Source organism: Papaver somniferum, chromosome 9, assembly GCF_003573695.1.
Source record: "Papaver somniferum cultivar HN1 chromosome 9, ASM357369v1, whole genome shotgun sequence".
Classification (NCBI taxonomy): Eukaryota; Viridiplantae; Streptophyta; class Magnoliopsida; order Ranunculales; family Papaveraceae; genus Papaver; species Papaver somniferum.
Genome location: NC_039366.1, coordinates 6506226 through 6578314, shown reverse-complemented (window position 1 = coordinate 6578314; position 72089 = coordinate 6506226). Strand labels below are relative to the sequence as shown.

Below are 72089 nucleotides of genomic sequence, written 5' to 3'. Positions count from 1 at the left end.
CTGATCGCTCCAATAACACAAATGGGTAAAGTCATTTTTGAGGAAGGTAGTAGGATTCAAAGAAAAAAGTGGAAATAGTTTGTGAGAGGAGAAATCATTATGACGAAAGGATTCATCTGTGAAGTTGTGTGTATGGATTGAGGATTTGAATTATGATTTTGCAAAGAAAAAATGAGAATCCAAATTACAGAGTAGATCTACTATTCAGAAAAAGAGACGGCTGTGTTTTGTTTGATGAGATGGTAAAATGAGAGAGTTTCTAAAGTACTCTTTATTTATATAGTCGTCCCCCTAAACCCTAAAATACCTTACCTGATTAAGCCCATGAGTCGGGCCCAGGATTGGACCGAATACAAGTGGTAGCTAGTCCTGTAAGATGGCCAAACGCACTTGAAATGCCGGAAACCTCAGGTCCTCGTAAGAATGATCACCACTAAGTGAACCGAGTCCATGGCATTTTTGTGGACCGTTGGCTACTGAGAACGGGTTGGGTGCAAATTGGTACTAAAATTTTGAATTTATTTGTAAGCAGAATTGTCATTGTTGCTCTGTGCAAATGAACAAAATTTTGTCTTGCAACCTCAATTTATGGACTACCACAGGGATTCTTGCATTTGTCTCCAGCTGAACAAATGCTTATTAAGAGAAAAGTCGAATAGCAAATTAAATGAAGAAACGTTGGTCATCAGACAACTATTCTAGATGCAAACCAAAACTTCATGATTCTTATTGCGTAACACCGATTCCAAATAACACAACATCCAGGATTATGTATAACAAAATCAAAAAAATGACTACTTCAACAGCAAGGCAGTATATCAACAAGTTTATCAGATGAAGACATAAAGACCACATGATGAATCTAAGGATTATTGAGTAAAACTTTTACAAAACATAACACAACAATGAGAACAGAACAACAATACATTTCAATCGTTAAAAAAACAACAATACACAATATGATTAATGAAAAATTTAACTGCACCACGGCCGAGTTATACCACTACTTTAAGTTATGAAAGTTTTTTTTTTTTTTTAAAAAAAAAACAGCATAGAAGTCGTAGCCATAATTGGCCGGACCTAGGCCATGATTCTAAACTGACCAGAGAACAAGCAGTTAGTCATAGAAATTAAATCAATCCTCAATCCTTGTACTTGTAATTGTCTTTATGCAGCACAAAATAGGGTTTGAGATCTGCCGGTGTAAATTAGGGGTAAATGATGACCGTTGATTTCATTTCAGCTCTATGAATAACTCTCATTCTGTCTCTCATTCTTGCACTAGAATTTAACAACTTTAATAGATATGACTGGTCTTGGACCTCAAGGAATTCATCAGTTTAGGATCTATATAAGAATTCATTTCCTGTGTATGTGCATTGGCTCTAGCTAAAAATTGGAGTTCAGGTCATGTAAGAATTCCTGTATGCATGTTTCATTGGTAGAATTTTGATAATAATGTGATTTGAAAGATGTCTTGTGTGACAATTTTTAATTTAATTCTCTGGATATCCATTATCTTTCCTCTTGGTATGAAGTTGAATATGAGTCTAGTTGACTAAACAGTGTTGAGTGTTGTTGACCATGAATATGAGTCTAGTTGACTGGTCAATATTTCGAACGCAATATTAGTAGTGCACTCTAAAAAATGTTCCCATTATATCCATCTTGCAGTCATGTATAGGGACATGGGCGCCATTTTTTTGGGGTCATATTTTGCCTTTTTGGTCATGTATACTGTTTTTGGAATTCAGTAGTATGTTGACATGTACGCGGATTTGGGCAAGTTTTTTAGTCCATTTTCGGCAAAAAGCTCCAATATGGGATCTAGCAATTCTTGATGTCTTCGTTCATTCCAGACCTTCCATGCCCGAATTGGTTTTTATGAAGAATTTGGGTTCTGTTGTATTATGGCACAATGGGTTATTGAGTGATTATTGAGAATGTGAACCATCCTTGCCATTGTGCGTCTTCCAAATAAATCTTCTCCACCTCTCTCTCACTGTAGCTTTAGGCTGTACTTAAGATTTTGGCTCTGCAAAATGATAATGGAAATAAGGGTTGGGAATGAAACAGTGTTGGTCTTTTATGGGATTATTCATACACAACAACACAAATGAATAATTTTTGTCATAATGACGTATCCTCTAATAAGTATTTCCATTTGTCTTAAACCAAAAAATTCAGGTAGTTTTCTGTTGAGCAAGATAAAGAAAACCGGTGAGGCATAACAGTTGCAATTAAGGGCACACAGCGAACATGATTATAGGCTTATAGCTTTATAGGAGGTATTTCTAAAACTGCAAATCTTGTTAGAACTTGGATTTTCAATGGGAATCAAAATTGTATCAAACGAATTTGTGAAACTTTGTAGTCAGTCTTCTTGTACCAATTCAATCGACGCTTAAATACTATTCAAGAGACAGATCAGAGCCGACTCAATTAATGAAACTTGGTTTTCCTTTTGATGCATGTACAATGGAACTGTCAGGTTAGCTTCCCTACTCAAAGATTGAATTGGTAGATCTATATGTCTCGCTGTGTTTTTGTTTGAGCAGTAATATCTAGAACACATTTTTAAAAAGAACACATTATCTTTGGAAGTTAGTTAAACAGCAATACTAATTTTTCTACCAAATTTATCAAGTTTTAAGACAATACTACCAATTTTTATCAAATGAATGTTGATGGCAGAGTGAAATAAACCAAGATCTAACTTATCTTCATTATTATCATTTTTCATCAAAACAGCAGTACCACTTTCCATTATGGTAACGAAGTTACAATTGTTTGAGTATTAAAACTTCATAGAGTGTTTATACACCTAATTGATGAATCTAAAGCTTGATGGAGGGCACATACATTCTAGCCAATGAGAGGAGAAGTCATTATGACAATTACAAAGATGATTTTATTTTGTTGAGTTATTCTCATAATCAACTAACATCTCATTCATAAACTGTATTCCTATTATCCTTTGCCGAGAGAAAAATTTAGTTACAGAAAAATGAGTAGAGATCTACAGAGAGGGGTTGAGAAGGCGGCGAGCTTATTGTTTCATTGAGAGAAATCTTTATATAGTAGCAGTGGGTGGTCATCTTCCTAAACCCTAACTGATTAAGCCCATGAGGCGTGCCCAGGACCGGACCCAAGACAAGTGGCAGCTAGAACTAGGATGGCCAACGGCAATTGAAATGTAAGAAACTTTCGGTGTCAAGGTGCTGCAATAGTGACAGTGTAATTACTGAGAGGGTGAACGATCCATGACAATGTCGGTCTTTCAGCTATGGGTCTTTGAATACATAAATTGCAATTTTATTGAGTTCAAATTTTTTCCAAATGTTTAAAGGATAGATCGATCATCTACAGTGAAACGAATCCGTTTGCAAAAACAATATTCAGGCAAACCCAGAGTCAAAATCAAAATGAAACAAAGAAATTAGAGTGAGCACTTTTTAGTTCCCATTGACTCAATACAATGCAAGTCATCGTATATATTGGGATGTGATTGTGCATCCATCTTTTAAGACGCTAATAACGACAGACTTGTTAAGAATCCTAAACTGTGTTTGTGGACGGCTCTTCACATTTCAGTGAGAGTAGGTTGTTTGTTTAGCACTGGAATTTGGCATCACTTACACAAGAGTTTAACAAGACTTTGAGTAAGACTCACTCTAACAAGGTTTCCCGCAATGCAAGTGAGTTTACCTGGCCAACATATACTACTCCTACAGTCCTTCCTACTAGCTAATACTGGTTAGAGAGCAAGTGACATCTATTGCTGTTAAGTGCACCCAGGGTAAGCCAACACATGATTCTAAGCTCATATAGGGATGGCTATAGGATTTTCAAGGTGAATCAAAATCAATTAAAAACCGCATATGTGGAACTTCGTAAGTCTTGTTACCAGCTCAATCAGAGGGATTAAGAATATTGTGTCAATGTTACTAGACTTAATGATACACCATCAATTGTACTCGTGATTTTTCTTAAGTCTAGTAACGCTTCGAAGTTATGCACGAGATGTTATAGATCTCGGATGTATTATGAGCGAGTATGTTGGGTGTGATGGTGGTAAAACTATGTATGATTGGTGATGGCTTTGAGAATCGCTCAGGGGATTAAGCCTGTTAATCACAGTGGAGATGTCTGATGGTTTTTTCAGATAGATGATAATCATGACATGTGTTGGAGTATGATATTGAAGCTAATTCTTCCTTTATGGGTTAGAATTCAATATGTTGTTAGCTTACTGATTAGGTAGAGCTAATGGTGATTCTTCTGGATGGTTGTCTTGTTGATCAATGGTGGAGTCTGTGCAAATATTCGTTGATGTTAATAGAAGATTTTCATGGTGCTTGTGAGACGTGGCCAGTTTCATAAGTGTTCTTCGTGAAGAAGATGGTCTGAAGACTTTTATCAACGTCATGGTGTTTTGGTCGAAGAGATGGTTCTATGAAGATGGAAGTTCGGATTTGAGCTTCAAAAGTAATTCTACGGGTATATAGAGATGCTGAATAACTCTGGTGGAAGACGAAGGTTATTTCATGTGATCGTCTCATGCTTGAAAGTATGATCCGAGGTGGAGAATTGTGGGGCTTAGTCGGGGGTGTAAATTTTGACCAAAAGTCAAATTCTATCTTGCACAAAGCTTGTTCCTAAAGTTTAGGAACTTAAGAGCAAAGATAGGAAAACTTATTTCCAAAGTTAGGGCTTCTTAAGGGACAAGTTTGTGTTCTCTATATATATGACTAGAATTTCAGGTTTAGAGATATTCCAACCAAGAAGAGTGGTAAATCCTTGTACTTAGGATTTTGGTTTCTTTATTAGAGAGGGTCGTGTGCTACCGTGGAGGTCAATATCGGTGTGAGAGAAAAACTTGTAGAGAGAGGATTTTGGTGTTCTAGTGTTTAGGGTTTGGGGCTTTGCCCTAAACCAGGTTCCTAGACGGTTTCCATGTTTCACCTCTGTTACTAGAAACTATGAAGACGGTGTAGAAGAGAAGACATGAGGCTGGTTCGAGGAATGGTTAGAGAATTGATTTCTATGGTTTCTTCGATGGTGTTCTCGGGTATGTCTTGTTAACTCTTTGGGTCTTGTCTTAGGTTTCGGAAAGAGCATGTAAAGGTCTTTGATTAATGGAAGTTTTTCTGGTGGTGTTGGCCGTGGATGTAGTCTGTAAAGGTGAACCACGTATATCTTTTGTTGTGGTTGTGTTTGCTTGTTTATCTTCTGACTCTCTTCTTAATTCTCCGTGTTTGATTCAAATCACCAATTGCCCTATGTGATCCTGTGTTTCCGCTGCGGTCGGGGTGCCAATTTTCCCAACAATTGGTATCAGAGCCAAGGACGGGCTGGTGTGATTGAACTTGGAACTGAATGATGGTTTATTGTTCGGGTGGAGAAATATGTTTAGAAGGTAATGTTTCAACTGGTGTTTACACAAATATGGATTTGTGATGTGATTTACAAATCAAGAGGTTCAACTTGGTAGAGGTGTATCTTCTTCTTTTGGTTTTATTATGTAGTATGGGAGGCAGAATAAGGTTGAATGGGGTGGAATACATATTTACTTCTTGAAGAGTGTTAGTAATCAAACACTAAAAAGAATGGGTTACAAAGTTTGAAGAAAGAATGGGGTCATGAGATCTCATGTAGGAGCAAGTCCAGTAACGCTTCGAAGTTATGCACGAGATGTTATAGATTTATGTTCTTAAGTCAATGTTAAAGTATTCTCGGTGGCTTGAACGTAACATCAAGAATGTACCCGATCTTGGAAGCACGTACCACGGTAATATTTATGGGCATTCACACCGTATATATTATGAGTGAGTATGTTGGGTGTGATGGTGGTAAAACTATGTATGATTGGTGATGGCTTTGAGAATCGCTGAAAGGATTAAGCCTGTTAATCACAGTAGAGATGTCTGATGGTTTTTTTCAGATAGACGATAATCATGACATGTGTTGGAGTATGATATTGAAGCTAATTCTTCCTTTCTGGGTTAGAGTTCAATATGTTGTTAGCTTACTGGTTAGGTGGAACCAATGGTGATTCTTCTGGATGGTTCTCTTGATGATCAATGGTGGAGTATGTGCAAGGATTCGTTGATGATAATAGAGGATTTTCATGGTGTTTGTGAGACGTGGCCAGTTTCATAAGTGTTCTTCGTGAAGAAGATGGTTTGAAGGCTTTTATCAACGTCATGGTGTTTTGGTCGAAGTGATGGTTCTATGAAGATGGTAGTTCGGATTTGAGCTTCAAAAGTAATTCTACGGGTATATAGAGATGCTGAATAACTCTGGTGGAAGACGAAGGTGATTTCCTGTGATCATCTCATGCTTGAAAGTATGATCCGAGGTGGAGAATTGTGGGGCTAAGTCGGGGGTGTAAATTTTGACCAAAAGTGAAACTCTATCTTGCACAAAGCTTGTTCCTAAAGTTTAGGAACTTAAGAGAAAAGATAGAAAACTTATTCCCAAAGTTAGGGCTTCTTAAGGGAAAAGTTTGTGTTCTCTATATATATGACTAGAATTGTAGGTTTAGAGATAATCCAACCAAGAAGAGTGGTAAATTCTTGTACTTAGGATTTTGGCTTCTTTATTAGCGAGGGTCGTGTGCTACCGTGGAGGTCAATATTGGTGTGAGAGAAAAACTTGTAGAGAGAGGATTTTGGTGTTCTAGTGTTTAGGGTTTGGGTCTTTGGCCTAAACCAGGTTTATAGACGGTTTCCATGTTTCACCTCTGTTACTAGCAACTGTGAAACGGTTAGAAGAGAAGACATGAGGCTGGTTCGAGGAATGGTTAGAGAATTGATTTCTATGGTTTATTCGATGGTGTTCTCGGGTATGTCTTGTTAACTCTTTGGGTCTTGTCTTAGGTTGCGGAAATAGCATGTAATGGTCTTTGATTAATGGAAGTTTTTCTGGTGGTGTTGGCCGTGGATGTAGCCTGTAAAGGTGAACCACGTATATCTTGTGTTGTGGTTGTGTGTGCTTGTTTATCTTCTGTCTCTCTTCTTAATTCTCCATTTTTGGTTCAAATCACCAATTACTCTTTGTGATCATGTGATTCCGCTGCGTTCGGGGTGCCAATTTTCCCAACACTTATTTCTTTAAAAGATCTAGGAGTATGTTGTGGTAAAAATGTAAAAGATCTAGGAGTATGTTATTTCGAGAAGTACGATATCAATACAATGTAAAAGAAAAAATGCTAGTGTCTTGTTGGGTGAAACAACGATTGAGCACATTAGTTAACTAGTATCCTATGTGGGTTTTCCTTAACTTCAAATCTGCAAAGTTGTTGGTCCGAATCACAAAAAAATTTCCCTACTTTGTCTACTTGTTTGGTGTGTGATTTGAACTAATTAACAGATGATAACAATACAAAGAGTACACGGATTATTGTCTTCCTCCTGTTCTCCTATAAGGATACAATCCTACAACACATTCTAAATGTTATCATATGCAGTACTCACAGGACTTACTGTCTGCCATCCTGTTCTCCGGAATAGTCAATGAGTTGAAGCCCGGTTCCACTCTAATCTTTAACAACTAAAAATGCAAAAACAAGGAAAAATATGGATAGCAAAATTGCTTTACTAACACATAAGGTTGCAGCATACGCGCACCTGGTTATTAATGGCGATACTTTCCTCCTTAGTCGATCTACATGGACAGACAGTATATACCATCAACATTATTGGCTCCGGAAGAACCCTACATATATAGTATAGTATCAATAAAATCAAAACACAACAATCCGATTTAACACATATTACTAAATGAAATCAATCATAAAATGACTTTATTAATTATTACCATTATAAGGTGGATCGAGGGTTTTGGTCGATTGCTTATTCAAAGTATGATAGAAATAAAAATTACAAAACCCTAGAATGACCGAGAAAAATCTCAATGAACACTAGGGCCTGAAGAACCGGATATATACACTTTTCGCCGATGCTGTGTGTCGGTCTATCCTATATATCCAATCCAAAACAACGATTTTATAGCAGATCCAAATTGATCCTATGTAAATCGGTTATAGCCCATTCAATTTTATTGATTTTACCCTACCAAATTGAGAATCCAAATTGCTATATGAACAGCTGATTGACAGCTGAAAATAACAGCGATGCATATGTGGCACCTATGTGTAGGGCACAAAATAACAGCGATGCATATTTTTGTTTCTCTTCCCACGTCACATAAATCAATTGAGAAAATTACAGATTCTAATAAAATACGTGACGTTGGATCTATCAAACAGTTGAGAACAGATAAATCACCTAGTTTTCCTGATCGACATTACACCCATAAATCACCTATTTTGTGACGCCGAAACCTTGACCGAGATTTCTAATATTTTGACTGTTCGACTCGGGAACTAAAAAGATATACTTTGTAAAAAAATTCAATTTGATTTATGTGACGTGACGAAGATAGAAAATCACCTCTTTCCTACGGATAGACGTCATATCAGCAGCGCTGTTATTCAGCGGTTAATTAGATGTTCAAGTAGCAGCGTTGACTGAGAATTAGTCAACTTATAACCGGAAAATGGGTTATAAGTCCAAATATTTTTAAAACATGGTTCAAATGGACGAGTAAAAATTAGTATGAGTGAAATGGACATCATAAAAATAGCAAGGATGAAACTTGATTCATCCTGGCTTAAAACTTAAAATATAGCGAGGATGAAACTAGATGAATCCTGATGTAAATTAAAAATAAGAAAAAATATTTGAAAATGAGTAGGATGAAACTGTTTACATCCTCGCTATCTTTACATTTTTATCCATTTAAACAGTATCAAATCTAAATATCTTTTTCACCCAGAAATTATTGGTTTTGGTCTTTTTAACCAATTTTGTGATTTATAACAAAGAAATGCACTAAGTCACTCTGACTAATTAGAGGTTACCCTAGACTGGAATACGCCTCCCAAGTGTGCCAAAATCACCAGCTTTAAAAGAAACATATAAAGAGTGAACTTAAAGACTTGAAAAAGTTTGGACAAGCATATGTTGCCTTGTTAAAACCTTGCCAATGCAAACCCATAATGGTAAAGCCTTGGAAAATGAAAAGGAGTACCAAACTGGCTTGCACCGAAGAAAACTTTATTGGGAATGTAGACTGAAGAATGATCACCAAATCTTAGTTGAAATTTTATAAGCTTTGTACAAGTTATAGCGCGCAAAAACCACAGCACAAGAATTTAACAAGTCTCAGTACTGAAATGTCAAGAGACTATTACTTACCCACCGCAGTCTTCTGGCTCCTTACAGATAATAATCATTAGCTGAACTCTTAGTTCAGACAGACAAGGTTTTTTTATTTGATATTAGAATAGAGAGAGACTGCAAAGTAAGTCTATATAGCGGTCAACTGGTCATCTTAATAAAGCCCAAAAAAAACCCAACGGAATGGAGCACTTGAGGCCCAACAAGCCTAGTCTTATTGCACTTAGACCTAACCCTAGGAATCGATGTTAGATGAAGTTAGAATGCAGCATTCGTATCACCTACAAATCTACAATCTGTTTAGAACCAAAAAATTGGATTTCATATCACCCACAGACAAGCCAACAGACAGTCAGACATAAATCGATCAGCACACTATCAGAGTACTCTCATCGTATTTATCAAACTTTTTTTTAAGAGGTTCAACGTGTAATCTGCTTCTCTTGGAAATACGTGTGATTGGGAATCACACAATGGTGAGTCGTTCAAACTTTCGGTAGGTTCAGTAGTAACCCCAAGCATCCGACACGAATCCAAAGATTTTGGCGCGGAATATATAGAAAAAAAAATACTACACCCTCTCTTGTAGGTGATAAACTTAAAACCTTTTTGGATCCAGTGTTCCATGATTTCTCTAATTCGTTACTCATATCATCTGTGAGCAGCAACCGCCTTTTCAGTCTTCTCAACTTGTTGCTATATCTGATATCTTATTCTAATGGAAAGTGGTAATTTTTTTTATTCTTGAGATTTTGAAATTGAATTGCTTGTTTTAGTAAATGTACAATCATGTGTTTCTGCAGTAAAAAATCAAAATTCTTCGATTGTTTCATGGAATTCTTGCAGTACAAAATCAGCATTCAGTAAACAACAACGACACCGTCGCTTCGTCTTCCAGATTCAAATGGAGGATTGAAAGCGTTTCTAAATTGAGTGAAGAAAATCATTTCTCTCCAATTTTCGTTATAGGTCCTCATAAATGGTATATCAAACAACCCTAAATTATCTGTGCTTGTATTGTATCTCTTTCACAATTCCTTCTTCAAAATTTGCTGTAATTGGTGTCAGGCGATTAGTGGCTTTTCCTAGGGGATGCATTGTCAACGGTCACTTATCAGCCTATGTGGTTGCTGTTGAATGTAAGAATTCACGATATGCAAAATTTAGTTTGGCTGTTATAGATCAAACTAATATGGGGAACACATTGAGAAAAGGTACGAAGCATCTTATACACGCATACATACAAAAATGGATAATTTCGGTAGGATCTAAATTGTTGCTCTTGTGCATTTGTATGTATAGATACGGAAAACCAGATGTTCCAGTTCACCGATGATGAAAATGATTGGGGTTTTGATGACTTGATAGAGTTAAAAGAACTCAAGGATCCTAGCAATGGGTATATCGTGAACGATGTTTGTATTGTTGAAGTTGAATTATGTTTAAACTCAGCGGGTGAATCTAAAGAGGTCGGTAGAGATTGTGTTATCCCCTTAAACAATCAATTACTTATATCCAAATTAGCCTTGAATGATATACTATGTTGATTTTGTGATCCAGAAGTTGGTGACCATGGAATCCATTGAAGAGAGGGATCCAGTTACCAGTAGTACCTTACTGGCTAGTACTTCATGTCTGGATGAAAATTCAGGTTTTATCTGTGCATTTTGCCAAAGCTCTAAAGTATCGCAGGTACGTGGTTAGTCTCTTTTTACATTTCTTGAGTATATTGATTCATGGATAAAAAGTTTTGCTAATTGATTTTCCATGCTTCTGTATGAGTATGCACATTTAGGTTACTGGATCCATGTTGCGTTTTGCCAATGGAAAAGAAGTAGAAGAGGATGAGTTATCTGGACCAAATGTGATACATGTTCACCTAAAATGCTTAATGTGGTAAGTTTTTATCTTCTTGAATTTCATGTTATAACAATTCTAGTGGATTAATTATATAATCATATTTGGGGATCGATGTAGGGCACCTCGAGTTTATTATGCTGGTGAGACTGTTAAGAACTTGAAGCTGGAGTTGGTTAGGGGTTCTAAGCTCAAATGTAGGTGTTGTGGGTTAAAGGGTGCAGCTCTTGGATGTCTTGAACGCTCCTGCAAGAATACATATCATGTTCCTTGTGCATTAGGGACTTCAAAATGCCGGTGGTATGATGTAAGTTACATCTTTTATATTGATTTGTGCGCCAAATTTTTCCTCTCCTTGACTGTTCCTTTCCTAGGGGCAAAGCTAACTCATCATTGCCTGGTAACAGGAAGGTTATCTAATGTTATGTCCCAGCCATTTTGGTCTGAAGTTTCCTCATGAGAAAACAAAAAAGGGGGAAAAGCTAGCAAAGGACAATTCTTCAGTTGTTTAACATCAAATTGAATTTTGTGTCATTATTTGATATTAAGCATATGGGTTGATTTTATTCGAATGGGGGAGATTCGTTGTAACCAAGTACATCAAGTCTTGTCCTTAGATACTCTCTGTGATGGAAAGATATAAAGTGCAGTAGGTAACATCATATCATAACAAACCATTTTTTTTTTATTTTTTTTTTGAAATTTGATTTTACGATTACAATGAGCTAGTTTTTCTGATTTATTATTGAAGGGTATGTTTATTTCTCTGTCCCATCCACCAAAGACTTGTTTTTCTCTGTCCAACCCATCAAAGACTTGTTTTGCTTACTCTACTTTCTATCATTCTGATTATTCTTCGTTTGTTTGTGTAAAGGTGGATACAATAAGAAACGGTTCATGTATACCAAACCACCTGTTCCTGCAGGATCTTTAGTTTTGGATTGCTGATATTGTTTACCACGTTAACTCGACTCCTAAATATAGTCTTGGTTTATTATTTCCAACAGAGTCCAATTCCTATTGCGAAGTTGTTTCCAGAAGTTACTTTATTACATGAAATCATATTGAGATATTTCCCCCAACCTCTTTTTGATTTAATTAAGTCGAAAAGTTACTTAGGAGAATGGCTTGTGTACGTGCCAGTCCATTATTTTCAGTTTGTTTGTATGCGGAGTCCTCATTGTTGTTAAGATCAAACAATCCAAGTAAACAAGAATCCAAAAGAAAAGGGAGGAATGTGTTAAATGAAGCCAACTGCACTAGTAGTCGATGACAATTTCTTTGCTCCACCAAAGTTCGTTGGATCATCATCAATGCACAACTACAATTCTACAAACGATCAATGACTTACATTCCTAGTCAATATGGAGACAAAGAAACGCTTATTCTAATTGATTTTTTTTTCATTATTCTCAGTTTGCTTGATTATTTTTTTGTATAACTACATTTGGACCTCGATAAACGAATGTTCGATAAATGAATCACCTCGCCAAATGAATAATTTTCTCATGTCCCGACATGGGCAAGGTGATAAGTGAATAACCTCGCTTAATGTATTAATGAATAAAAAATTTGGATCTTTCAAGGCCCTATAGAAATATAAACGAATAATCACTGAACTATATATATATATATATATATAAGCGAAAATATATAATCAGATAATTTTGCATAAAAATATATGTAAGAATGAACTCAAAAAAGATAAAGTAGTATGTATTGCTTAATTGAACTATGAGTAGTATGTATATATAGTTTGCAAATAAGATTACCTTTATGATGTTTGTTGGTTCATGCAAAGAGATATGTTTGCAAAGAGGGATCTGTTTTTATATTTGGGATCGTCATGAAGAAAGGCGCATCCTGCAAACAGTTTTCAAATCAATGAATTCTTTAATTCGTTCTTTGAAGCGCCTTAAATTCCTCACAACCCTATAAGTTGCAACCTTTCCAAAAAGAAACTCTTTAGAATAAAGAGAAATAAAGGGTTTTTAGGATGCGTTTTATTCCTGAAACGACTCCAAGGGTGGTTCCCTTTCAATTTTGTCCGCCTATTCTGGAATCTAACATCGTGACGACACGTCAGACTAAAGGCACCCAAAAATCAGGTAATGAGGACATATCAGCAAACGTATTGAATACGTTTAGCTATAGATGACCACTGACCACTACTATATAAACGTAGAGATCTCTCAATCGCCTCTCATTCTCAATAACCAACATTGCCGTCTTCTCTATATCTCTCTCTTTTCCCTGTAGATCTACAACTACTCTGTAATTGAACTTGAAATTCTCCATCGCGAAATGATATTAACGGAGATATTTGCCTACTCACAATTAAACCATTTCGGCACAATGATTTTTCCTCTGAAAACTATTTCCTCAACTTTTACTTCTTTTGGAGGAGCTCCAAGATTTTGTTATATATCATCCGCAGTTTCATCACCTTGATATTGCAAACAGATATCTTTCAAGGTCGGTGGTAAAACGGAATGGAACTACATTTTATCCTTGAAGGCTGTATTAGGAATCAGTTTATGTATTTAGGGATCAATTAAGTTGAATGGGTTGTTAGCATCTGGAATTTGAATGATTGTCGTATTGATTATATGTAATTATGACTGAAAATAATAAAAAGTTGAATAATTAATTAGCATCTTGAGTTTAATTTATTGTCTAACTTGTTGTAAACAAGTCAACATTCAATCTGCTTGCAATTCATCTTTCCTCTGATTAAATTGGTAGAAAGACTTGCAAAGCTGTTCCACAATTGCGATTTGTACTTCTTTATTTTGATTCACCTAGAAAACCCAAAATCTGCAATTTTAGCAATACCTCCTTATAAGGCAATTGTTCTCCTTCCCCTATATGCGCTTAATTACTGAAGATGGCACTTGCACTCTAACCAGTATTTCCCTACTTTAAATTGCACTTTCACTGGAAGAAACCTTGCTAGAATGATCACTAAGTCTTATCAAAGTTTTGCCAAACTCTAGAAATCTAGTGTAAATAATGCCAAATACCAGCACAAAACAAATATCTACTCTCGCTGAAATGTGAAGTTCCTGTCACTAAACAGAAGTCCAGTGGTGCCGTGTAATGGACGCTGTCGGCAATCTAACCTAGTTCATTTGTCACTAAAAGAAAAGAAAAAAAGCCTGCTAGGAATCGTACATGCATCCCTATGATTTTGACACCCAACCAGACTTGTTATTAACGTAATAAAAGATCAAATGAACAACCACAAAAAACTAGTAAAGGATCAATGCACAACCACAAAAAAATGATTGATGAGTGATGACTTACATTTTATTGAGTCAATGAAAAAAAAAGCAAGAAATTAAATGCTTTGCTGCAAATACAATGTCTTTGGGTGAATCTCTTACTGGTGATCAAACTATTATATCGAAGGATGGAAATTTTGAACTTGGTTTCTTCAAACCAGGTAAGTCTCAGAATCACTACATAGGCATTTGGTACAAAAAAGTGTCACTTCAAACTGTTGTTTGGGTTGCTAACAGAGACACACCTATTCTTGATCCATTTTCTTCGAAGTTCACATTTTTAGATGGGAACTTAGTGTTGCTTAATAATTTAAGTCGAGTACCAATTTGGTCTACTCATTTAGATTCAAATACTGCAAATATACCTGCAGTCGTTCTTGGCGATGATGGAAATTTTGTTTTAAGAGATGGGTCTAATCCGTCAGTTGTCATTTGGCAGAGTTTCAATTATCCAACAGATACTTGGTTACCTGGTAGTAAAATTGGTTTCAGAAAAAAAACTAATCAAACTTACCAACTTACCTCATGGAGAAGTAGAGAAGATCCAACCATGGGATTTTACAACTGGGCATTAGGACCAAATAGAACACTTCAGCAAGTTATATACTGGAACAAGTCCGAAGAAATTTGGAAAACTGGGGAGTGGGATGAAAAATCAGAAATTTTTCTTCTACTTCCTGAGATGAGATTAAATATTAAATTCAAAACTAGCTTAATTTCAAATGTAGATGAGAGTTACTTTACTTATAAAATGTACAACGAATCTAGTATTACAAGATTAGTTATGGATATTACGGGCCAAATCAGGGAATTTAAATGGTCCGAAACCATGCGTACATGGACTCTGGTTTGGGTTGTACCTAAACGATTGTGTGATGTTTATAGTATTTGTGGAACTTTTGGAAACTGTAACCAGGGTACTCACAAGTGTGAGTGTTTGCCGGGCTTCATCCCACGATCTCCTAGAGATTGGAGTCTATATGAGGATTCAACTGGCGGGTGTGTTAGGAAAACGCCTTTGCAATGTGGAAGTATAGATGGTTTTATACCAATCCCAACCTCAAATTGCCTGATAAATTCAAGCTCCCACGAATCTATGGTGCGGAAGAATGCAAATCAGCCTGCGAGGGTGCATGTGGTTGCTTTGGTCACGCTTTCGTTAACAATGAATGACGTCGATTTTGGGATGAAGATATTATAAATTTCAATCAATATAAACCATCTGGCGGACAAACAACTTTCTATCTCAGACTAGCAGCTTCAGAAATTCAGAGCATTGCACCTATCTCTGGCCGTCCAGTACTTGCCTCCACTGCTCAAGGTAAGTAATATGTGAGCTCCTCAAATTATTATGATGTTTAGACCTATGCCTTGAATGAAACATTATGTGATTACTACATCCTAAAAAATTTCAGCCGAAAAGAGAAAGGGGATAGTTTGGAAGATCGTCATACCTGTTTCCGCTTTGGTGGCATTTATAATGGGCGCCCTAGGTTATATTTATCTGTTCAAGAGGAACAAGGAAAATAGTAGAGGTAAATATATCTTTTCGTTTGTGTTGTTTTTTGGCTCGGATATAGCTAGCATTATGAAGGAGATGCATTATGGCTGTGTACACGAATTATTACCTTTTCCAATAATCTTCCTTTGCCCATGATACACAGGAAGATTGAAAGGACTGCAAGGCGTGTTGACAAAGTTGTTGAAATCCAAGGCTACCTACAACGACTCTCCAAATACAAGCATATTTGATGATGGTAAAACAGAAGGAGAAACACAGGAATTGCAAATATTTAACCTTGCTTGTTTAACCAATGCTACGAACAACTTCAGCTTGAGAAATAAATTGGGAGAAGGAGGTTTTGGGCCAGTTTATAAGGTTAGGTTAAATATCCTAAATTTTGATAACAAAACTGATTAACTTATTGGACATTCCTAATCACTATATTTAAATTGGAGAATGGTTTATAGGGTAAATTACAAAATGAGCAGGAACTAGCTGTGAAAAGTTGTCTAAAAGTTCTGGACAGGGTATTGAAGAGTTCAAGAATGAGGTTTTATTGATCTCTAAACTTCAACACCGTAACCTTGTAAAATTGTTGGGTTGCTGCGTTGAAGGAGAAGAATACATGTCAATTTATGAGTACATGCCCAAGGGAAGCCTGGATGCAATTTTATTTGGTTTGTTTCTGTTCTCTTTTGCTATCAAATCTTCTTAAAAGCTGGCCTTGCATGTCAACAAATTGGAACATTTCTTTCATATTTGTTTCATCTTTCATTTATGCACTACATTCATGTTGAGTCGAATTTCTATAGCTGCTAAGGATGTGTATACTCACGGCAGATCCAAGAAACAAGGCACAACTAGCTTGGGATAAGCGCTTCAATATTATTGGAGGGATTGCGCGAGGACTTCTTTACCTTCACCGCGATTCTCGCTTAAGAGTTATTCACAGAGATCTCAAAGTCAGTGACATTCTATTGGATGAAAACATGACCCCAAAAATTTCAGACTTCGGAATGGCACGGATATTTGGTAGCGACCAAATTATAGATAATACTATTCGTGTTGTCGGTACATTGTAAGCTCCATGCATGTTTCCTTAATTGTTCAATTATTCGTCTTAGTTAGCCACTATTATGTAACGTATAGTAATGATCATATGCAGCGGTTACATGTCACCAGAGTATATAATGGGAGGCACATTTTCAGAAAAGTCAGATGTCTTTAGTTTCGGAGTGTTAATACTGGAAATCGTGAGCAATAAGAGAAATAACAGCTTCTACAATCCTGAACAACCTTTGAACCTCCTACTTCATGTAAGTATTTTTATATATTCATCATTAGATTAATGTGTTATGAATTACTAACTTGTATATATATATATATATATTGAATAACTAATTTGTATATATATTGTAACTACTGGAAATTCAGTAATACATCCAAAAGGAAAGTAACCAAGATCTAAGACATGTTTAATAATATGAACCCCAAAATCTTTATTGATGAATCATACAAACAAATCAAAGTACAAGTTCTTAAACACAAGGAAACCCTAATCTCCTCTAAGCAAAGTTCTCCTACTCAACTAAAATCTCTTCCTCTATATCTTGCTCAAGGACCTCTGCTTATAGGCCAACTAACCCTAATGGAGTACATCTCATTTTACTTCGCCATATTCTCGCGGAGGTGTCCTTTACTTCGCCTGGATCATTTTCTATAAAGTTTTTCCCTTACATTCGCTACCCTCACATGGACTTGTCGGGACACCTGTCTCTTTTCTTGCTCCATAATTTATCTACTTCGTGACCTGTCTTTTCAACCAAGTAATCCTACTTCGCTTTTCCTGACTTCGTCCTTGGTGACTTTTTGGTTACTCCAATCTGGTCCTTCGAATCTTCGTGTGAGTATCCTTGACTTTGCTCATATCTTCTCCTTTCCTTCGTGTGATTGATCCTCGGCGAGATAACTCTGACATCTGATTTGACAAGTCTCTGACTGGGATCTTAGAGTGAGATTTTCTACCTCTTTACGTCGGACACGTGGCGAACCTATTTCGCGTACCTATATATATATATATATATATATATATATATATATATATTGAAATTTATGTTTCAGACTTGGAGACTACGGAACGAAGGCAAATGGTCAGAGGTTGTTGATGAGGGTTTTGGTTCTTTGTTTTCTCAATTAGAAGTGATAAAATGCATACATATTGGTTTGTTATGAGTTCAGAATAGAGCAATAGATAGGCCGACCATGGCTGAAGTGGATACAATGCTTAACTATGAGACTGATCGTCCAGCTCCGAAAGAGCCTCCCTATACTTTCCTAGCATCATCAGATAAGCCAGGTTCCGAGATAATTTGGTGCTCAAGTAATGATGTTACTTTCACTGAGATTGTAGGTCGATAGGATGTTAGATCTATCGTTCAAATATTGTTTTATGCTATAAACTAAGTATTAAGATCGCCCGAATTGTCACTCTGGTAGTGCATACCAAGTGTATAATTACATGACAATTGTGTGACAATTGGAAGAACAATAAAGTCTTATTCTAATCTGTTTCATCATCAAACCTTAAAATCACGAGAAACATTTGAGTGTTAAACAGTGAATAACTTCTACTTTTCACTTGGTTTAAACAAACTAAGAATCCACTCTGTAGACACATAATTGGCTAACAAGCAATAGTTCAATCTACCCCATTTTTACAGTTACTTCAACAAGCAAGCATAACAACAACAACGAAAAATGACAGTTAACAAAATATATAAATGAAGGTGATTCGTCAAATAATGGATGTACTGTATTAGTGTAGTTCGTTCGTTTCTTGTTGGCGTGAATAATGTGAACTTTCCTTGGCCCGCTTTACGTGAAACTTTAGCTCGGCTGCTTGTCATGTCCTTTTGTTGTGGCAGGGCGACGTTTGGAAGTCATGCTAAGTTTTGGCATTTTGGACCCTTAACACAATTTGTAGTTTGGTGCCGGCATCTGAGATTCTTACTACAACTTGTTATGTCATTTCATTTCATTGTATGTAGCTAGCACGGAAATGTTTCCAAAGTCCGGAGGGAGTAAGTTTGTGGAATCTTGGACTCTTAATTAAAAACCCACACCATACAATAAGTTTTTCAAAGGAAAAATTAGAAAGCATTTCACTAAACAGTCCTATGATTTTGACATCCAACCAACAGACAACCAAATTGGTCTTCAACAACCCAGGAAATATTTGCGCCTATTTCCCGCCAAAGACTTGTTTTTCTTTCCTTTTGATTATTCTTGGAAAAATAGCCAAAATGCCCCAATTTGGGAGGCATGGTTGCGAAAATGCCCCGGATTTTGAAAAAAAATTAAAATACCCCAATCTGTTAACTTTTACATCCAAGCCAGTTAAGTAGTGAATTTGTCACACATGTGACTTCACACATGTGAAAAAAAAAGACAATAATAGCCCTTCAGAATTAAGGGTTTTAGGGTTCAGGAGTTAGGGTTCAGGATTAAGGGTTTCAGGGTTCAAGGTTTTAGGGTTCAGGGTTTAGGATTCAGGGGTGGTGGATGTTGTGGCGGTGGTGGTGAAGGTGGCGGTGGTGGTGGTTCTGGTGGACAAAATTGTGGTGGTTCTAGTAGTGGTGTGGCACTGATGGAGGCGGTGGTGGTGGCGGTGGCGGTGGAGGAGGTGGTGGTGGAGGTAGCGATGATGGAGACAGGTGTGGTGTAGGCATTGGCGACGGTGGTGGTCAAGGTGGCGGTGGAGGTGGTGGTGGTGGCGAAAATATGACACCTGTCGCAATATTAAGAGTTTGTTATTTTATAAGAAAAATGTCAATTTAATAAAAATTAGGGTTAAAAATGACTTTTCTTCACATGTGTGCAAAGTTGATCATTTAACTAGTTTGGATGGAAAAACTAACGGATTGGGGCATTTTAATTTCTTTCAAAACCTGGGGCATTTTCACAAACGACACCCCAAATTGGGGCATTTCAATTCTTTGCCCATTATTCTTCCGTTGAATTCTTTAAAGACTGTCGACAGACTCTGGGCTGGGTATTGAAGAGTTCAAGAACGAGGTTGTATTGATCTCCAAGCTTCAACACCGCAACCTTGTGAAACTGTTGGGTTGTTGCGTTGAAGGAAAAGAAAACATGTTAATTTGTGAGTACATGCCAAGGGAAGCCTGGATGCGTTTCTATTTGGTATGTTTGTTTCCTAGTTTTCTATGTAAACTTGCCGGCCTTGCATATGAAAAATTCTTAATCATCCTTTTTTATAATCATCACAAACAATTAACTACCACTGTTAATCCATGGATGTATGTACTGACCGGAGATCCAAGGAAGAAAGAACAACTAGATTGGGATAAGCGCTTTGATATTATTGGAGGGATTGCTCGGAGCCTTCTTTACCTTCACCGCGATTTTCGTTTAAGCGTTATTCATAGAGATCTCAAAGTCAGTAACATTCTATTGAATTGAAAAATGAATCCAAAATTTTCAGACTTTGGAATGGCAAGGATGTTTGGTGGTGATCAAATTATAGTTAATACTGACAGGGTCGTTGGTACATTGTGAGCTCCTTGTTTCCTTAATCATCGTGTTGAATTTCTATAACTCCTATTATTACCTGTCTATTATCTAATCCCAATCCATTGCGGTGGGTACATGTCTCCGGAGTATATAATGGGAGGAACATTTTCAGAAATTGTAAGCGCGCGGTAAAAACAATAACAGCTTTTAGCCCTGACGAACCTCTCAACCTTCTACTTCTTGTAAGTATATATATCCAGCCGTCAACTCTTAAGAATATTAGTTTGTTATGGATTATTATATAATTTGAAATTTTTGGTCCAGACTTGGAGACTTTGGAATGAAGACAAATGGTCAGAGGTTGTTGACGAAGGTTTGGGTGATTTGTATTCTCCATTAGAAGTGATAAAATGCATACATATTGGTTTGTTATGTGTTCAGAATAAAGCAATAGATAGGCCAACCATGGCTGAAGTGGATTTCATACTAATGAGTGAAACTGATCGTCCAGCTCCGAAAGAACCTCTATATAGTTTGTCAGCATCATCCGATAATCCGGGTTCCTCAAATAACAATGTCACTTTGAGTGTGGTTGAAGGTCGATAGTAATTAATATAAATAAATAAATGAAGGTTCCTCGTAAAATAAAGTTATGATGTTAATGTAGTTTGTTCGGTCTTTCATGTAGGTGTAAATGATATTAATGCAGTTTGTTTGGTCGTTCATACGGTACATCATTTTAACGACTAAAAAGTGTAATGCTAAGCTCTCCGTTAGCTATTTCAGAGATTTTTTTGGTCAATATATTTCAGAGATTTTTGTATGTTCGTTAACCTCTTATGTTCTGTTTGTATGCTTCCAATCCACCAAAGTGGATTCTCCATTAGCAGCTTTGATAATTCCATTCCTCGCCATGCAATACAGTGGATTTTCGTACGCACAAAATTGATTAAAAAGGCCAAAATCAATAATTTTTGGGTAAAATGGACATTTAGAATTTGATACTATTTAAATAGACAAAAATGTAAAAATAGGCAGGATGTAACCAGTTTTATCGTGCTCATTTTCAAATATTTTTTCTTATTTTTAATTTACACAGGATGTATCCAGTTTCATCCTTGTTATTTTTTAAATTTAAGCTAAGATGAATCCAGTTTCATCCTTGCTATTTTTTTTTTTGGCTATTTCATCCAAACTATTTTTTACTTGTCCATTTGAACCGTGATTTAGAAATATTTGGACAAATGACCATTTTCCGTTTTCGTGCGTTGGATTTTTATTTTTTTTATCGTGTAGTTGTGCTGTGTATTTGTTAGTCTGTCACCCCCCCGCCCCTTTTGAAATCCTCGTCTTCCACTGTTTATTACTTCATTTCGTTGATGCTTGAAAGTCAGGGTCATTGTGGCAACGTAAGTTATGAACATCTTAGCCAGACTGTTACCACAACGTGTGGCACACGGCTATGTCTGGAAGACTAGAAGTCAGGATGGAGTGATTTTTTGGGGTATTTTGGACTCCTGAAAAATGCTCTTACGTGCTCAGCGCGTTTGTTTCCCGAATTTCCAATCAAAGACCACCACCACAACTTGTCATGTCATGCGGTGTTACTGTACGACGTATATTTACTGTACAATCACATTGTCCCAATCATGTTTACTTTTATCCTCAGCCACCCATGACCATCATCTTCTTCCTGTTTGATTTCAAGGAAAAAAGGAAAAGTTTGATTAACTCATCATTTTGTTTTATCTCCTTAACCTTTTAACACTTTAGAATCACAGGATACGTTGAGTATCACTAAGAACCCATCGCGCAATAAAAACTTAGTACTAATACTCCAATGTACCCCATTTCTACGGTCACTACTTAGCAACCACTTGAAAGGAAGAAACAAATCTGCTACGAGTTTCATCAAAGAGTCTTATAATTTTGACATCCAACCAAAGACTTGTTGTTTTTTATTTTGGATTTTATAGTACTTCCGCTGAACTATTTCGAAAACGATTTCTGGACAGCATGGTAGCCATGGATGCTATTACTACAACTTCATCATAATTTCTTCGGTTCACATACAAAAACACTAACACATAAGTTTAATAAGCTTCTCAACATCAAATTTCTTAGAGAAGAAGAAGAAGAATCTGAGTATCCTACTTCCATCAGTATTGGAGCTTAGGAATCATACCAAAGTCCAAATGAATTTCCATCTATGAGATTATACGCCACTACGAGCACCAACCTAAATTTGAATGAATGATAGTTAAGTGAGTCGGGTAAGCTGCTGATATGTCCTCAATAACATTAATCTTAATCCTAAACCAAAAGTCGGTAAGCTGCTTTTTCGTAGTAAATTTGGTGATATGTCCATTTAGTAGCTGTAGCTTTGGTAAGTTGTTGATATATCTCCTTTAGTAGCTTTAAAATTAAAAAAGTAAAAGGCTAAAGTCCGATTAAATCATTTTGTTTTATCTTCTTTAACCTTACGACTTTAAGATCACTGGTAACAATTTAGTGTTAAACAGTAAAGAAGGAAGTATGCTAGCTTCTGGTTTTCACTTTCGAATGTTAGAAAGGCTCTGGTTTTTGTCTGAAAAGTTGTTTTTTATTTGTGACTAAGTTTTAGTTCTACATCGTAGGGAATACTCCATTTACTAAATCACAAGAACTATACCTCCATTCAACTACCTAGTCGTAATAGGAGTTGTAGTTTAGGACGACATGTTATCTGGTCGACGGGTCATGTGGTTATGGAGAATAGGTTGGTTGCGTGCATTGTGGGGTATATCACTATCTGTGTGTCCATTTGTTTGTCCCATGTTGGATAATCAATGCACAACCACAAGAAATTATTGATGACTTGCATGTTATTAGGTCAATGGGAAAACATTTGCTTATTAAAATTGTTTTAATTATTTCATTTTGATTGTTTTGAGTTTGCCTGATTATTGTTTGTGTAAAGAGGGATAAGATGAGTGACCAATCATGTGTTTTTCTTTGTGTTCTAATTCTTGGTTTTTTCGTGTGCAATAAACCCCATCGTACAACTGCTGCCGATACAATGTCTTTAGGTGATTCTATAACTGGATATCAAACTATTAGATCGAAGGGAGAAAATTTTGAACTTGGTTTCTTCAAACCAGGTAATTCGTCTCAGAATTACTATGTAGGTATTTGGTACAAATTCGATGCTAGAACTGTTGTTTGGATTGCTAACAGAGATGCACCTATTACTGATCCATATTCTTCAAAGTTCACATTGTTAGATGGAAACTTAGTTTTACGTAATAATTTAAGTACAACACCAATTTGGTCTTCTGATCTAGCTTCAAATACTCTAAGTATACCTGAAGTAGTTCTTGGTGATGATGGAAATCTTGTTTTAAGAGATGTGTCTAATCCATCGGTTGTCATCTGGCAGAGCTTTGATTATCCAACTGATACTTGGTTACCTGGTGGAAAAATTGGGTTCAGTAAAAAAACTAACCAAATTCAACAACTTACTTCATGGAGAAGTAGAGAAGATCCAGCCACGGGATCTTACAATCTAGAAATAGGACCAAATAGAACACTTCAGTACATTATATATTGGAACAAGTCCGAAGTAATTTGGAAAAGTGGGGAGTGGGATGAAAAATCAAAAACTCTTCGTTCAGTTCCTGAGATGAAATTAAATTCCCTTTTCAATTTTAGTTTAGTTTCCTATGTAAATGAGAGTTACTTTACTTATTCAATGTACAACAAATCTATTATTACTAGATTCGTTATGGATATTTCTGGCCAAATCAAGCAATATACATGGTCGGAAAGCAATCGTGGGTGGACTCTGTTGTGGGTTCAACCTAAACAATTGTGTCATGTTTATAACATTTGTGGACCTTTTGGTAACTGTAACCAGGGTACTCAAAAGTGTGAGTGTTTGCCGGGTTTCGTCCCGCGGTCTCCTACAGATTGGAGTCTCAAAGATTCAACGGGGGGGTGTGTCAGGAAAACTCCTTTGCTATGTGGGAATATAGACGGTTTTTCTTCAATCCCAGCCTCAAAATTGCCTGATAAGCCCCTGCTTGCAAAAATCTATGGCGCCGAAGAATGCGAACCAGCTTGCCAGGGCTCATGTTCTTGCATTGCTTATGCTTTCGTCAACAATGGATGTCGGTTTTGGGAAGAAGATATTATAAATTTAAATCAATTTACACCATCTGGTGGACCAACAACTTTCCATCTCAGACTTGCAGCCGCTGATATTCCCAGCAATGTTCCCATCTCTAACAGTCCCGTAGCCACCTCTACTGTTAAAGGTAAGAATATATGAGGTCTTTTTGTCCTTAAGAAATTGTGATGTTTTAGCCCTGTGCCTAGGATGAAATATTATGTGCTTACGACGTCTTTAAATTTAAATTTATAGCTAGAGAGAGAAAGGGCATAATTAGGAAGATCGTCATACCAGTCTTCATTTTGGTGGCTATCATGGGCGGCTTAGTATACATTTATCTACTCAAGAGAAGCAAGGCTAATAAAAGAGGTAAACGTACCTTTTTCTTTCTTTTGGCACGGAATAATGCATCATATGAATACAACATTATTCAGCCTAGTTGTGTTTATCAATTACGTTGGCTTATCACCTCTTCACTTTCTTCTTCTGTTCATGAATACCCAGGAAGATTGAAGGGCCTCCAAGGGGTGTTGGCTGAATTGTTGAAATCCAAGTCTACCTACAACGACTCTCCAGATACGAACATGTTTCAAGACGATAAAACAGAAGGGGAAACACAGGAATTGCAAATATTCAACCTTGTTTGTTTATCCAATGCTACAAACAACTTCTGCTTGAAAAATAAGTTGGGAGAAGGAGGTTTCGGGCCAGTGTATAAGGTACGTTTAGTTGTACTTGATTATTATAAGAATAGTGGACATTCCTTGTAACTAAAATCATTATATGGGTGGTGGTTTTCAGGGTAAACTACAAAACGGACAGGAAATAGCAGTGAAAAGACTATCGACAAACTCTGGACAGGGAATTGAAGAGTTCAAGAACGAGGTTATGTTGATCTCAAAACTTCAACACCGTAACCTTGTGAAACTGTTGGGATGTTGCGTTGAAGGAAAAGAAAACATGTTAATTTATGAGTACATGCCCAAGAGAAGCCTGGATGCAATTCTATTTGGTTTGTTTCTTTTCTACTTTGCTATCAAATCTTTTTGAAGCCTTGCATGTAAAACATTTCAAAATTTTCATTCAGACTAGCTAGTTTGATCTTCAATATATCTTTAATTACAATTATCATCACAGAATCAACTTTCTACATCTGCTAATTCAAAGATATATGTGTTAATTCAACGATATCTGTACTGATGGCAGATCAAAGGAAAAGAGCACTTTTGGATTGGTCCAAGCGCTTCAATATTATTGGAGGCATTGCAAGGGGGCTTCTTTACCTTCACCGTGATTCACGTTTAAGAGTTATTCATAGAGATCTCAAAGTCAGCAACATTCTATTGGATGAGAACATGATCCCAAAAATTTCAGACTTTGGAATGGCACGAATATTTGGTGGTGACCAGATTATAGCTAATACTAGCCGGGTCGTTGGTACATTGTGAGCTAGCTCCATGTTTCCTTAATCATCCTTTTAGATTTCAGTAAATCGTCTCCCTCATCTATCTAATATGTACAACATGTATTTGCGATAAATGCAGCGGTTACATGTCTCCGGAGTATATAATGGGAGGCACATTTTCAGAAAAGTCAGATGTTTTTAGTTTTGGAGTACTGGTACTTGAAATTGTGAGCAGTAAGAAAAATAACAGTTTTTACAATCCTGACGCACCTTTAAATCTCCTACTCCATGTAAGTATTCATATCCATCTAAACTTCTATAGATTAATGGGTTATCAGGTTATATAATTTGAAATTTGTGTTTTAGACTTGGAGACTTTGGAATGAAGGCAAATGGTCAGAGGTTGTCGACGAGACTTTGGGTGATTTGTATTCTCCACTAGAAGTGATAAAATGCATACATATTGGTCTGTTGTGTGTTCAGAATAGAGCAATAGATAGGCCAACCATGGCTGAAGTGGATACCATGCTCAACTATGAAACTGATCGGCCAGCTCCAAAAGAACCTCCATATACTTTCCCCGCATCATCAGATAAGCCAGGTTCCGAACTAATTAGTTGCTCAAGTAACGATGTTACTTTCACTGCAGTTGAAGGTCGATAGGATGCCAGATCTGTCGTTCAAATATTGTTTTGTGTTATAATCTAGGCATTATGAGCGCCAGAATTATTACTCAAGAATTGCATACCAAGTGTATAATATATGACAATTGTGTTACACTTGGAAGAACAATAAAGTCTGATTAAGTAATTCATTTGCTTCATCTTATACACCTTGAAATTACTGGAAAATTGATTGTTAAACAGTGAATAACATAGTATTTCACTACAAAATAGAAGGCCTCTTGGGACCGCTAAAAAGCGTCCCAAAAGGTCCAAAAACCGTCCCAAAAGGTATTTGTGACGGTTTTCTATCCGTCCCCTATTCTACCGTCACTAATATTTTTTGGTCATACTTTCTTTTACGGACGGTCCAAAAATAGCGTTAAATTAATTATCCTGTGACCAATAGGCACGGTCAGTCCATGGACGTCCCAAATAACCCTCTCCTGGGACGATTTTGTAAAAAATGACCGTACCTAGAAACCACCAGTTTTGTGGTGTTTACTTTTTTCCTCAACCACCCGTGACCATAATCTTCTTCCTGTTTGATTTCAAGGAAGAAGAAAAAGTTCGAATAACTCATCATTTTGTTTTATCTCCTTAACCTTAAACTCTTCAAAATCAATGGAGACGTTCGAGTTCAACTAACAATCCATCACTCTTTAAAACGTGGAACTAGTCCAATCTACCCCATTCCTACGGTCACTTGGCAAGCTTTCACAGGACCAGGAAATCTGCTACAGTACAAGTTTCATCAAATAGTCCTATGATTTTGACATCCAACCAACATACAGTCCTCTAGTAACCGGACCCAAATTTGTCTTCAACAACCTATCAAACACTTGTATTTCTTTCATTTTGATTATTCTTCCGCTGAATTATCTTGACACACATTTTTATTAAGTAAATTTGAAAAAAAATATCATGCTTATCCTAGTTGCTTTATTTCATTTTGATTATTCTGGGTTTGCCTGATTGTTGTTTGTGTAAAGATGGATACAATATGAAACAATTCATGGCTTTTTCATCTTTGTGTTCTACTTTTTGGTTTCCTCATGTGCAATAAACCCCATCATACAACGGCTGCGGCTACAATTTCTTATGGTGATTTTATAACTGGAGATCAAACTATTATATCAAGTGGTGATAATTTTGAACTGGGTTTCTTTAAACTAGGTAATATGTCTCAGAATTACTATACAGGTATTTGGTACGAATTCGATGCTCAAACTGTTAACTGGATTGAAAACAGAGATGCACCAATTCTTGACCAGGAATCCAGACACGTATCCATATTTTTATCTTCCTTCCATTTCCAAGACTCCAAGCACGTACTATTATCAATTTCATTTCAGAAACGATACTCTTCCAGTGTTATATATGTTACTCCAAGCATTGTTATCTTTAGAAATTTATATTTATTCCTAAATCTCTTGTTGCTGTTTTTTTTTTTCCCTGCTAGATCGATAAATCTCTTCGTCCATAGCAAAGAGTGGAAGACATTGAGAAAATAAAAGGTCATTCCCGTGATATAATCCACTAATTGGTGCAGATGCTCTCAAAACCACAGTCAAACATCAGTCAAGAAAATTAAAATATAAAATTTATATTCAATCAATTGAAGCTCGAAGAGCATTAAAAATTCATAATTTATAGAAAAAGTTGAAGTAAAGCACACTCAGTGTAGTGGCATAAAACCACACACTACATCAAATGGTATAGAAGATGAATTAAAACTAAGTAAAGATGCACAACAAACATAGACACAAAGATATACGTGGTTCGGTATGATTATCTACGTCCACGGGGTGAAAGGATGAATATTATTATTTCTTTTTTTTTATTACAAGGTGTTCTCTCCTTCTCAAATGGTGTAACTCTCAAACTCTCAAATGTGGTGTCTCGTTTCTCTCTCTTTCAACCTGCATCTCTCTCTCGACCAGCCCTTGTATTTATAGGCCAAGGTCGACATACAACAGAATTATAATGTTGGTCACATTACATCAATTTTAGTTGTTCCCTATCAGACCTGCACTGCTCGCCCGACTTTCTGGTTTGACCGATAGAGTCTTGGTTTTTGATAGTTCTTCACCCGAGGTCGAGTCTTGATCGTCTGGTTAACACGATTTCGCCCTTCTTTCTTCTTGTTCCTTTGTTTGACCATCTTCCTTCGTCTGATCGAGTGCTTTCTGATCGTTCGCCCGACCTGTCAGAAGATAAAGGTCACATCACATCCGACAATTGTTAGGCCATCACGTCCGACCCACGTGATATCTCGCTCTTTGCGCCATTCGGTTCTATCCTATGTTTCGCCGCTCTTTTTTCTTTGGTGTATCATAGCTTAGGATCTTGCTACCTAGCCATGTGAATTATCCACGCCTACACTCAGTAAGCTTCAAAATTATTATACGATTTTTAAACAAAATAAATCTGTCTATCTAAGCTGGCGATTGGTCAATGCCTAAGCCAGCTACTCAAGGCCGGAGACAAGTACGTACTTACACAAGACCTCTCTATTTAAAATACTCGTGCCAACACTGCTAGATGAATTATTTATCGTAAAACTCCCAATTCTTAGATTAATTTGAAATTAAGTTTGTTTTAAAGAAAATATTACAAGCCGGGTATTTTTAATGACTTTCTCACTTAGGATTGGTGGTTGTTACTACTATTGATTGTTATCAGCGTGTCCATAAGTATCTTGTGCATGACTCATGAAATGTAGCAATTACATGTAACTGCTAGCAAGTCTTAAATTTTTTCATTACCTATAAAATAATCCCTTTGAAGCCAGTGATACTGTCTGCAAAAAGAGAAATAACTTCGAAAAAAAAATTCTAGATTCATACTGTTAAATGGAAGCTTTTAACAACATTCATTTGAAATGTTAGAAGTAGAATCTTTACGAGTTGAAATGAGGGAGGAAATTGAAAATTAGAATCAAAACGTCAACAAGGTTAACAATACTTCCGCAAATGATAAATATGAGGATCCACATTATAGATATATGTTTCTACAAACTCATATCTTTTTAATACGTTTAAATTCTTATAATAATTCAATAAATTATCTACAGATTTAAGTTAGTCGGGAAATTCCAATTTCTTGTTATTCTTTTCTTATTCTATAAAATGGAAACTGAATTTATATTTCATTTATTATAAAGACTGAATCATGAAATTATTGATAAGAACTATAAGGATATCAGATTGTACTTATATTAATTCCCAATAGTTAGTTTTTGTTCTTCATCATTTTTCTTTTTAAACTCCGAATATGTTACTCGATAAATAACAAACTCTTCATTAACAAGGAATGACATAATAGAGAAACACATGCCATAACGTAAATGAGTATATTTTTTGATCATAGTCAACCACATTTTGTAAAAGTTGATTAGTAATTAGAATCGCAACTGTTAATAGTAAGGATGCACACGGTGCGGTTCGGTGTGGTTATGGCTAAAACCGTTCACCTAACCGTGTATAGCACGGTTATCATATTTGAAATCGTAACCGAACTGTTCAGTTTCGGTTTCCATCTGTTACGGTTTCCATCGTCGCGGTTCGGTTACAGTTTCTATCGGTTTTTAACCGATTCATACCCATACATAGAAGGAAATATTATTGCATCTGCTTCTCAAATCTCAATTACATGGATGTATATTACATATCATCAAATTACAAACCCAATATAGAGATAACAATCAAAAAATAAATAAAACTAAAAAAATGGATTCTTAAGAACCCTGAAGTTCTAATATTTTCTTCCAGATCTGCAATTTTTTCAGATTATAGAAAAAAAATCCAATTAAATAACATCCATCAACACATCAACTACACAAATAAGATTTGAAACCCATGGAATCTAACTAATTAGACAAAAAGAAAAGCAAATTTTTAAGAACCCTAAAATTCTATTGTGGTCATTAATCTTCGATTTTTCACCAATCAAAAGGTGGTGTTGCTTGTGCTGGTGGTGTAGCTTGTGGTGGTACTCGTGATGATGGTGTAGCAGTTTATGGTAGTGTAGCAGCTGGTGGTGCTGGAGATGATGATGTAGCAGTTGATGGTGGTGTATGTTGAAAAGGAGAAGAAGAATTAACTAAAACAGAAGAGCAAGAGGAAGGAAGAAAAAGAAAAGAAGAAAGAAAAAGAGGTGGTGATTGTGGTGCAACCGATTGAGGGGAGGGAAGAGTTGCTGCGAAGAAGTGAAGAAGAAATGAAAAGAGAAGAGAAAGGATACTTGTTTCAGTTTTAGGGTTAGATGTATAAGTTAGATATATAGTGAGAGTAGACGGATAAGATTTTATAGAAATATAAATCAATGGATATTAATGATCGGTTAATACGGTTCGGTTAGGGTGCGGTTATGGGTGAAACTGTTGACCGAACCGTAGATCTAACAGTTATCAAAATGAAAACCGTGATCGACCGTTGGATTATCGGTTCGGTGCGGTTACAGTTCGGTTGTTGAAGTTACGGTTTGGTTTTTGTTCAGCCCTAGTTAATAGTTGGCCCCTACAAATCTCTGGGAACCAACGGGTGAAACGCGTGCACCCAACTTTGTTATCAGAATTTTACGAAGTAGAAATTGACGTTTAGTCCCAAAGTTAGTGGGATTTGAACGCTTTAGTCCACTCATCTGAAGCCTGGTACTAGTTAGTCCAAATATTCCTCGTCCCCGACAGTTGGGTCCAAACATCGGACGAGTTACTCCAAATTCTACCGATTCAGAAAATATAAGCTTTTTCGTACTACCCCTAATAACCTTTTAAGCTGTTTCATATATAAAATTCTATTTTGGAAAATCTTTCATTTTTAGATTTCAGAATTTCAGGATAGAGAAACAGAAGGGGGAGACATCATGTTTTGAAACTAAAGAAGACGACTCTTTTTTCCCAGGTTAGTGGTTGATCTTTGATTACCATTTATTGATTTTTCATTGATTCTGTAACTTTGATCGACTTTTTTTTTTATGTTTGTTTGTCTTTTGATCTTTTGGTTACTGTTTTTAATTTGATTTTTTTGAGGGGTTCTTATTTTCCATTTTCCATTTTTATGATTAATTTGATTTTTCTTTCTATTTTCGGTTAATTTGTTTTCTAGGCTTTAGATTTTGATAGATCTGTGATCTATTTTTGTTTATTTTTTTATTTTAGGCTTAATTTGAAGATTAGAGAAATGATTTTGGTAGATTTTTCTAGATCTAATTGTTTTTGTTATGTGATATAAGACCTAATTGTTTCTGCCTTTTTGTGTTTTTCGGGTTCAATTTGAAGAAAAATTTTCTGAGTAGATTTCATATGATTTCAATCTTTTTTTGTGGTTTAGAATCAATTAATCGAAGTTTATTTTGACTGGAAGATATTTAATTACATTTTGAACTGTGTAAACGATAGACACTAAGAGGAATATGTATAATTTTTTATTTATTCTACTGTATTATAAAAGCACAATTCTTATGTAGCGCTTAATTAGGCTAGATTGAATATTCGATCATGAATTGTTCTGGTAACGTATTTAGCTAGTTTGGATCATTTAATAGTCACTACATACATGAACCTAATTTTTTACTATACAATTAAACTCCTTGAATAATTTATTGATAACTCTGTAGGCTAGGGGACTCTGTTTATGCCGTTTGGAACGGGAGTTCTAGTACTTCTTTATCATAGAGATAAGTTATTGTTATCATTTTTATAGTCTTTGTTCATTTGGGAAGCAATGCGTAATTGATGTGTACATCTTTGTTCTCAGGATTTTATTAGATGTGTACATCTTTGTACACCATTGTCCCTTGTCATTGATGCATAACAAGTTTTATAAATATAAATGTTGGATTTTCAGGATTTTTGTAGATGTGTACATAGTTGCACACTATTGTCCTGTCTCGTGAATATATGTGCCACGTTTTACGCGTATGGATGTTGGATCCTCATGCTTTTTTGTAGATGTGTTGTGTACATAGTTCTACACAAGTGTAATAAATATGCATTTGATTTTCAATCCCACCCAGTACCAATCACTTCTGCACATGCATTTCAGTGTTAAAAATGAACTTTCGGTTAACATTTTATCAAAATAAGTTAGAGTTAATTGGACAACAATATAAATTTCGACATGAAATGTCTAAATGGGAGGGTTCAGTTCTTGTTAAAAGGAACTAATATTGTAGTCCACTTTTTTGTTAGTTCAGCTGAACAACTGTATCTTATCGTATTTATACATCTGATAGCTCATTTAGGAGAATTGTTGAAATTTGTACTGTCATTTCCATGATGTTGACTATTGTGAGTCCAAATTAGTATAATAAAATTGGGACCAAGTAGCTCTTACTGTCCTTCGATCATTTTTGGTGAGATGATTACATGTACATGTATAGTTGCTTCTGCCAGCACAATAGTTCTTGGTATTCCATCTGCTGACTAGCTGTTATATTTCTACTTCAGGTACTCTCCAAAATTTCAAGTTTGGGTACAACGATGCAACTGGTAAATAGTAGAATTTGATGGCAGCTGGAATCATTGACCCTACTAAGGTAAAGATAGCGTACTGGTGTTAGGAAAATTTGATGGCAGCTGGAATCATTGACCCTTCTAAAGTAAAGATAGCGTACTGGTGTTTAGGGGGTTTATCATGCCTGGATTTTGACAAGTTGAAACCATATACCAGTTGGATTTTGATCTAGCATGTTCTGATTCTCATATCTAATTTTACTATCAAGTTGTGAGATGCCTGGCTAACAAAGGTATTATAAGTGGATTTCGGAACCAACTTTCATGACTTGAACAAAGGAGTCTGTGGGAATCAGGTGAGGACTGTTTTTGAAGCAAAATGATCTAAGTTAGTACTATCATGTTATCTTGATTACCATGTGATGTGATACTTTAAAAACTTTCTTTTCCAGTTTGTGCACATTTTGTTATTGAATTGTTAACATGTACAAAGTTGTACACATATTGGTCGCTAATGTGTACATAGTTGTACACCTTTTGATGTTTAATGTTCACATAGTTAGTACACTTTTTGATTGTTAATGTGTGAGATTGTCTCATTTTGAATCTGATTTCCTACATTTTTACGATTTTGACTTTTTTTTGAATAAATAAAATATGCCTAGAGTTCCTTCTATGCAGGAGAGCTCCCCTCGCTTCTTTTATAAGTTCATATAATACTTCTTTAAGATGTAATTATAAGCTTTACATGAATTGATTACAATGACTGCTTAATCTGAAAAACAAACTCCTGACTATTTTCTAAATTACATAACAAGTTATCTAATTTTAGAGTTGTCTTAATTGTGACAGAACAGTTCTCATTTGCCTATTGATTCTTTGTACCAAGTGTTTTGAGCATCAATCTAATGTGGTTATCAGATGTCATTCTCATTTTTTCTGTCCCTCTTTGTCCTTCATTGGGATGGTACTTCAATTTCCAATTGGTATAGATTCTGATCGGTTCATTCGAACACTTTGAACTTCCAAAAGTCCAAGATCATATTAGAGAACTGAAAGAAAGATTTGCTGGTAGAAAGGTACACCTTCTTAACATTCTTAAAGAATGTCTTCCATTTCTTAATGAATATCTTGATTGTTATGCAATCATATAACTATGAGAAAGTGACCATAAGGTAACTATAAGTATGCAAAACTTGCATTATCTCTGCGTCAACTATGGCACATAAATGAGTAAGTTGCGCAAACTTTCACACAACCGATCCAGTAAGACGAGCACCTTTTTTGTGAACATCAGGAAACTGTTCTGCTGATATAATCATGATTATACTAATATGATTACTTTAGAAAATGAATGATGGATGAATATCCGATTAAGTGCTTCAAATGAACAAGTTGAACTTGTGTGAGAGCCTTATTGTTTCCTTGATAGAGATAGCATTTATATTCTTCTTTTTTTGATAAATTAGATGTGTACATATTGGTACACGAATGATATAAGTGTACATTGTTGTACACATGTGATAGAAATTACATGTGTGCATAATATTCCACTCTAGGACTCTTAATTAAATTTTGGTGAACAATGTTTTTTCATTTCTTGGATGTCGAATCAGTGATGTTATGAGTCACTGGCCGTTGGTTACGACAAAAATTACACGTGTACATATTAGTACACTTATATTTTAAGTGTACATTGTTGTAAACATGTGACACAAATTACATATGTACATAACAGCGCACCCTTTATAGATCCAATTCAGAGTGTGAATAATATTGTGCTTTCTTTCGTTTTGGCCTACTATTGGTCATGCAGATTTATGGGGTGATAACACCAGTAAAGAGCTTTCTGCCCCGTTAAGGAACTCATATATACGTAATGTAAATAAGTTGTTGGATATTTTGTGGAAGATGCTGCTGAGGGTAAAACGTCGGATGATTTTACAAGGTAAAAATCTGTAACCAAGTTGTCTGACAACTTTTCGTACAAGTAATTTTATCTAAGGAAAATTTTAAATTATTGATCATTTCAACTAGACTCGCAGTTGTTTCTGAAGTTCAGGAAACATATTTACCTTGTAATTATATCTTTTGAAATACCAATGATATATCCCTATAACATCGATCATCCTACGACCTAATACACATTACCCTTGTAATTATGCATTTCTTTCTCCAAATATCCAAGCCTGATGAGTAGAATAATTTGGATTGCAGCTATTTGAGTAGTTGGTTTTTATCAACATACCACCCTTGTAATGTACCCCTCATATTGTGCTTTATTATCAATATGGCCTTTCTTCTTCCTTTTCTTTGTAGGCATGTGTTATCATTGCTATAAGATAATATTAGCTGACAGGCTCAGGGAATTTGTTTTGGTTTCCCTGTCTTTTGCAACATTTTTTTTAGCCTCTGGAGAGACTACGTAAACTGAACATACATTTATTTCACAAGTTTAGGTATAACATAAGGATTCAACATTGGATGACTTCACTAATTTATTAGAGAAGCATCAACGATGCTTCTCTAATTTAACTTTCATGCTTTTTTGGTTAATGTGTACATAGTTGTACACCTGTTGATTATTAATGTGCACATAAATGTACACATGTTGATTCGTTAATGTGTACTTAGTTATACACATGTTGATTGCTAATAAACATACACATGTTGATTGTTAATTAATGTGCACATTATGTTCTCTGGCTCTGCAACTTTGATGAAAACATTCTCACTTGTTACAGTGCCTCTCATATTCGGCGCAGTCCTATTCCTAGGAAGAGGAGTGCATCTCCTTGCAAGACTCTTCTTCTAGGGTGAAAACCCTGGTAGATGCAGTCATGAAAGTCCTACAAAAAGGAGCCCACATTTTTGTTTATTTATCTTTGAAATCTAGAATTAGTAATTAAGCATGTTAGGCTGAACTTATATTGCACGATTGATGTAGGGTTTACATAATGGACAAGTCGCGTCCTTTGAGTAGGCGTGTAACGTGTTGTTTAAAACGCGGTGGGTATTTGCATGTTCTATTTAAAGTACTGAGTGGGTGTATTGGTAGACTTTGTTCGTTTTGAAGGTTGATTATTGTTTTGTTGAACTTATCATAGATACACTTAATTCAGCAGTTAAGTAGTCTGCGAACCCATTTTCAGTTTCTCAAATATTTAAGTTGTCAGACTTGATCAATGAGTTAAGTAGTCTGTGAACATTTCTTTAGTTTGTAAATATTTAAGATTTGGTACTTGATGAATGAGTTAAGTAGTTTGTGAACCTTTTTTTCAGTTTGCCAGATATTTAAGTTGTCGGACTTGATGAAATGCCTGTGGTTTGAATGTTTAATGGTTTGTGGCATGAGCTTTTGCTTCACATAATTTCCTACGCGCATTGGTTTTTCTCTATTTATTTTCTCATATCGTTTTTAACCATGCATCTTTTGGATAGTGGGAGTTCTGACTGTGGTGCATCTTTTATACATGTTTTGCAGGTATACACATTGGTGCAATGTTGCAATCTTATGCAAAAGAAGGTTAGGGTGTGGTTATGAATTATTGATTTTAGGAATGTTTTGCGGGGGTATATGTATTTATGCACTAGTGTATTTTTCCATAAAAAAATAAATTTGTGTGTGGTTATGTATTTTAAGGGATTCATAAGCTCAAAAAAGTAAATTTGTGTGTGGTTATGTATTTTCTTATGTGGTGTACAAACTGGTGCTCCTTGTACTGTCTTTGGATTTTCTAGATATTTGTAGATGTGTACGTGTTTGTACACCAATGTAAACTAAGATTTTTAAAAAATGAGAATTATATAGTCGTATGTTTACTCTATTTGTAGCTCTTGGAAAGAGCTTTCCGAATATATAAAGTTTACGAGTTTTGGACAATCGGTTCGAAAGATAAAAAAAAATTTAATTTTTTTATATTATTTAAAATTGCCGACATCATCATGAGTTATTTTGGACTAAGCTGTAAATTTTTGGACTAAATTGTAAATCAGAAAGGTTATATGTGTACTTTTCATATTTCAAACAACTTTTGGACTAAATTGTACCTAGTTTATCTGTATTTTTTGACGTGTTTTTGGACTAAACCGTATTTTTCACTTGTAAGAAACCATTTTACATAGTGGGTCTGTGTGTCATGGGCTTGATAAGGTTAGGCCTTAACGTATGACCGCTGCATATAAACTTAGAACGATTTTTTGGGGACCATGGTTTTTTTGGAGGGACCACGGTTTTATTTTGGGTAAAAACATTAGAAGTAAATCTAGGTCACCCCTTATCTAGATATTTATATTAATACCTAAATTACCCTCCTGATTAATTTTGGGTGATGATTAGTGAATGATTTCGTTAAAAACAATTAGTGAGATTAAATTAAAAGATGGGTTTATTATTAGTTGAGTAGAATTATTGAGAGAGTAGAGTTAGAGAAGATGAAGGAGAAAAACATGGAAAATAGATTTTTTTTCCATTCACTAAGTTTTAGTATTCAAATGATGAAAACTCATCTGATTCTTCATCTCCATCCTCTCCTAGAATATTTGTTAATCTTCAAAATGATCCGGATTTGAACTGGATTTTGAACAGTTCGGTTACTTTATATGAAGAACAAGTAACTGAACTCATCTGAAGTTGTAGTTCGGTTACTTTATATGAAGAACAAGTAACCGAACTCATCTGAAGCTGTATTTCGGTTTCCCCGTGAGATGAACAAGTAACCGAACTCATCTGAAATTGTAGTTCAGTTACTTGTTCCCAACACGCAGGTTAACGAACTCTCTAATAATAGAATTTCTAGGAGTTACAGCGTTATGTTTGGTTGGTTCTCAACTAACCGAACTTTGGTGTATAAAGTTCGGTTGGTTCGCAAACTGCATGCACTTTTGATCTAACCGAACTTTACATAATATAAGAATATATAAGTTTACAAAGTTCGGTTCTTTCGCAAACTTGTACCTAACAGCTAACCAACCGAACTTTGAGTTCTGTTTCTACGATAAAATTGTGAAGTTACCGAACTTAACAAACAAAAAAAATGTGAAGTTCCAGCATCTATTGGCTAAGTTCGGTTACTTTGTAGTTTTAAATTTTTTTGCGAAAAAACCGAACTCTATTGGCTAAGTTCGGTTATTTTGGAACTCAAGATAGTGGCCACAACAACACAGTTCGGTTAGACTGGATTTGTTTTTTTTCGGTTCTAAGGGTGGAGTTCGGTTACTTTGTAGTTTTAATTTTTTTTACGAAACAACCGAACAGAGAGTTCGGTGACTTAGTTTTAAATCCAATAGAACCGAACTGTTCTTCGTGTTCTTCATTTTCAAGAAGTTCGGTTAGTAAACTAGGGTTTTTTGGAAAATCGGCCTAACTGAACATGGCTCTGTAACTCCTACTAAAACCCTATTTTGATGATTTCTATTCGATTGAAGCAATCAAAATCAAATTAAAGTGAAGGGTTTGTTGGAAAATACCTGCGGAGTGGTCCCATGGCAGAATCAGGCTGCGGCTGGCGTCTTTTATACTCGATAAAATTATCATGTAACAGAACTTAATTGTGATTGCATTGATGTTGTTATATTTCTTAAATAGGCGGTGGTGGTGGTGGTGGTGGTGGTGGGAGGAGGTGGTGGTGGTAATCGGTGGTTGGTGGTGGTGATAATCGGAGGTGGTGGTGGTGGTAATCGGCGGTGGTGGGCGGTGGTGGTGGGAGGAGGTGGTGGGAGGAGGTGGTGGTTATATATATATAGGTGGTTATTAGATTGGTTTTAAATTAAATTAGGTTAAGAGTAGATTAGTCATTTCAACTTTTAGGACACCTCTTATCACTGTAGGAAAGGTGGCCTAATAAAACCATGGTCCCCTCAAAAAAACCATGGTCCCTAAAAAAAATCATTCTAAACTCAGGGAATCTCCATCTACTCTCACCAAACAAAACCCTGCTGTCTCCACTCTCTCTCTGACTCCGTAGATTGGTAGATCTTCACTGTGAATTTTCGGTCGTCCATCTTCCTATACTCATCACCAGGAGAATACTAAATCCTTCTATTTGAGTAAACGATACGATAATCAGCACTAGCACTATTCTGGTGGGGAGTATAGTATGGTGAAACACCAGTATCTTGATTTCAAGGTAAAGAATGATGAACCCATCCTCTGATTCCTTACCCATAGTCATATTTACCTAGAACTAGTTTAATCTACTCCAATTTTACAGCCAATTATGAAGCATTTGACAAAAACAAATATATATTCTGCTAAGAGTTTCATCAAACGGTTTACATGCATGTAAAAAAAAATCTGCTAGTATGGATGAAATCGACACAGGTACTATTAGTGTAGTTGGTTTTTATGTTCTTCTTGGTGTGAATAATGTTAAATTTCATTTTCCTGAAATGGGTTGTCATTTCTGATTAAGTATGGAAAGAAAGGAGCGCTTTAGAAATGTTGTTTTTATTTGTGGCTGAGTTTCAATTTACATGGTGTGGTTATTTTCGATTTGTTTGATAGCGCAATTCTCATTGATTATTCTTTCAATGCACAGCCACAAGAATGATCCATGACTTACCTACCATTGAGCTGATGGGAAGAAAAACTGCTCATTCTAATTGCTTTCATTTTGATTATTTCGGATTTGCCTGATCGTTGTTTTATCTCATTGGCCTTAAGAATTTAAAAAATCACTGAAAACATTCGGAGTATTAAATCTTAAAGAACGAAGTAATAATGCTAGTTTTTGGTTTTCACTTGTTACTTCAAAAACTTAGAATTAGTCCAATTTACCCCATTTCTATAGTCACACAGTAAGCATTTGACAAGGGGGGAAAAACAGAATTCTACAGGTTTCGTCAAAGCGTTTTGGTTCTACATTGTAAAGAATACCAATTTGGGACCAGTTACTAAATTACAAAGACTGTACCACATATCAACTACCTACTTGTACAAGGTTTGCAGCTGTCTAGGACTTATTATCTGGTCGATGTGTCAGGGTTGGGTTCAATTTTCTGAATTTGTTTATAAGCAGAGGAGTAATGGGTACAAACGAACTCCACTAGATGGTGTATCAGTAGGTAGTGTCTATTTTTTCCTTCTTTTTTGACACTAATTGGCTATTTCTTTGTCCCAACAATTACGTTCGTTCATCGACGCAAACCACCAAAAAAAAAGTCGATGACTTACATTCTATGCTGTCAATAGGAGAAAAAGAATGCTTATTCTAATTGCTTTCCTTCATTTTGGGTATTCCGGAGACTTTTAAATTTCTACATGTTGGTCAGTTCTTTTCAACACGGAGACTATCACTCATACCAAGTACCAAGTAGCTGCTGAATTTGAGTCTTATATAGGATTTTATATATGTACATTATTTATTTATTTTCTTAATATAACCATCTTTTTACCAAAAAAAGAAAAAGTATTATGGAATAGCCTGATTATTATTTGTGTAAAGATGGATACTCAACTAAACAATTCATGTTTTTTTCTTTCTATTCTTGTTTTTGGTTTTGTAATGTGCAGTAAACCTCGTCATACAATTGCTGCGGATACAATCTCTTTAGGTGAATCTCTAACCGGATATCAGACAATGATATCAAGGGGTGATAGATTTGTATTGGGTTTCTTCGAACCAGGTAATACATCTCTGCATCACTATATAGGTATTTGGTACAAATTCGATGCTCAAACTGTAGTTTGGGTTGCTAACAGAGACGTACCTATTTTTGATCCATCTACTTCAAAGTTAACACTTTTAGATGGAAACTTAGTTTTACTTAATAATTTAACTAGCACACCAGTTTGGTCTACTAGTTTAGCTTCTAATACTCTGAATACAACTGAAGTGGTTCTTGGTGATGACGGGAATCTTGTGTTAAGAGATGGGTCTAATCCATCAGTTGTCATTTGGCAGAGTTTTGATTATCCAACTGATACTCTGTTACCTGGTGGAAAAATTGGGTTCAGTAAAAAAAACAACCAAAGTCAGAAACTTACTTCATGGAGAAGTCGAGAAGATCCTGCAATGGGAGTTATAACCAAGAATTAGGACCAAATAGAAAACTTCAGCTCGTTATATATTGGAACAAGTCCGAAGAAATTTTGGAAAACCGGGGAGTGGAATGAAACTTCAAAAACTTTTCTTTTACTTCCTGGGATGAGACTAAATTTTGAATTCAATTTTAGTGTCATTTCAAATGCAAACGGGAGTTACTATACTTATTCACTTTATGATAAATCTACTATTCATACATTTGTTATGGATATCTCTGGCCAAATCAAGTCATTTAAATGGTCAGAAAGCAAGCCTTTGTGGGATGTCTTGTATGTTCAACCCAGACGATTGTGTGATGTTTATAGTGCTTCTGGACCTTTTGGCAACTGTAACCAGGAAACCTGGAAGTGTGAGTGTTTGCCAGGTTTCATCCCACAATTTCCTACAGATTGGAGTCTCCAGGATTCAACTGGCGGGTGTGTCAGGAGAACTCCTTTGCAATGTGAAAGTAAAGATGGTTTCTTAACTATCCCAACCTCAAAATTGCCCGATGAACCCCGACTTTCACCAATCTATGGCTCTGAAGAATGCAAATTAGCTTGCGAGGGTTCATGTGCTTGCATTGCTTATGCTTTCATCGGCAATGGATGTCGAACTTGGGATAAAGATATTATAAATTTCAATCAATTTACACCATCTGGCGGGCCAACAACTTTCTATCTCAGACTTGCAGCTTCAGAAATTCGCAGCATTGCAACCTTCCCTAGCAGTCCGGTACCCGTCTCTACTGCTCAAGGTAAGTAATAAGGGAGGTCATCCCACCCTAGCTCCTCAAGATATTATGATGTTTTAACTTTGTGCCTAGAATGAAATATTATTTGCTTATGCCGTCTTTAAAATTTTCAGCCAGAAACAGAAAGGCGATAGTTTGGAAGATCGTCTTACCAGTTTTCACTTTGGTGGCAACTATCATGGGAGTCTTGGGATACATTTATCTGCTCAAGAGAAATAAGGCTAATAAAAGAGGTAAATATACCTTTTCCTTTCTTTTGGCAGGGGATTATTAAGACAACACTGTGAATGTTTTTTTTTTAAGACTGTCACCAATAAATTCAGCCTTAGTTGTATTGATAAATTATGTTGTCTAGTCATCCAGCTTCACTTTCTTCCTTTGTTCATGTCTTCATGATATACCCAGGAAGATTGAAAGGACTTCAAGGGGTGTTGACTGATCTGTTGAAATCCAAGTCTACATACATCGACTCTCCGAATACAAACATGTTCAACGATGGTATAACAGAAGGAGAAACACAGTAATTGCAAATATTTAAGCTTGCTTGTTTAACCCTTGCTACGAACAACTTCTGCTTGAAAAATAAATTGGGCGAAGGAGGTTTTGGGCCAGTTTACAAGGTAAGTTCACATTTGCTTGATTATAATAACAACAATGGTGAAGTTATTGCACATGGCTAATATCTAAATCATTATATGGAGGATGGTTTTCAGGGAAAACTACAAAATGGGCAAGAAATAGCCGTGAAAAGACTGTCTACAGAGTCTGGGCAGGGTATTGAAGAGTTCAAGAACGAGGTTGTATTGATCTCCAGGCTTCAACACCGCAACCTTGTGAAACTGTTGGGTTGTTGTGTTGAAGGAAAAGAAAACATGTTAAGATATGAGTACATGCCCAAGAGAAGCCTGGATGCATTTCTATTTGGTATGTGTTCTTTTCTAGTTTGCTATCAGATCTTGTTGAAGCCTTGTGTGTGAAACATTCTGAAAATTTCATTGTAATTAGTTATAATTTCCATGTATGTTTACTTTAATCACAAATTGCAAAAGCTGTGAATTCGAGGATGTCTATACTGACGGCAGATCCAATATATATAGCTAAACTTTTGCACTATTGTTCTGTAATTAAGTGCCATAATAATATATTTTTTCTTATATGGTTCTTTGTTTTCTACAGAACAAAGATTCTAGTTTGTGACTTGTGGTGCAAACCATGCATCTCAAGAATTCACAACAACCAAATCATAATTAAAAATTTAATATCTAAATCAAAAAATCACAATAGTAAAAAAGTTCTATATACAAAAAAATTGAAATAAAGGGATTTGATCTGTGTCTTCTTAAACTAAATGATTTACTACTAGGTGAAGTAGTTTCAGACTGTAAGAAAGAAGTTAAACTGAAATTTGGATTGGAACCATAAAGGACTTGAACACCATTAACATCATCCAATCTCAAGTCTACTTTCTTACTTCTAGGATTCAAACTAGGATACATCACAGCTTCTTTAACAGATGAATGACCCAACCCTAAGACATGTCCGATTTCATGTGTCGCAACGGATTCCAAATCAATAGCTACACTTGATTTTTCCAAGTCGAAATCAACAGACCAGGTTTCAGCTGCATCAAGATGGAAATGACCGCTTTTTGGCGAAAATGCATGCGCTAGCACTCCAAGTACTCCATCAAATGGTTCCCCATCTCCATGGTCTTTATCATAAAAACCAATTTTGATATCAGCATGTTTGTAGTCTTGAGTTTCTGTAAAGTTAACTGGAATAACTGACGCCCATCTCGCAAAAGATCTGTTAAACGCAGCTCGAACGTCGGATATTTTTATGTAGTCGATGAAATCATGGGGAGAAAAAGCATAAGTTAAGATCAACGGTCTGGTTCTACCCCAACTTGGTCTACCAGGAAAATATGTGTAGTGTTTTTTTATATGCAACTTATGATTGATATCATCATCGTTGTCGCCTACACCACATCTAGGTGACATAACTTTAGATAAGGTTGTGGAATCGAGTTTACCTGTTACAGGTAAACCAAGTTTCGATTGATATTGTGTAACAGCTGATTCTAATCCTTCATCGAAGATATCTGTGAAGTTTGTATCATTTTTCGGTAGATATCCGAAATGATGGAAGTATTTCTTTAACTCAGACATGCCAATGATTTCACTGCCTCGACGAACATCTAAGAACTTATGAAACGTACTCCATGCTGTAGGATTGACCGGAAAAACAGTTTTGAAATCAGGCATGTTTCTGGCGGGAAATGAAGGAAGTATGGTGACAAAGAGGAGCACGAAGAATGAGACGTACTGAAACATTTTGATTGTCTAGATAAACTTGAGGAAACTGAATGGCCACGAAATGATGTTTAAGTTTTGAAGAGATTCTTTCTTGTGTTTGTGTTCTTATATTAAAAGATTTTGGCTTTCATCGTTTGGTTATAGTGGGTCAGCTGCCTACTAGTATTGCTTCTTGCTGTCATTTTATGTGTTTTTTTGTTAGAAGTTCGTTTTTTATTTAAACTTTTCATATTTACACACACATATATGTATATATATATTTGATCGATTGATTTTTTTAACAAATATAAAGATGACTTCAATACATATATTACTGGTATTGTTACCACTCCACGAGTTTACTATTGTACTACAGTGACATGTATTGTTCGAACACCTGGTTTTAAAAGCTAAACACTACAATGTACCAAGGAGAAAATTAGGTGGACTAAACATATGTGTTGTTTAACTATAAAACCTACTAATACATTTCTCAGTTAAAAATCTTAAAATTTTGTAACTGTTTCGTTCAACTAAATCCGAACTAGAAACCAAAATATAGTTGGGAGTTTCAACTAAAGAGATGACGATGAGTTTATTGAAATATATTGATTTCAAGTTATAACTAGCTAGAGAAGTCTTCATCTGTTTTAGAAGTCAGAACTAAAGTCGACAGTTTGAGTTCACTTGAGGAATACCTATCTAAGACAGGGTGGTTCATAGCCATGGTTTTGGTCACAATTTGTTGGAAGGTCTCACATCATAATTTGCATTATCTATTTATTTATTTGTTTGTCGAAAGATGCTTTTTATTTGGCGATTAGTTTATTTGTAAAACTAAAAATAAAATAAAAAAATAGTAAAATTATGATAACACAATTTGATGTGATCTTCCTCTTAGAGCAAGCATTGTCATCACCTCCTCTGGCTTGGCCACAGTTTGGGATTTTAGCCAAGTAAAGGGTGGGGAAAAAGAAGAAGCAAGCGCTACCTTGTTTGGCAATTTTGGCAATTTTTTTGAGTTCATCATCTACAAATCGGAAATAGAGACTAATTAGTGTTAAACCTTAATACTTTGCGGATACTGTGAGCCTATCAAGGAGAAATGAGAGAAGTCTCCCCCCATACTAAATTATTAATGGAGGACCCGAAATGTTACTTTACTGATACTCATACCGATACTGATACCAAAAAGTGTCAGTTCAAAACTGTTGTTTGGTTGCTAGCAGATCGAAAATGCTAGAAATCCACCACTTTTATACCCCAAAATTTTTACACCCCTATGTGTTCATGTCTTATTGGCTCACTTTTAAAGCGGACCTCCTGTTTTTTCCAGGTGGGGTAGGGTGAGGATGAAATCTACGGTGGATAGGAGTGACACTTCTAACATATGTACACCTAATATTTTTGATCCATTTACTTCAAAGTTAACATGCATTTTGGAATATTGCCGATGTAAACATAATGTAATTAGAAATAACTTTTTTTTAGTCGTTTTGAATGGTTTGAAACAGAATCAAATATTTGAAAATGTGGGTTTAACCGTTCTAAGTGTCATTGGCTCATTGCTCAATGCTTATGATTTATGATATGTGAAAACTATTATCACACCCATTTTTCAGATTTTTCACACTAAGAAATCCACGCCCAGAAAAGTTCAGGCACGCACCCATTTTTTATAAGAAAATTTCTCCCAAACCCATAATTTATAAAATTCATTTTTTTTCATTTTTTTTAATGCCAAATTCTTTTATTCTACTGCTGGTCGATAGTTTTCACTTCGAAAATCCTTGGAGATTAAAATCGATTCAACAAAGGTTGTTCTTCTATGATTTCATGGAGATTTTTCAGTTGAGGATGATGAAGAAGTAGAAAAGAGAAGACGTGATCAATTTTCCCTCGAATTTGACCTAATATTCTTCTTTCTGAATCTATCTCCGATTACCACCACCACCACCTCCGATTATCACCACCACCAACCACCGATTACCACCACCACCTCTGATTACCACCACCACCAACCACCACCTATATATATATATATATATATATAGCTTAACTTAAAACATTAACGAAGATATTCTCAGAAACCTATTACTTGTCATTCGTTTTTGGTTGAATAAATGAGAAGTAATCATTAAAATGAGTTGAAAATGGAAGTTGCAGAGAGGTTTAATGGAGGGTTTTTTTCAGAGAAAAGTTCGGTTATCAAGAATTAATTTTTTTCTTAACCGAACTCAGAGTTCGGTTGATTCGCAAAAAAATACTTTTAACCGAACTCCTTGTATTAGAACAACACAAGTCCATAAGTTCGGTTCCTTCGCAAAATAAGGATATCACCGAACTTTAGTTTACGAAAATAATGAGAAGTCCACAAGTTCGGTTCGTTCGCAAAAATGTTAAGTTTTCTTTGTAACCGAACTCTACCTTTGAAACTTCGTAACCGAACTCTACCTAATTCGCCAAGAAATAAATTTTGTAGTAACCGAACGTTTGCCTAATTGCATATATGCATATATAAGCCCAGTTCGGTTGATTCGCAAAATATGTTGAAATTTGCGAACCAACCGAACTTCTACACTAGGTTACTTTTAATCTGCAGTTCGGTTGGGAACTTGGTTGTGTTGAAGTTTGCGAACTAACCGAACACACAAGATGTACCCAAATAAATTGTTAAGTTCAAAGTTCGGTTACCTACCATTTTATCCTAGGTAACCGAACATTACACTGTACGACCAAAACCTCCATTAACGAGCGAGTTCGGTAACCTGCGTGTTTGGAAAACGTAACCGAACTGGCCCAAGTCTACATAAAAAATTTCATTTTTTTTGAAAGTTTGGAGCAATTCAAACAACATTATCTAAGTTTGAAGCCTACCTGGGTACCCAAATACCCTTCCTCCGGTTGTGGTTGGTAAAATCCATCGTTTTTCATGTTTTCCTTCTTCATCTTCTCTAACTTTACTCTCTCAATAATTCTACTTCTTTAAAAAAAAACCATCTGATTTTTTAATCTCACTAATTATCTTTAACTTAATCATCTCACTAATCATTACACTAACTATTATTAACACTAACTAATCATCACACAAAATTAATCAGGAGGGTAACTTATGTACTAATATAAATATCTAGATAAGAGGTGACCTAAGTTTACTTCTAATATCTTTACCCAAAATAAAACCAATGTCCCCCAAAAAATCATGGTCCCCAAATAAATCGTTCTTTTGAAGTGCTAGGTAGTACCAGGCCTGGGCCTCATGGGCTTGGTCAGGTAGTTCCACCACACTTCCACTAAACCCACTATATGAACTTGGGAATCTTTATCAGTCGCCAAACAGAACTTTGCTGTCCCCACTTCTCTCTATGTGGATCTACACTCTGTAATTGAAATTTTCGCTCTGCAAAAATGATAGGGTAATTGAAATACGAAATTGGTCTTTCGCTCTTCCTAGATTCCCCACCACAAGAATACTCAGCACCATTATTCTGGTTGGGAGTTTAGTATGTGGAAGACCATCATCTTGATTTCAAGGAATGGAAGGATAGCATATGATGGAGAAGAGTCCGGTAAATTCCTGATCTTTAACCTCATAACTTTACGTTGAAAATAAGAAAAGGTTAGATTAACTCATTTTGCATTATCTTCTCAAATTTAAAATTAGTGAAAACATTCGATTTTGACTAAGAATCCATCACACTCTGATTGGAAAATAAATAAATTCTGCCAGGAGTTTCATCGAACAGTCTATACGCATACCTACATGTAACTAGACTTGATTAAATAATGGTTGAAATGGACACATACTGTAAAATCACTGGGAACATTCGATTTTGACTAAGAATCCATCACACTCTGACTAGAAATAAATAAATTCTGCTAGGTGTTTCATCAAACAGTCTATACGCATTCCTACAGTTTTTGACTTGATAAAATAATTGTTGAAATGGACGTGAAATATGGGTCAACGAAGACAACTGCAGGCGGTACTGTCATTGTATATTATGAGAAAAATGGAAGCTACTTCTAATTGCTTTATTTCGTTTTGATTTTGACTATTCCTGGTTTGTCTGATTATTGTTTGTGTAAAGATGGATTCAGAAAGACATCAATCATGGCTTTTTCTTTTTGTTCTACTTGTTGGTTTTGTCATGTGCAGTGAACTCCATCATACAATTGCTGCGGATATAATCTCTTTAGGCGATTCTCTAACTGGAAATCAAACTATTATATCAAAGGGTGGAAATTTTGAATTGGGTTTCTTCAAACCAGGTAAGTCTCAGAATCACTATATAGGTATTTGGTACAAAAAAGTCTCAGCTCAAACTGTAGTTTGGGTTGCTAATAGAGATACACCTATTCTTGATCCATTTTCTTCGAAATTCACATTTTTAGATGGAAACTTAGTTTTACTTGATAATTTAAGTCGAATACCAATTTGGTCTACTAATTTATCTTCAAATACACTGAATACAACTCAAGTAGTCCTTGGTGATGATGGGAATCTTGTTTTAAGAGATGGTTCTAATCCAAATGTTGTGTATTGGTGGTGTTTTGATAACCCAACTGATACTTGGTTACCTGGTGGAAAACTTGGGTTCAATAAGAAAACTAACCAAACTCAGAAACTTATTTCATGGAGAAGTCGGGAAGATCCAGCCATGGGATTTTACAACTTGCAATCTGATTCAAGCGGAACAAGTCAGTATTTTGTATACCGCAACAACTCCGAACAAATTTGGAAAAGTGGGGAGTGGAATGAAGAATCAAAAACTTTTCAATCAGTTCCCGAGATGAGATTAAATTACATTTTCAATTATAGTTACATTTCGAATGAAAATGAGAGTTATTTTACTTACTCACTTTACAACAGTTCTATTATCTCTAGATTTGTTATAGATTTTTCTGGCCGAATCCAGCAGCTTACGTGGTCAGAAACAACACAAAGGTGGAATTTGTTTTGGTCTCAACCCAAATTGTGTGATGTTTATGGCATTTGTGGTCCTTTTGGCAACTGTAACCAGCAGGATATCTACGGTAGCTGTGAGTGTTTGCCGGGCTTTGCCCCACGATCTCCTACAGATTGGAGTCTCAAGGATTCATCTGGTGGATGTGTAAGGAGCACGCCTTTGCAATGTGGGAGTGAAGATGGATTTTCACCAATCCCAACCTCAGGATTGCCTGATAAACCCCTCTACTCAGAAATAGATAGCGCTGAAGAATGCAAATCAGCTTGCGAGGCTACATGTTCTTGCAATGCTTACGCTTTCGACTATCGATGTCAATTGTGGGATGGAGATATAATAAATTTCAATAACATTACATCTTCTCGTTATGCAACAACTGTTTTCAATCTGAGACTAGCAGCCACGGATATACGCAGTCCTTCACCTGTCTCTAGCAGTCTCGTACCTGTTTCCACTGCTGCAGGTAAGTAATACATATGTTATTAGAAGCGGATATATATGCTTATGCCAACAATATAGAATACTGTCCCATTTCCGGTTTATATAGTGCACAACCACATAACACTCTAGATAGTTAGAATGATAACACATCATAATAACCAACTATAACTGGCATCAATCTGCATGTGGGGTAGTCCCACCCTAGCACCTCAAAATGTTATGATTTTTAGCCATATGCCTATAATGAAGTTGTGCTTACTATGTCTTCCAAATTGCCAGTTAGAAAGAGAAAGGTGATAGTTTGGAAGATCGTCGTACCTGTTTTCTTTTTGGTGGCAAGTGTCATGGGCGTCATAGGATACATTTATCTGCTCAAGAGAAATAAAGCTAATAAAACTAAAAGAGGTAAATATACCTTTTCCTTCTTTTTGGCAGGGGATAATGCATCATACAAACAAACAACTCTGTTAATGCTGTTTTCGTGACTGCCACCCAATAAACTCTGCCTTGTTGTTTTCATGAATGCAGAAAGATCGAAAGCAGTACAAGGAGTGTCGACTGGTTTGTTAAAATCCAAGGCTACCTACGACGACACTCAAAATACAAACATGTTTGATGATGGTAAAACAAATGGTGAATCACAGGAATTGCAAATGTTTGGTTTTACTTGTTTAGCCAATGCTACAAACAATTTCGGCTTGACAAATAAATTGGGAGAAGGAGGTTTTGGACCAGTTTATAAGGTAAGCTTATATGTGCTTGATTATTATAACATTAGTGGTCAACTTATTGGACATTCCTAATAATTGAAATATTATATATAGGGAAAATTGCAAAATGAGCAGCAAATAGCGGTGAAAAGATTGTCTAAAAACTCTGGACAGGAAATATTATCAAGAACCCTAAGGGTATGTGGTTGATTTATAATCCTTTGGGCCTCTCCACTCATTTTAGTGAATTGTTTCATGGGTATGTGGTTAACTTTAGTCTAGGTGGTTGTATGAGATTTAATTTTTGGTTTCTTTAGAAGATTGAGTTTCACGGAGAAATTAGGGTTCTTGATCTTAGTTGAAGAAGGCGAATTGGCAGTTGTAGTGCTTAATTCAGTTCATGATAGAAATTGGGTATAAGAGAATTTGAGATTCTTATTTGAGTTTCAGTTGATTATGGTGGTTGGATAATTGTGTTGGTGGCTGAAGTATTTGGGATTAAGTAGTTTGTGGTGTATTGCAGTTGAGTGTGTTCAGATTATAATTGTGGGTTGCAGCAGCAGTTCAATGTTGCAAGTGGAAGTGCAGATCATGTAAGGTAGATTGGATGGTAATGTGGGTGAAATTCAAATCCCTAATAGTTTTGTTGCAGATTAGTGATAGGTATAGCTAGGGATGGTGGAGTTATGTGTGGTGTTATATGATGCAAGGAAGAGGCCTGAGATATATGTGCAGTTGAGTTGAAATAGTACAAGAATGGAGATGGAGCTACAGAGTTGAGTTGAGTTGTGTAGTTACAGATGGTGGTAATTGAAGTGTTTCAAGATTTAGGTTATGATGTTGATGCTATAGGGGATGTGTTTGAGTAATATGTAATAGCTTTGCAAACCTGGGAGTAATGATGCTATAATCTGGTTGTGATTCTGAAGTTGTAGTTTAGGGAATTGATAATGAAGATGGTTTTAATGTGGCAGGGAATTGATAATGAAGATGGTTGTAGGAACTCAAGTTGAATGAGCTGTATGGATGGAAACTGAAGTTCTATTGTGGATGAGTTGAACATGAAATAGTTATGTGAATTGTGGTCTGAAATGGATAAAGGTGGAGTTATAAGTGGATACTTCATCAGGTTCTGGTGGTGTGCTGAATCTTTTGATCAATTGGTAATGTTGATGAAGTTGTTGTTGAGAATGGAATGAATACATAAGCAAGATTTCAATCAGAGTTAATGTGAATTAGCACTAAGAAGTTGTTTATGCTAGATCTTATGGATTTATGTTTTTGGCTTTGTTTGTTTGAATATCCATTTCTTGAACTTAGACCTGCTAGTCATCCCAGTCAGATGTATGACTATTTGTTTAGCTGACTCAGGTAGTTTGATTGAGTTAACTCAGTGACCAGGATTTGGCTCAGTGAACCTTGACTAGACCTTAGACTCAGTTGACTTGATCTGACCTTAATTGTTGACTTTGACCTTGACATTAGACGTTGACTGTTAATTGACCCTATTGACCGTTAGGGACTGTTAGTTGACTCAGATGAACCAGGCCTTAAGTGAATGGGCTTGTTTAGTGGACTTGGGCTTAGGCATAGTTTTCCTATTTTGATAGATTGGACCCTTATGGTCTGAATTTACATTTGGTTCCTTGTACAAAGTTGTAGAACCATAATTGGGCTTACAAACAATAGATAGCTCACTTAACCTATAACTAGAGAATTGTAAGAGATTACGTTATGAGTCTTGTTTGAGCCTTTTGGCTAACTCTTAGAGTGTTTGTGTGATTAACAGTTAGTCTATATTAATAACGATTGATTCAAAGGATGAACCAGTGGATTCTGGATTTCAAGGTAGGAGTGGTTTGCTTTCAAAACAGGTGGGAACTCTATAACCTTCTTGTAATCATTGAGTTTACCTTATATGCGAGCATGATGAGTTCTTATTATCGTTGAACATGATGTTTGTAATTGAATGGGTATGTTGTGTAATATGCGTTATGTGGTTCCCTGCGAGGAGTTTCTGTGATTCCTCATAGCTTCTTGCTAAGTTCTAGAAGGGTGGTAACTCATCAGTTTACAATATTACTTAGAAGCGCGGTAACTCATCCGTTAGCAATATTACTTACTTTCTTGCTTATTAAGATAGAACGACGGTAACTCATTCGTATGAAATATTACCATAGAAGGGCGGTAACTCATCCGTTTCGATAGTATATATACTATTTTATTTGGGGAATTCACTCATATGCATATCATACTTGATTGTTCAGTCTTAGCAGTATGACTGGGTCACTATGACCTTGACTTAGGAAGAAATTCTAGGTTCATGACTGGATATGGTCATTATTTGGAGACTTCGTCCTACGAATAATGATTGGGCCTTTTGTGAACCTGCTGTGCGAGGTCAGATCATAGTAATCAAAACCTTATTATATTCTAGACTTATATGGTGGCATTGGATTTTATGAGGTATACGCATTCCACGATAAATCTTACGGTACCTGGATTCATGCTATCATTTGAGACGGGAGTTATTCCTAGCATCTTCTTCTCCATTGAGTGAGACGAAGTTAGGATAACATATGTATAGGTTGTTTAATTTAATTCTCGTTGATCCATCCGGTGGTGGATCTTTCATGGATATTGCCACTATGGACGCAATATCTGGGGAAAAGAGTTGAAGCAATCTTATACTTCGTGTTGGGTGCTAAAGGTGTTATCTGTATCTCTTCTATTGTTCTGTTCCTTTTAAATTTATTATCTTTTAGAACGGTGAATCATGTTAGTGATTACTTGAAAGTTATATGTTTCCATTAGGCACCCCTTTGGGATGATGTGCTCACTTGTTCGCACTTCAGTTTCAGTAATCAGAAGAAATGGTGCGCGTGAAGATATCCGTTTTTTTTTTGTAACTTAAAGCTTGTAATGATGTTAGAGATGTTGTGAATATTTTATGTACATGTATTCTTTGCTTTTCTGTAAAACAACACATTATTGTATGCATATCACCTGAGAGGTTTTCATTTATATAATGTCAGAGTGTTTGGATTTGTATCGGGTTTAGTTTATGTATTTACGATTCTTAAAATCAGTGATCTAGATTTTATGTTCAATTAGGTTGCAACCATATTAGCTAAGCGGGTATTTAGGTTGGGATGTGACAACGGGAACTGCGGCTTTTGGCTCAACTTGTTTGAATATCCAATCACATGTGGCTTTCCAGATATACCAGCATGTGGTGGCATAAATGTTGCAGTCTTTGTTGACCACCCCAGTCTGAAACCAGGAGTTTAGCCAATCCATGAAGATAATATTGTTATCAAACTGAGAATTATGGGACCAAGAATTTCTTGCCATACTGACTGAGCAGCAGGGCAGTTTAGAAGAATGTGTGTCATGGTTTCTTGTTCCCCACTATTGCACACAGTACATAGAGGGTCAATGTAGTGTATTATGCTAGTTGTTTTAGCACTAGCGGGTAGAATCCCATGAGCACACTTCCAGATGAATATCCTGATGACTGGGGACACATCCAAGTGCCATATTGCTTCCTAGTTTCCTGATTGAGTATCATTGTTGTACAGGATGTAAATCTTTGCTTTATATAGCTCTTTGACAGAGAAGGTTCATGTGTTGTTTAGCTTCCAAATTATCTTATCCTCCTATTGTGGGTGAGTTTGTAGATTAAGAATTTCTTGAGCAGTGGTGTTGCATAAGTATTCTTGCACCAAATTTTCATCCCAATTACCATATTGTAGGAGCAAATATTCCATTTGGTGAGGGAAATGTTGAGGTTTATTGATTCTTGTAGAAGTTCCTGTTATCCAGATGTCATCCCAAATTTTTATTTTTCTTCCATTCCCAATTTTCCAGATACAGTGTTGTTGAATATTGCTTATGGATTCTAGGATACCTTTCCATATCCAGGAGTCCCCTTCTTTTAAATGTATGTCCATATTGAGTACATTTATGCCATTAAGGTATTTTGCATCCATGAGTTTGTACCAGAGGGAGTCCTTATCCTTCTCAAGTCTCCAGCCAATTTTGGTTATCATAGAGTTGTTGAACAATTCCATGTTCATGAAGCCTGGACCTCCCATCTCTTTTGGTTTGCAAACTGCAGTCCATGCTTTGGGGTAGTAACCAGTGGGGTTTTCCAAGTTTTTTCCCCAAAAGAAATCTCTTTGAAGATTGTTGATGTATTTGCAGGTCTTCTTGGGAATCCTTAAACAGTTCATTTGGTAGATGCAAGTAGAGGATGTTATACATTTGATGAACACTTCTTTTCCTGTAGGATTCAGTGGCACATTTTTCCAGCTAGAAAGTCTAAGTTTTAGCTTTTTCAACACCAAGTTTGAAAGAAGTTATCTTGCTTTTATGAGTGAAGAGAGGTGAACCAAGGTATTTATCATCTAATTGAAGCATTTGTACCCCCGTAGAGTTACTGATATGGGGAATGAGGCTTGGATTTGTGTTCTTACTTAAGAAGACACCAGATTTGGTGAAATTTATAAGTTTCCCAGAAGAGTGACAAAATATCTGGAGGATTTTCATTATGTTTTGAACTTCTGTTAAGTTGGATTTGCAAAAGATCATGCAGTCATCAGCAAAAAGAAAATGGTTGATAGATGGTGTTGTGTTGCATATCTTTATTCCATGTATGATGCCCAACTCCTCAACATGTATAAGAGTTCTTGAGAGGGATTCCATGAAAAACAAAAATAGATAAGGTGAGAGGGGGTCACCTTGTCTTAATCCTCTAGAGGGTTTGAAGAACTTATCAGGAGAGCCATTGATCAGGACAGTCGACGTTGTGGTTGAGATAAATTGCATTATTTTATTGCACCATTGGTCATTGAAGCCAATCTTCTTCATGATAAATATTAGGAATGACCAATCAACTCTGTCAAAGTCTTTTGCCATATGAATTTTGATTCCCATAGTTCCAGAGTTACCTTTTTTCCCTCTTTTGGATTTCATATTATGTATTATCTCGTGAGCAATAACTATATATTGTTAGATATTTGTCTTCCAGGTATGAAAGCAAATTGGTAAGGGGATATGATTTTATTAAGGTGAGGTTTCATTCTCTGGGCAAGAAGATTGGATATAATTTTATAGGTGGTATTGCAGAGACTAATTGGTCTAAAGTGGCTTGGGGAGGTTGGGTTATCAATTTTAGGTATATGGGATATGAAGGTAGAGTTCATTTCTTTGAGAAGGTGGCCAGAAAAAAAAAATGTTAGACCATTTTGACAATGTCATTTCCAATGAGTTCTCAGTTGGCTTTGAAAAATTTTGGTGGGAATCCATCAGTACCTGGTGCTTTGTCACTGGCCATACTGAATAGAGTGGATTTGATTTCATTGTGGTCAGGGTTTCTGTTTAGCATAATGTTGTCAGAAGATGAAATGGTGGTTGGGATGAGGTTGATGATTCCATTTTTGAGAAATGAATAGTGATGCATTTAACTTCTTGATAATCAGTTATCCATTCTCCTGTATCATTCTGTATTGTGTCAGTCTTGTTTCTTCTTGTTCTGCTCTTGGTGGCTCTATGAAAATAGTTATATTTTGGTCTCCCAATTTTATAAGTTGATCTTTGCTCTTTGTTTTCCAGAACTTTTCTTCTATGTCTTTCCAGTTTTTGAGATGTTTACTTGCATCATCTAGTGCATGACCTCTATCTTCCTTGAAGTAGTTGTTGTGTAGCCAGGTTAGATACTGCTTGCATTCTTGAATATTAGTTTTGATGTTTACGTAGACTTCCTTGTTCCATATTCTCATTTTCAGTTTTATATCTTTGAGTCTTCTTGCAATGGAAAAAGCACTGGATCTAGGGGTAGATTTCCTCCAACATTCAGCAATTATTTTCTTGCATCCTGCATGTTCCACCCAAGGACCAAAGAACTTGAAAGGTATCTTTCCATTATTCCAATGACGATTTGAGTTTAGCAATATGGGATGATGATCAGATCCAATTTCTAACATGTTTGTGATAGTGGTGTTGGGATAGAGGTTAAGCCAGTCATCAGTAGCTAGACCTCTATACAATCTTTGTTCAGTAAGAGCAAGCCCCCTTTTTTTGTTAGACCAAGTGAAAGGGCATCCAGTAAAACCAATATCCACCAAATCAAGCTCAAGAATTTGTTTATTAAATTGATAAGATTCATTAGTATCCATAGGGTGAGTACTGAACTTTTCAGTATTATGGAGGATAAAATTAAAGTCACCCATTATCAGCCAAGGAAAGGCACTGGTGGCTGCAGTTTTCTCTATCATTTTCCAAGAATTGAGTTTAGAGGATGTGTCAAAGGGACTACCATAGTAGCCTGTGAAAAGCCAAGGGGGCCTATTGACATGTCTGATGATTGTATTGATATGATTCAAGGAATAGTCCACAATGTCTAAGGTAATTTTACTTTTCCAAATCAATGTTAAACCACCAGCAGTGCCACTTGCCCCTCCTGTATTCACAGCCCAGTAGTTGAAAACACCAATATCATGCATAGTTTTTTTTTAAGTTTATCAGGTTTTTGTTTAGTTTCAGAGAGGAAGATAATATCAGGATTCAACTTATTGAGCATATCATTAAGATAACTCTTAGCATCTCTAATTCCCAGTCCTTGGAAGTTCCATGCTAAAGAGGTATAGAACTGCCAGAAATAGGATATATTTGGATACTTGGAGGTAAGTCTTCTAGTGATATGACCATAATGGATGTAGTAAGCAAAATGTGTGATAAAGTAGAACTTATATCTTGTAATGAAATAAAGAGAGGTTAGGAGTGTTGCTATATTTCCAGTGGATGAGCTTTCCATGGTACCATTAGCCATTGGGGAAGGGGTGTTGCCTATCTGCTCACATGTATCATATGTCAGATCTTTGAGTTTCTTGAGGTTTACTTGCTCCACATTGTTGGAAATAGGATTGTCATCATTGCAGACAGGTTTCTTTCTCTTAGGCTCAGAATGTTGATTGTTTTGGGTATTTTCACTTAAACTTTCAAAAGTATGTGCTTTCTTCTTAACTTCTTTCTTCTTCTTAGTTGATTCTGCTCCAAGTTAGCTTTGATTTGGGCTAAGGTAGGAAGGGCATTTAAGAGAAATTTCTTAGGTGCAGGGGAAGCAGGGAAAATGTGTTTAGCAGCAGCAGTATCAGCAGCTATATCAGTAGCAGCAGCCTCAGGATTATCACTAGCCTCAGGGTGATTTGTATGATGAGCTCTGGCAGCAGCTTTCAGCTTTAGAAGTTTCTTTTTGTGTGTGGCTTCAAGCTTCTTTGCTAGATCAAGACTCTTATGTTTGATTTGGCAGGCCAGGACATTAGGATAAGGAGATGAGAGATTTTCATTGGTTGCAGATTGAGCACCAAAGGTAATTGGGTTGTTGGATGTTGAAGTAATATTATCAATTGTCTTTTCAAGTTTCAATCTTTTATCAACCTTCATTTTTGCTTCAAACTCAGCAGAAACATTAGAATCGGAGTATGTCCTGTAGATGATACCCTGCCAGCTTGGAAAATCTTTTGTTGGGGGGTTCTTGGTGGTGAAGCTGGTTGGGGGGTTGGGAAGGATTGCAGTAAGTGGTTTTGGTTTGGGGGTGTAGGACAAGGTGGGCTAGGATGGTCAAGGATTCTACATACTTTGCAGAACTTGATACCATTAAGAGGATAAGCACATTCCAACCAATGGGAGAGAGTAGGTGTCTCATATGCTTCTATTCCAAATTTGAGAGATCTGGTGACATTGATTGTGAGTTTTACCTCCAAGTATTTTTCAAATCTGTCTCTTCCATATGGCTTCTTAGCATCTTGAAAAAATCTAATTGGTTTAACTATGTTTTTGATGTCAAGGATAATATGGGTTTGGATTCTCTTGATAAAGAGCCAGATCATCACTTTTGAGAATTATTCTTCATGGATGTTATCAGGGCCACTTGCAGGTACACCTACTAAGACCATTAGTTTCTCAAAGACTCATATGGTGCCTCCTTTTCTCAGATTTGAGTAGTCTTCCTCATGGGTGGTTCTGATGATGTAGTAATTCATTCTCCTGTTCCAAACATCCACTTCAATTCTACTTAGCATTTCCCAGTTACTATTGATGAAGTTGCTAAGTCTGGATGTTTGAAAGAAAATATTGCTGCAGAGTTTACCAATGAAACATCCTTTCCAATCTTGAGGTTTTTTGGTTTTGATATTTTCAGGATTAATGAAGACTTTGGTAAATAGGTCCTCAGGTAGGTTTAAGGATGTGTTTATTTAATTGATTAAGTTGTTTATATTGTTAGGGGTGGTGTTTGAGGAAGAAGAATCCATGAGGGTGAGAGAGTGGTACAGAATGAGATCAATAAGAGGTAAGTGAAGGTAATGTTCACTGGTGGGGGTGTAGGTAAGGTTTATGGATCCAAGGTGAGTATTGAAATAGCAGGATTTAATTTGAAATTTGTTCACGGGCGTATGCTGTGGTTGGCCATGCATTGAAAGAGTATCTCTAATTTGGCAGTTAATATTCAAATAAAAGAGAAATTTGACTTGGATGTACCTTTGTAGATAGATTTTTCCAGTGTGCTTGCTGTGATGGACTTGGTCTTTAGTGGCTAATGGTACCTTGGATAGTGATCTGCCATAATTATTCATTCAAAAAGATGTGTTGTTAGCAGAACTGAACTGAAAGGGAAGAGTGTGTAGGGGTACCCGATTCCTGAGGTTGTAAGCCTTGTCATTGTCAGAGACCAAGTGGAAATAGAGACATGGATTTTTAAGTCCCTTATATGGTTTGGTGTAATTTTTCGGATTTATGGGCACTCAAAGCCAGTTGTTGTAGTTCTCAGCCCAGCCGGTTCGCCATTCAGCATTTATATCCCCAATAACCAGCCTTGCAATAGTTGTGGACTGAATTATGTGAAGTTGACTCGAGAGCATACGACTGGTATGTTTGAATGAGTCAGATGATACTCGAGTCAGATGAAAATATAGTTGAGTCGTATTTGTGGGTAAGTGTCGTGGGAGAGATGTTGCAGTTAAGATTGCTGCTAGAGTTACGCTGCCAAGTGTAACGTTGTTCCTTATCCTCCCTCCACCTGTCACAATTTGAAAATTAGGATTAATTAGCCTCATAAGATTGCAGTTAGCCTTTGTAGGCATTAGTGCCTAGAATGTATGTGAATTGAAGCGACAATAGAGAGAATATGAGTGTTGGAGACGAAAGGACTTGCTCTTTGGGAACCGTCGTCACTTAATGGTGCGGAGACCCAATACCAATCAATGGATGTCTTTATAAATGTCTCTGCCGGAGATAAGAACTTTTTCAGTTTCTTAGTCTGTTCTTTTCTACATTTTCTGTCATGCTTGAGAAAACTCCATTCAATCTAATCACGATGTCTAGTGCTGATAAGGAAATTGATCCGAAAGGGTGAGTAAAAGATGGTTGAAGTTGAAGAAGAACCGAGGATTCACTGATATCCACGAGAACATTGTGTTACTCGGTTGCCTTATGGGATTGCTTTTCTACAAGGACTTGAATCTCCTGGTCATGAATATGATTTCACTTGGTATTTGGATGATCTTTAGCATAATATTGAAGTGAAAATTGAGGAGTGTCTTCAAGAGAATGGGCCACCAGGGATTGTTCATGAATTGATGTTGGATTCTGCAGTAGAGCGTCTTCGAAGTCATTTCAATGAACCAAAGACGGCTCTCATAAATCAGGATACGAGCAACCCTTTTGCTGAGTTGGAGACCCAAGTTGGAATTGAAAGTAGCAGTGAGCATGCATTTGGTGCAGACATGCATAGATCGACTGGTGTAGGTGCTTGATATGAGGAATGTTATGTTACTGGTATACCAAAGTCGAAAGAGCATCCTCAGATGGGTTCCAGAGATCATTGGGTATTGTATGCTTTCCATCCCCGATATGGTTCATTTGAGGTTCATGAGGGCGTTGTTGTTGTAGCTGATCGATTTTTGGTATCTGGTGTAAGCAGAGTTGGTTATCGATCCATAACTCTTGATGCTAGGGAGAGGATGATGGTTCGTCAGATGGATGCTCAACCTTGGCACCATGATGAGCCCATGCGATTTCCAGTGATGGATTCTCTGTGCCCTGCTACTGGTAGGGTTGGCCGTGCAATTTTTGCAGGATTTGAATCTCCAGGTACCGTTCCATCCACCGATCCAGCTGCCGATCCAGTTAATCCAGAGTTTGTTCCTGAGGGAAGTGTACATGCTGCTTCTATGGATGAGTCTATGGATATTCCGAACGAGGATGATGCTGATGATAGTGAATTCCCATGATGGGTATCTTACTCCAGAACCAGTGAGGTGGTCTGCAGAGCCTAGAGTTTATATGACTCGTAGTCGGACTCGGAGTGTTAACCAGGGGAGTCGGAGCAAAATCGTCTCTTCCCTCAGTATTGCTCTTTTGTCTTCAATCTTATGGATTTTCTGGGTTCTGAAATTTGGTTTAGGTTGCAGTTTGTTTTTGGTTTGGATATTTCTCTTTTTAAGGTTTGAACTGTTATGATTGGGAACTTGGATTTGTATTGAATAATTATGTTTCTTTTTCTTTCGATTTCTATTGTAAGAATATTTGTGTCTTTTAATGATGTTTAATCTAAAATTGTTATGTCTGGGATGTATTTGAATGTTATTGAATTGATTTTGTTGATGATAATTCTGATAACAACTGGTATGAGAATGATGAGTGGATATAGTTATGGACTGTATGGAATGAATATTAAACTTGAGAACATGGGAGGTTAAGGTTTTTGGGGTATCATTTTCAGAAGAATTAGGTAGATGTTGGTAGAAAAAGACCATGGATTCCATCATGTTGAGTCTTTTGTTACAGGTGATAAGTAGCTCTGCTTTGTTTCCGAAAGTGTTTCTGTATCCTGTGTTTCCTGTAATTCTTGTATTTCCTGTGATGCTGGTGATGCTTGGGATGTAGGAGACGATTGTGTGATTTGAATAACTCATGAGAAACTAGAGAAATCAGGAATAAAACAGAAGAGATTCAACAAAACACTAAGAGATAATAGGATTCAAGAGAAAAAGGTTAGCAGTGGTGTAGTTCCGGCATGAGAATGCCAGAATCCGGTGGAAATTAGCCGTTAGGGATCCGTTAGGAGAGTAAAAGACAAGAATAACGACTAGAAATTGCCAGAGATAACAAGAACATGCGAGAGACTAGATGGGGAAGAGAGAAGGAGTCGTACATCTTACAAAATTTCTTCAGACCTTTTGTTCAGTCTAAGAGCATCTCCAATGCAAAGGGTCAAGGTCGTCCTACGTAGAGGTCTTATTTACACCTTTTTATGGGTGGGTCATTACTAAATGACAAAAAAAAAAGATAAATGTAATTTTTTTTACCTTAAGTTGATCTCCAACCACCAAGATATCATCTAACCAACTTTTATTTGAGTTTAGAGACAAAATGATGATGTGGCTTTAAGACCCAAGATCATAGAGAAAGTCTTATTACCATTACCCCCATTTAGCCATGTCATCCATCTCTATGACCTTAACCCTTGTGTTGGAGATGGAAAATTGGTGCAAAAAATCTTAAATCCTATGTGTCATTCAATTTTAAGACCTTTATCCCTTGTACTGGAGATGCTCTAAGCCCCACACTAACCATAGAGCCTGCTCCAATTGAATGGGGATGCTAATGTTCCTTTCCCAAAAATTGTAATGTCATGTGTCTCACGTGGTGTCATTGTATGTACCGACATAATAGATTTACTCTACACCACGTTGTCCTACTCTCATCACCCCACGTACCATTCCACAACACATCACGACAATCAAAATCATCATCATAAATAAATTAATCACAATTCCAATACGTGTCAACAATACAAACACCTCAATAAATTCTTACTCCATTATTTAAACTACTCCCAACAGTACCTAATCACATTTACTTTTTTCCTCACCACCACCAAAGAAGACTTTTAGCTTAGCTGATCGACACAAATCTCTAGACACATAAAACAATCTCAGCCGTTTAACCATCTTCTTCTTCCTTTTTCTTCGCTGATTATTTTCGCTGAGACACATTTCATCAAAACATCATGGCTGCTACTACTACTGCAAGCTCTGCAACTTCATCATCAATTTTCCTCAATTCACATACGAAAACACAATTTCAATCAAAACCCATAAGTTTAATAAGCTTCTCATCTTCTAATTTCTTACAGAAGAGGAATAAAAATCTGAATTTCCAGAGAATGTCTTTGGTTCCATCAAGATTGGAGCTCAGGAAACATTCAAAGGTATGGTATTTAAACTTGGGTTGTTGTTAGATTGTTGAAAAATTGGTTTAATTTTGATTTTGGTGTGGTGTGGTTAGGTGAGTGCAAAGAAAGAGAGTTTATCATCAGATGAGGAACTCCAGTCTTTAGTTCCTGATGGAGGAGCTTCTGTAGTGAATCAAGATGAAGTTTTCTCTTGGACTTCTGTGATTCTACCGTAAGTTAATCAACCCAATTTCTTCATTTTCTGTTACATTCATCATTTAGAATGTTGGTTTGTAATCGAATTCCATTAGTTGAGAACTGAATTGTAGTTGGTTTGAGAGGATGCATCGGTCATGTAACCTGTGTGAGTCTTGGGCATTGACTCCCACATCCTGGGAGGCTGAGAGTTCGAGTTTAGTTAAGAAAATGGGGATTTTGAAATCATTGAAATTTGTAGGTATTTTTCAAGTTTGACTGTTATTAGATTGCATTGGCTCACCGGGAAGTTTTGCACAATGCAAATGAGATCATTTTGCTAGAGAAGTTTTGCAAATTCGATTTGACTGTAGTTCAAATTGTACCTTGAAACAATGGTGTAAAGCCTCAATCACTTAGAACATGTGCATTTGCATAATGCGGCTTTCATAGAGCATTTACTATAGCTTCCTACAAATTTTGAGTTTTTGGTTTTTCCTTATTTGCGTAATCCAATTGTTCCTGGAATTTGAGAGGGGACTAAGTTTTCTTTTCCAAGGAATAATCCGCTAAAGTTTGCAGGTTCTTATTTCCAGCTCTTGGTGGTTTGCTTTTTGGGTATGATATTGGTGCTACCTCAGGAGCTACTATCTCTTTGCAGGTATATTACCTTTTCTTACAATCGTTTGCTCTAGTATTTTGGTCTACACACTTGTTTTTAGTTATACGTTTTTGTGATGACCTCATGAATTTGACTTGAGAGACACTAAATATTGTGTAGCGTGTCTAATTTTTTTTTCAATGTTTGCGCACGTAACAGTCACCAGAGCTTAGTGGGACAACATGGTTTGATCTATCGTCCATACAGCTTGGTCTTGTGGTAAGTTTTGCAACTCGATTCTTCTAGTTTACATGAATTATCCCTAAAACATAGTTTAGTTAAGGATGGTCTTGCTTTGGTTGTACAGGTAAGTGGTTCTCTATATGGAGCTCTTATCGGTTCTGTCCTCGTCTATCCCATAGCAGATTTTCTAGGTAACTCACCAATGTTTTTATTCTTTCTGTTGTTGATCTTGGGTATTTACTATATCATTTTGCTGAGAAATTGCATTTGGTCTAAGGAAGGAGACGTGAACTTATTATAGCTGCTATGCTATATGCGCTTGGTGGTTTAACCACTGGTTTGGCACCAGACCTTAATGTTCTCATACTAGGGAGGCTTCTCTACGGTCTTGGAATAGGTTTGGTGAGCTTATCTGAATCTATTTTCTCCATTCAACTAAACAAATTTCCTCACTGCACTTGTTAATGTTGAAGTTATTTGGTTTTACCAGGCCATGCATGGGGCTCCGCTATATATTGCTGAGACTTGTCCCTCTCAGATTCGTGGAACTCTTATATCTATGAAGGAACTCATGATAGTTCTTGGGATACTGGTAATGTTCTGTAATTTGTATAAGTAAAATCCGGTAAACTGGATAGGCATCGGTTTGATGCATTTTCATTCATTTGATTTAATGAAATCTATTTACTTTTTTCTTTTCGTCCAGTTGGGTTATCTTGCTGGAAGTGTTGAGATTGATGCCGTTGGAGGGTGGCGTTATATGTTTGGGTTCAGTGCTCCTGTAGCACTCTTAATGGGATTAGGCATGTGGAGTTTGCCAGCATCTCCACGCTGGTTGCTTCTCAGAGCAGTTCAGGGCAAAGCATCATTACAGGAGTACAAGGAGAAAGCAATTGCAGGACTAAGCAGACTGAGAGGTCGCCCTGCTGGTGATAAAGTATCTGAGAAACAAGTAGAAGAAACTCTGGTCTCACTGAAAGAGGCCTATGCTGATGAAGCTTCCGAAGGCAGTTTCTGGGAGGTGTTCCAAGGACCGAGTTTGAAGGCGTTCACAATTGGCGGAGGTTTAGTCCTTTTTCAGCAGGTATCTGTCACTACTTATGTGTTATGTTCTACCTTCTGATGATTCCCATGTATTTCTTGGTTCTTTCTTTCTCATATTTGAATTGGTCTTTTGTAAACATGACAGATAACAGGGCAGCCAAGTGTTTTGTACTACGCAGGGTCCATTCTTCAGGTACATTGGCTTCATAGCTTGAAAAGAATTTCATTAATCACCGTTGTTAAGAGAATGTTGTTAAGCTTTTTCTTGTTAACTTATATCGCAGACTGCTGGATTTGCTGCTGCATCAGATGCTGCCAGAGTGTCAGTTGTAATTGGTCTATTTAAGGTATGATTATTTTTTTTTGCTATTAGATTTGCACGACCCAAACTGACAAGTGTCAGTTGATTTTCATGGCAATAATATTTTTCTTTGGACATACGGCAGTTCCTAATGACAGGGGTTGCTGTCCTAAAAGTTGACGATCTTGGGAGGAGACCTTTATTGATTGGAGGCGTTACTGGCATTGTATGTACCACCCATCACTTTAGTCTCAGTCTTTTTCCATTCTGTTTGCACTTTATGTCCTGTAACTTTTAGATTTCACATGTCTTCCCTTGTGTGCTGCAGACAGCTTCATTGTTGTTTCTTTCAGCATATTACAAAATTCTCCAGGGGTATCCCCTTGTCGCTGTAGCTGCTCTGCTTCTTTATGTTGGCTGTTACCAGGTCTGTATTGTGTTTACGATATCGAGTTCATTACGATGTGCTAGCTTATTGTAGTTTCTTACGAAGGGGAAATCCTGTATATCATATTTCAAGTGCACCAAGTGTTGCGCAAAATTTGTTAATCACCCAAGCTTTAAATTTTCTCCACAGATATCTTTTGGACCAATAAGTTGGCTAATGGTATCCGAGATCTTCCCCATTCGCACAAGAGGGCGCGGAATTAGTCTTGCTGTTCTAACAAATTTTGGTGCAAACGCTCTTGTAACATTTGCATTTTCCCCATTGAAGGTATTGATGCGATTTTTTCCGTTGGTCAGTGGTTTTGCAAATGTCACATAACCAATTTCTTAACTTACATATGCTTGCTAAATTCTGCAGGAAGCATTGGGGGCAGATAATCTGTTCCTACTTTTTGCCGGTATTGCTTTAGTATCTCTTCTGTTCGTAATCTTCGTCGTGCCGGAGACAAAAGGTTTGAGCCTGGAGGAAATTGAATCAAAGATTTTGAAGTGAAGAAGATTAGCTTCAGTGCTTTTAGTATCTCACTGAACAAAACACATTCAGCCAGGAACTTCATTTGTATGTAAACTGAAATTCAGACTCTTGAATTTGTTGGACTTGTAAATTTCTTTTTTTCTTTTTTTTTTTTGAAGCATGCAATAATGTAAAAACCAACTAAATTGTTATTACACGTGGGAATGTGATTCTCATAGAGTCGTTCAAAAGAATTTGGTTAAGAAAAGCATTTGGTTAAGAAAAGTCGGATTCGTCTGTTCCCAAATTGATGTTGATAGGTTTCTTTCTTTATAATTATATTGAATAACACAACATGGGATTTGACGCATTCGATGTATGATTTCTTCGATCATTGCAAAGATATACCATGGAGCTTTCTTTGGAGTTTTAATGAAGTGCATGAGATGTACTTGTAGTATTATCCATCCATATATATGAATAAAATGATAAATTTTACATTTTCTTTTATAAGAAAATTTTTAGTTAACATTTAAAAAGTATCCTATTTTTGGGGCTGCAAACTCTATGGGTTTTTGGGGATTCATGGGTCATGAAATAGTAATTCTTATAACCCTTTATCCTATTATTTTCTATAATACCTAAGTGCCTTCGATATGACTAGTGGTAATTATGATGATTAAGTAAATTAATCATAATTAGTCAATGGATTAGACTAATTGGATGATGAATTTATGGGGAATCAAAAAAAAATTTCTTTTATTTTGATTTGGAAAAAGGGTTTGATGAACTTATTTGAAAACTTTGAAGAAAAACTGGTGAAACCTATTCTGAAACTAGTCAAAAAATTTGTAATTAACTCGTTAAAATTTTTGGTTGACTCAAATCCGTTAGAAATTGGAATAAATCTGTGTTTTTTTACCGGTTACGGCTGGGAAAAAGTTGTCGTCCCAACCGTAATACTTAATAACGGTCCGGAAAAGATCTCTTCCAAGCCGTTAATTGGATTTACGGTTGACATTTAAGAACTCATGGCTATAATCATGTTTTACGGCTGGGTGAAGATGAATTCCTGGTCAAATCCTTATCCAGAATCACCTGTGTCTCAATCACAGCTGCAAACCCAGCCGAAAAGGAAATACGCGACTTGGATACCCATACGTTTTTGGGTGTCGACATTCTCAACCAAGGGATTTGTTGTATTTTTTGACTTTTACAAATATGGTTGATGACCTAAACGGCTAGTAGTCGTTAGGTCATAAAACCCTATAAAAGGAGACTATTCTATCATCCCCTCCTCACCCAAATTATAATTATAAGCTCTCATCATTATCATCTATTTCCGATCCAAAAAACAAGAAAAAACACTATGGTGACTCCCTGCTCTTATTTTGAAGATCCTTCGATTGTTAGAGCATGGACGACGGTCATACAACATGATGAAGAATTAGAGACACCGTCTTTTCATAGTTTTTGTGGCACTAAACGGAAATCGTAATGGAAGAACTTTGGAAATCGTTTAGGAGAGATTCGAGAAGTTCTTGAAGAATGCGAAACTTTCAAAAATCGTTTAGGAGAGATTCGAGAAGTCAATCCCACTATGCCAGGTGCTATAAGAGTAAATTTTTGATAAGTTGTTTCATTAAAAATCGTTTTGAATATCACTATCTAACATAAAGGGTTTGTTTCTACAATGGACGAGGGCTCATCGCCAATATGAGGCAGTTTATGGGAAAGAGTGTGACCAAGATGATAAATATCGCATCTTGGAAAATACTACATACAAATAACTTTTTATCGTGAAAGAGACTTAGAGACAAGGCTTCCTAAAAAAACAAATCAAGATAAAAACTTGCCATCGACCATCCTTTGCTATAAAATGACCCTTCTCCAATAAAGAATTTGTGCAAAAACTCACTCTCTCACAAACTTTCAGCCTCTAATTGTTCCAACCAAAAAGTAAAACATGGTTACTCGCTACACCATCGAAGAAGATGTTGCAATCGTTAGAGCGTGGGTGCATGACGGTAATAAAACATCACAAAGATGTAAACATTTACATAGATGAAGAATCTGATTCACTTTGAAACTGTGTGCATTTTTGTGGTGTTATACGGAAATCATAATGGAAGATCGATGAAACTCATTAGAAAAAGATTCGAGAAGCTCTTTCCACAATTGTAAGCTTTCAAAAAGGGAAATGAAAACCGTAAAGAAAAATAATCCCAATATGCCATGTGCTTAAAGAGTAACAGGGAGGTACTCAAATGAGATTTCAAATGACTTCTAGGAAGTTCCCAAATCTATTGTTATTCCGTTGAGATTTTTGGAGAGTCTCTCAATGTCTCTTGTTATTGGTTAGAGACTTTTTTAAGCCATTTAAATTCCCTGAAACGCCATGTTATTGGATTATGATTTCGTAAGAGTCACTCAAACACTCCTGTTATTCGAAATAGAACTGAAAGTCATGGATTTGTAATTTTCAGAGATTTGGAGAGACTTTTTTTTGAAAAATAGGTATGGTACAAGTCTCTCCTCAAGAGGTAATATTTTGGGAGACTTGAGAATTTGAGAATTTTCTAATCAAAAAAAAAGGGGAAATTTTGGTAAACATCATAGCCGAGATAACCATGTTAACGGAATGATGGAGGGTTCCATTTTTTTTTGTCTTTCGTGTAATCTTGTGATGCCTTTATAACCACCTTTGAACTACATGATTAAAAAAAACAAAAGTAAAAACTATCGCATACAAATGTCATGGACATCAAATAAAATGTGGGACGAGTGGAATAAAGAGAATGAAAATTTAGGCATAAAACAACTATGATGAGATTATTTATAAAATTGACACATATTTCATTAGTTTTTTTTTTCTCATTTTCATTAGGTATTCACGGTACTTTAATGAACATTGTAATGTGGATAAAAAAATTTGGTAGACATATTGAATTCTTCAAGAGATATTATATATTTTTTGTCTCAACAAGTCACAAAGACTCTCTAGAAAACTCATTTTTTCTATTATTTACTTATTTTTGATTAGTTATTAAGTTTTTGATCATGTCTTTATACCGTTTCTTATCATAATTATCTTCATAAAGCTTACTATGATAACGTTTTTTCTCCCTTATGTATTGCTAATACAACCTTTTTTCTGTGTTTTGTCTTAATGAAATTCTAATTTCTGCAGGTTCCTCTTGATTTCTTATGGATCCCAACCAGTTTTGGACCTTTGTGTGTGGGTAAAATACCCGATGGCCATGTGTCAACATCTTAAGGGATGAACATCTGATGAGGGGATAAGGTAGGAGCACCGAATCATCCCCCAAAAGGTAGTTTTATCTCAGTCGAGGCAACTGCACCAGCGCCACATGAATGACACGTGTAGATAAAGGTCTAAATCTGATCAGATGGTCAAGTCGAAAAAGAAAGACCGCATTTAATGAAGGATAAGAACAAGACGTGGGTAGTTCCGCATCGTGATGAGAGACTCGGCGATCTATACTAAGACCAAGAGGCGATAGGGAACCAGGTTCTCCACAGAAGGCCAGCACGATCCATGGGAAGGCGAGACAACTCGGAGGGAGAACCCAACAAGCCATCGCAAGGAGTAGTATGGATGTCAGCCCGAGGAAACCAGAGCGAGGGAAGATGGCCCACCGAGTTCGGACAACCACACCACTCCGAGTTTAGTTAGCCTATAAATACCAGTCCATGTACCAAGAGATGGAAAACTTATGTAACATTTTTAGATGGTCTTTCTACAGAGAATTCCTGAGAGAGATCTAGATAGAGAGAAAGTGAGAAATCTATAAGAGATCTGTAACACTTTCAAGGGTAAGACCTTACAATCAATAAGAAAACATTTTCTTCTCCGTGGACGCAGGTCTTCATGGCCGAACCACGTTATATGCTTGTGTTCATCTTTACTTTTCATGTTATTTACATCATGTTCATCTTTGTTCTTGTATGTTTAAGTATTTTTTAATCTTTATTTTCACTTGGGTGTAGTAGTCATAAAATATGCAACTACATTTTGGCGCTAGAAACAGGGAGGTATGAAGATCTAATCTACATCCCTAGTAACATCACTATAGTTTTCACCTTCTCCATAAGATATGTTTATGTTGAGATGAATGAGTAGAGCTCAGACTCAAACTCGATCTTCACTATCTGGGTAGTCTAGAAGAACCTCGGGATTAACATATCTGTGACTTTAATGAAATTTTTGCAAAAGATTTTTTCGTTATTATAAATATTTTTTCATCTTCCTCAAGAAGCTCAGGAGAGTTGTAGATCGGAGTAAACATGGAGTTTCAAACACTTCGGTGCTCAAACGATCTCCTCCATGAAAGAGTTGGGAAGATTTGTAAGTCAGTAAACTACATAAGGAAGAAATCACTTTATGAGAGTTGAAAAGATAAATTTTTCGTGATGTTCATCATCAAACTCAACAAAGTCCAAGATCTCCTTCTTAAGAAGCTAAATCTAAGTTAAGGGGAAGGATTAATGAGTACATAATCATTCATCAGACTCAAAGTTTGTTTAGAATCAAAAGTCAAAAGATGATAAGATATGCTTCCTAGAATGGGAAAACGCACTCAATCATCCTGATAAGATTCTTTTCCTAAAAAAGAGAGGTGTAATGATGAAGTTATTTCCTCGAAAAGAGAGGACTGGAAAAACATCTTTCTCTCCGTCATCAATACCTCACACTTGAAAGTAATGTTTTGACATTTTCATATGTTTCCAAAAATTTACTGCAAAATTTTCCTGTACTAAACTGTCTAGTCTGAATTATCGCTTAGTAAATGCACGTGACCTGCAAACTTAGGGTCCCACTTTTCTAGAGAAAAGACAAATTAAGTATTATTGCATATGTTGCAGGGAAGTTAATGGTTACGAGAAGATCTGCTCGTACGAGCCAAGGTGAAATGGTGGAGCCCAAACAGAAGGACTCGACGATATAGAGCAAGGAGAAGCTCTGGTCCCAGGCGAGGGACAACCCGATAACCGATATCGGGAAGGACTAACTGACAATTCTAGCTCCGAAGGCGAGGGAAACCCCTTCGATAAGAATGATGATATCCATCTTACTCAACCAGGAGGGTTGAACCACTTGTCAAGGCAAGTATCCAGCTCCGAGGCCAAGAAGAGTAATTCTTCTGACCTCGCCGAAGCTAATATTGCTATAACAGCCATCCTGAAAGCTCAAGAGGCTCGGGATGAAAGAATGGTGAAACTCGAAAGGCGAAACAAGAAGTTAGAGCGAAGGAACCGCATGCTAAGCCGTAAGGCTAAGAAGAAGGTGCCACTCGCTACTATTGAGGAAATTCCGGAGGAAGAAAGCCCCCTTGAACATTTGCAAGATGATGAGCGAATTGATATCCCAAACACCTCTAACGAGGAGACAGCAGATTGCTTCCCCAAAGGAAGCCGAGGTATCCTCTATCGCGAGGGAAGTCCCTCTGAAGGTTCATCAGACGTTGACCCTAAACATCGGCGAGATAAAGGACGGATCAACGAAGTAAAAACTAACTATGAGGTCGATAACTTCGCAGCTATCAACCCTATACGAGGGGGGACTCGAGGTCAACTCGTTCCAAGATTGTGTCATATGCTGAGCAGCCAGATGATGACTCGGGGCGGTCAAGGCGTCACTACATCGAACCCTGTTTCTCATCCGCGAGAGCTGTGGGAAGAAGAAAGAAGGCCGAAACGAGGCGAAGCGACGACGAGCTCCAAGCACGAGTCAACAGGATCGAGGCAATGTGTAGAGAAAAGACAGGAAAACCGGAGAACCATAAACTAGCAGTAGTCTTGCGAGAAGCAGGACAATCACCCCTTTCTGAAAATCTACTTAGATTGGCATTTCCAAGGAAATGCTCTTTGCCAACTTTTGCATCCCCATTCACTGGAACAGGGGACGCAATTGAGCACTTAAGGACTTATCGTATGGCACTCACCCAATGGGACCATTATGATGTGGTGTTGTGCAAGTTTTTTCCTGCTAGCCTAAAAGATGAAGCCCTATTATGGTACAAAAATCTTCCCAAGGGCTCAGTTCAGTCATTTGACCACCTATCCGAGCTATTTCTAGAGACGTACATTCACAACAGTCGAATCCGACCTGAAGTTGCGCGTTGTTCCAAATCTCGAGAGGGTCGAACGAGTCACTCCGTTCCTTAGTCACACGATGGAGAAATCTATGCTCCGAGATTGGAAAGGTCCTCGAAGACTATGCAATCTTGGGCTTTAAAAACAGTCTTAGAAAGACGGACC

At 36.5% G+C, this 72089-nt stretch overlaps 4 protein-coding genes, 1 long non-coding RNA gene and 1 pseudogene across 13 annotated transcripts; 5 read left to right on the top strand and 1 right to left on the bottom strand.

The window, feature by feature from the left end:
* Positions 1–14414: 14414 nt before the first annotated feature.
* Positions 14415–26798, top strand: LOC113311245 (annotated as a pseudogene).
* A 4676-nt stretch (positions 26799–31474) lies between these two features.
* On the top strand, positions 31475–36731 carry LOC113308952. Of its 2 annotated transcripts, XR_003340201.1 has the most exons (5): positions 31475–31541; positions 33089–33450; positions 34087–34173; positions 34911–35042; positions 36579–36731. It is a non-coding gene; the product is annotated as an uncharacterized LOC113308952 (long non-coding RNA). The 2 variants fall into 2 exon arrangements; XR_003340202.1 differs by lacking the exon at positions 34087–34173.
* Positions 36732–40194: 3463 nt separating this feature from the next.
* Positions 40195–42964, top strand: LOC113308951 (G-type lectin S-receptor-like serine/threonine-protein kinase At2g19130). The gene is made up of 5 exons (XM_026557392.1): positions 40195–40720; positions 41528–41875; positions 41986–42105; positions 42278–42492; positions 42586–42964. Exons 1-4 carry the CDS (start codon positions 40540–40542, stop codon positions 42394–42396), a joined length of 768 nt encoding a protein of 255 aa, XP_026413177.1. The 5' UTR covers positions 40195–40539; the 3' UTR covers positions 42397–42492; positions 42586–42964.
* Positions 42965–43001: 37 nt separating this feature from the next.
* Positions 43002–44241, bottom strand: LOC113308950 (metalloendoproteinase 4-MMP-like). The gene has a single exon (XM_026557391.1). The coding sequence runs from the start codon at positions 44203–44205 to the stop codon at positions 43135–43137; it is 1071 nt and encodes a 356-aa protein (XP_026413176.1). The 5' UTR covers positions 44206–44241; the 3' UTR covers positions 43002–43134.
* A 3294-nt stretch (positions 44242–47535) lies between these two features.
* LOC113308540 (G-type lectin S-receptor-like serine/threonine-protein kinase At2g19130) lies at positions 47536–53323 on the top strand. Of its 8 annotated transcripts, none has more exons than XR_003339896.1 (7): positions 47536–47735; positions 48326–49596; positions 49854–49979; positions 50103–50317; positions 50399–50482; positions 52074–52158; positions 53140–53323. XR_003339896.1 is itself a non-coding variant. In XM_026557000.1 (7 exons), exons 3-7 carry the CDS (start codon positions 48828–48830, stop codon positions 53168–53170), a joined length of 1266 nt encoding a protein of 421 aa, XP_026412785.1. In that variant the 5' UTR covers positions 47536–47735; positions 48326–48438; positions 48812–48827; the 3' UTR covers positions 53171–53323. The 8 variants fall into 8 exon arrangements, 6 of the variants coding, with proteins under 6 accessions (XP_026412785.1, XP_026412786.1, XP_026412789.1 ...); XR_003339895.1 differs by lacking the exon at positions 53140–53323 and adding an exon at positions 53099–53122; XM_026557000.1 differs by lacking the exon at positions 52074–52158 and having other exon boundaries at positions 48326–48438; positions 48812–49596; positions 53099–53323.
* Positions 53324–62321: 8998 nt separating this feature from the next.
* On the top strand, positions 62322–66114 carry LOC113313518 (D-xylose-proton symporter-like 3, chloroplastic). The gene is made up of 14 exons (XM_026562302.1): positions 62322–62558; positions 62636–62754; positions 63300–63378; positions 63538–63597; positions 63686–63752; positions 63839–63963; positions 64052–64153; positions 64268–64645; positions 64751–64798; positions 64890–64952; positions 65052–65132; positions 65235–65333; positions 65484–65621; positions 65712–66114. The coding sequence occupies exons 1-14, from the start codon at positions 62358–62360 to the stop codon at positions 65844–65846; spliced, it is 1695 nt and encodes a 564-aa protein (XP_026418087.1). The 5' UTR covers positions 62322–62357; the 3' UTR covers positions 65847–66114.
* Positions 66115–72089: the final 5975 nt, after the last annotated feature.

Coding starts and splice junctions, on each gene's coding strand:
- LOC113308950 (XM_026557391.1), bottom strand. CDS start 44,205: ATGTTTCAGTACGTCTCATTCTTCGTGCTCCTCTTTGTCACCATACTT.
- LOC113308540 (XM_026557000.1), top strand. CDS start 48,828: ATGGGATTTTACAACTTGCAATCTGATTCAAGCGGAACAAGTCAGTAT. Junction 49,980..50,102: donor AGCTAATAAAACTAAAAGAG/GTAAATATACCT, acceptor TCATGAATGCAG/AAAGATCGAAAGCAGTACAA. Junction 50,483..53,098: donor TATTATCAAGAACCCTAAGG/GTATGTGGTTGA, acceptor TGTTTCCATTAG/GCACCCCTTTGGGATGATGT.
- LOC113308951 (XM_026557392.1), top strand. CDS start 40,540: ATGGATACTCAACTAAACAATTCATGTTTTTTTCTTTCTATTCTTGTT. Junction 40,721..41,527: donor ATTGGGTTTCTTCGAACCAG/GTAATACATCTC, acceptor AATTTCCTACAG/ATTGGAGTCTCCAGGATTCA. Junction 42,106..42,277: donor AAATAAGGCTAATAAAAGAG/GTAAATATACCT, acceptor TGATATACCCAG/GAAGATTGAAAGGACTTCAA.
- LOC113313518 (XM_026562302.1), top strand. CDS start 62,358: ATGGCTGCTACTACTACTGCAAGCTCTGCAACTTCATCATCAATTTTC. Junction 64,953..65,051: donor TTGTAATTGGTCTATTTAAG/GTATGATTATTT, acceptor GACATACGGCAG/TTCCTAATGACAGGGGTTGC. Junction 65,622..65,711: donor TTGCATTTTCCCCATTGAAG/GTATTGATGCGA, acceptor TAAATTCTGCAG/GAAGCATTGGGGGCAGATAA.